At 48.1% G+C, this 54,486-nt stretch overlaps 2 protein-coding genes across 2 annotated transcripts; both read left to right on the top strand.

The window, feature by feature from the left end:
• Positions 1 to 14,059: 14,059 nt before the first annotated feature.
• ACTB (actin beta) lies at positions 14,060 to 19,583 on the top strand. Its single transcript, XM_063314952.1, has 6 exons — positions 14,060 to 14,212; positions 16,009 to 16,137; positions 16,800 to 17,039; positions 17,582 to 18,020; positions 18,143 to 18,324; positions 18,683 to 19,583. The coding sequence occupies exons 2-6, from the start codon at positions 16,015 to 16,017 to the stop codon at positions 18,824 to 18,826; spliced, it is 1,128 nt and encodes a 375-aa protein (XP_063171022.1). The 5' UTR covers positions 14,060 to 14,212; positions 16,009 to 16,014; the 3' UTR covers positions 18,827 to 19,583.
• Positions 19,584 to 21,423: 1,840 nt separating this feature from the next.
• FBXL18 (F-box and leucine rich repeat protein 18) lies at positions 21,424 to 40,122 on the top strand. The gene is made up of 5 exons (XM_063314835.1): positions 21,424 to 21,575; positions 23,298 to 23,498; positions 25,312 to 26,861; positions 27,854 to 28,072; positions 39,487 to 40,122. The coding sequence occupies exons 1-5, from the start codon at positions 21,558 to 21,560 to the stop codon at positions 39,641 to 39,643; spliced, it is 2,145 nt and encodes a 714-aa protein (XP_063170905.1). The 5' UTR covers positions 21,424 to 21,557; the 3' UTR covers positions 39,644 to 40,122.
• The last annotated feature ends 14,364 nt before the right edge of the window (positions 40,123 to 54,486 follow it).

The raw sequence follows: 54,486 nt of genomic DNA, 5'->3' as shown, positions 1-54,486 counted from the left end.
TGTGCATGCCTGCACGCCCATCTGTCCCAGGCTGCGGGGAGGCTCTGCAATGCCCATTTTACAGGAGTTGGGGTTGCCCATTCACAAAGATGCTTGCAGGAAAATGGGCACCACTCTCTTCTAACCAAACCAGGTGGTTCCTTAGCCACAGTTGGGGGCTTTCCTCTGGTCAGGGTTGGCCTCCAAGCCCAGAGGGCCTCACAGGGTTGGGGGGAAATGAGGGGAGGCCTTGTTGGGTGCTCTGCTTTGAGCTCCTGGAGGAAAGGGGATGGTGTAACAGCACACGGGAAAGACCTTGGGAGACAGGGTAAAGAGATGCTGCCTAGGGAATGGTCAGATAAGAGAGGGCAGAGCCCACAGCTGCATAATGGGTGGAGAAAGAGGCTCAGAAGGGACCTCCCTAACTTCTCAGACTGTAAAGGTGGCAGGGAGAATTGTACTTTCAGATTTGCAAGATTCTTGTAATGGTATGTGGGAAAGACCTTGGGAGATGGCGTAAAGAGATGCTGCCAAGGGAACGGTCAGATAAGAGAGGGCAGAGCCCGCAGCTGGATAGTGGGTGGGGCAAGAGGCTCAGAAGGGACCCTCCCTAGTTTCTCAGGCTGTAAAGGAGACCGGGTGGTGGTGGTGGAAATTGTACTTTCAGACTTGCAAGATTCTGTTAATGTAGCTTTACAATAAGGTGGAATTAGTTCATCTGGTCGTGTTTCCTGTCTGGTCCACCTGGTAAGGCTGACAGATAGAAAGCTAACCAGTGCTTAAATAAATATATCCAGGGCAGCTGCCTTTCCTTGCATTAGTCCAGGGTGCCTGTGTCTATGCATGTTTAATTGTGTTATTGTTTCTGAATCTCATAAGCCACCCAGAGTCTAAGAGACTGGGTGGCTATAACAAATATAATAAATTAAATAAACATGGACTGGAAAAGTTAACCACAGTTTCAAATATGGGTAGTCCTCACTTAATGACCATTTGTTTAGTGATGGTTCAGACTTACAATGGTGTTGAAAAAAACTGACTTACAACCAGTGCTCACACTTACGACCATTGTTGTGTCCCCATGGTCATGTGATCACAATTTGGGGGCTTGGCAACTGGTTCGCATTTATGACCGTTAGTTCTATATATTTGAGATGGGGGAACACCCTATATTAGAGCATATCCGACAAGGAGAATCCAACTTGCTTGTGCAGACACACTTCTTTTTCCTGGTACTACTGAGTTGTTTTTCCTTCTTTCTCTTTTTCCACCCTTCCTTCTTTCCTTGTGTATTTTGTCTTTGCAATTTGGGAGACAGTATTTATCTGAAAAGAAGGTAGAAAGATGATAAAACAAGAGAACAGGTGCTTGGTTGTTGGCAAGTGGGGGGCGTGGCATCTCATGCTTCGTGACATCACCATGCAAATGATGGGAACGATGTAATGACATTATTTGCATCATGACATCATAACACAACTCACACAAATTGCATCATTTGCCTCATGACACACGTCATTTTAGCTTCTTCTGGATGCTTGTGAAGATGTGCATAAATGCTAAAAAATTCCATTGTCTGCAATGTTCCTAGATAGTATACCAGTATAAGTATTTTCCAAGTTACAGTTGCACATGTCTAAAACATTAACATTATGCTACAGTGCAAAACACAGTGTTTGCGGCATCTCAGCTTTCCTTCCTTTTGACTTTTTAAAAAGTTTCTAGCCATCAGGGCGGCAGGCTGCAGAAAGAACTGCAGTTCAGCCACCACCAGCGAAATGTGTCGACGGCAGGAAAGGTGCAGTTTGATGTGTCAAATCATATTTATATTTCATTATGTATTATATTTATTCTATAGTTTTATATTGCATTGTTTTAACTGTGTCTTATTGTAAACCGCCCAGAGGCCCTCCTTGGGGGGAGATGGGCAGTGATAAATTTGATTAATAAATAAATAAATAAATAAAATGATCAATATTATTGCTGGCTTGCAGAAATCAGAAGCAACATCTGGGTGTTGGCAGCTCATCTCTAATTGCTTTATCTTGCATGTACACGTGCCAGTTCTCCATAGACTGCGTTACTCGTGAGATTGTTAATCTGGCTTTCTGCAATCCTAGGTCAGAAATGTAAGACGTCTCTTACCGAGTGAGGGTCAAACAAACGGCATCTGCCGGCATCCACCTGGGGAACCCACCCCATCAAGCGAAGGCAGTCCTTATTGCTGATCTTCAGCAGAATTTTAGGAAAGTCCTGGATTTTTTTTGTATTTCCACAAATTATCGGGGTGGGGGGGACAAGCTCTATATTATCTGTCTGAATGGATGGCGCTAGATATACCCCATCCAAATGCATCCTTCGAGTTTGTGGATCCTTTTATGAGTGCAAGGCTTGACCAAATAAGGAATTGAGAGTGATGTCTCCTTGTTCCCTCAAAGTTTGGGCTAGCCCATTGTCTCCTTTTATCAGCCTGGCATAAAACAATGGGGAGTGATATAATCTGATGCATTTAGTCACCGAGTATTTGTGGAGATTGATAAGAGATTATTAACCATCCTGTTTGTGCTTTTTTTTCTTCTCCTCCAAAGTAATTCTTGAACTGCAGTCAAAGGGAGGACAAGAGTTTGGTTTCAAGAGCTGCCAAAATAGAGAGGTTCTGCCATTGGTCCTGCGCAAAATCCTGCTCTTCCTGGCTCCAGCTGGGGAGATGGGAAGGCCCTGTCGACATACTCAGAGGATATTCAGAATCTTTGCTGCCCCTGCTAGAGAAAGGTCACCAATCCCTGGTGTAACCCGCCAGGTCCAAAGGCCAAGGAAAGACAAGGAAGAAGAACCTATTTCTTCTTCTTCTTCTTCTTCTTCTTCTTCTTCTTCTTCTTCTTCTTCCTCTTCCTCTTCCTCTTCCTCTTCCTCTTCCTCTTCCTCTTCTTCTTCCTCTTCTTCCTCTTCTTCCTCTTCTTCCTCTTCTTCCTCTTCTTCCTCTTCTTCTTCTTCTTCTTCAGCAGAGCTTAATAATATCATACCTGACAAGCGTGGGAACCACGCCATTGGACATAAAAGGAAGTTCTTAGATTTGTTGTGCTGATCGAGCACCACAGCTGAGGACAAGATACTTGCTCTAGAGTAAAGCAGCTCAACCCACTACGACTCGTCTCCTTTCCATAAAAGGGTGCAGTCCTGGACACTTTCTTGGCGCTGGAGGGGCCAGGAAGAAAGAAATATAAACGATGCTGGGAATCGGAGCAGGTGTTCTATCCAATCTGCCCTAGGTGTCCTCCAGGTGGAGAATTCCTGATACCTGGATGAGCCTCACCTCTTCCTTATCTCAGACCCCCCCCCCGGGTGTGGGGAAGAAAACCCCACCCTGAACTTTAAACTATTCAACCCAAAAAGAAGACAAGGACATCCCTCACTGCTTGACGCTGACCGGGCTGAAGCTTCAGAGGACGTGGGAGAGAAGTAAAATGTGCCAGAGATAGGAAGGGCAGAGAAGGAACCAACGGGGGAGTCGAGAAAGAAAGAGAGTTAATGTATCCAACTGGAGAGAGGTGGCCACAGGGAGGGATGAAATAGAAGGAACGGCCAAACTCAGATGGAAAGTCCCAAAGAAATCAGGAAGCGGGGTGGGGGGGGGGAGAAGACCAAGGAACAATATTTTGGCACGGCCTAGTTCCCTTTGGCTGACTTTACCATAGATTTCTTTGGGCCTCTTGAAGGTTTTGAGGGGGGGAGAAAGAGCCTGCTCCCCATCCCACCCCCAGCAGACTAGCTGGAAATGCATTGCACATGTTGTATTGGACATTCCTAAGATTCCCAGCAACTTCCCACTTGCTTTCAACAGGGAGGGAGGGGGGGGAGTTCCAAATTGCAACCATTTATGGAGAGAAGAGAATGTCAGATGGGCCGGGTGACCAGGAGGAGGCCAGATAGTCGGGGAGCTAAATCAATCAGAGTCTGTTGGGGTGATGAGGGGTGCCACCCAAAATGAGTGTTGTCCTTGGAAACGAGGGGTTTGGTGTCTGGAACAAGCCCACCGGGATGGGCCTGGTGGAAAAGCTGGACAGAATTGCTCCAGTTTCAAGGAACACATTTTTCTCATGTGCGGGAGCAGGGAGAGAAAATTATTTGTGGCAGTGGCCTTGGTTACGATGCAGATTTTCATTCAAAGTAATGCTTAGTTGCAAGGAGGGGGGAAGAATGAGAATGAACAAGAATGGGAAGAAGTAGCAGATAGAACTTCTCAAGTGATGCAGCAGGCCAGGGGGAAAAGAAGCAACTTGGCAGCCCAGAGCAGCTGTGGAAGGGAGAGGTCAGGAGACCATCAGAGAGTTGGCAGGATGGACCTTCCTGTAGCATAGAGTTCCAAAGACGAAGCCCAACCATGGAAAAGGGCCTCCACCACATCCCGACCCAACGCATTCATCTATTGATGGGGTGCGGAAGAGTACATCCAGAGAAGATCCCAAAGGACCCATCCATGTTTGATCCTATCTTAGACTGGAAACATCACCAGGATGATCTAAGGGGGCAGCCGATTTTTCCCCTCTCTTCTAGTTTGGGTTCCCCAAACACATCTTCTGCCAGGGGCCACATTCCCCAGAAATGTGGTGGAGGCTTGGGTGGAGCAGACTTCCCTGTCCACTCCTGAAGCAGGACTTCCCTTTCAGCTGGGTGAAATTTCCTTTTCAGGAGACATGTACAAAATTGCACAGTTCAGCAGATGGGGAAATGTGGGTTTCTTTGACTCAAGAAGTCCGATTCAGCTCCACCCTTCTGGCATCCCATATACCCTGCTGTAACCCTTCCATCCAGCATCCAGGGACAGCTGGGGGCCTTTACTAAAGCTCGTTCTCCCCCCACCCTGCCCGCCCGCCCATTGCAGAGGGAAGATGCTGATATGATGACTCTTCAAGTGCCTTCAGATGATGAAATATTATGACTCATAGGCATGAAAAACAAGAGTGAGATTCCACCAGGAAACAGGCATGCGCTGGGCCAGTTTTGTAGCTGTTCAGGAGACAGGATGGGACCCTGCCTTATTGTGCCCTGGAGGTTGCTGAGGACAGCCAACTGCCAATTTGGCAAAGCACCGTATCGTTAAGAGAGCAAAGAAAGAACTTCCTTTCTCCTGGATGTTCAGCTCTTAACTGCTTTCTGCATTGTGTTCAGCGTATTGTTGGCTTACCTGCAGGGCTCAGGTGAGAAGAGGAGATGGGGAAAAAACTACCTGGTGCCTTGTGGGGAGGGCTTATGTGCAACCTCCTCCATGCAGCGCATGAGCATTCCATGGGAAGTCTTCAGATCTTGCCATAACCAGCTTCCTTTTCTCATTTTCTCTGGGTAGATGTGCACCCTTAAGCCACAGTTTAACCTGGCTTCAGTTTGACCTCCAAATAGAAATGACTCCTATTAAGTAATTAAGTACCAAGAGCCTTCTCTTTTGACACTATTTCCAAACATGTCCCTCCAGTGCAATACCTGCTCAGAAATGGCCAACTCCTTGTTCTTAGCACAGACCACTTCCTGTTTCATCTGAGAAATGATGTGGCAGGACGGCTGTCACTGAGATTGGCCAATAGGCCAATAGGCCAATAGAGAATCAGATGAGCTGATTCTCATCTTCAGAGCCCAGCAGATAGAGGTGAAATCATTGAGCAGCTGTAATTAAGGGAATCTCTTCGGGGTTTGTTGGCAATGTGCATTCGGAGTCTTTTCGATCCCCTTTCCGCGTTGGCTGGTGGGTTCCCCTTTGCTGCAGCAGCTGCACAGAATGACAATCTAAGAGGGAGCTGCAATAATATCTAGGTTGTTGAGTAGCATTAAAGGACAATGGATGAGTGAATGAATGGGTGCCAGGTGCTCCTGAGCGGGATGTCAAGCAGCCATTCCTCCCCTGTTTAGATACTCCATACCTGCTTTTTCCACCCCAGAAACATGCAATCATCAATTCCTTCCCTTCTCCAATAGTCTAAAAGCAAGTTTTCAGAAAGCTCCTCCACTCTTCCTGTGCTAATGGGATTTGAGGATTGTCTTCTTTCCACCATCAACCCGGGGGCACCAGCTTCCTTCCCTGGTTGCTGACATCGGCCATCTGCCCTGGAAAAGAGCTTGCAAGGCTGTTTTGCAAGACAGTGGGGTCATGTGAGGAAGTGAGGAGAAAGGAAGTATGATCAGGAAGCTGAAACATTATCGCAGCCTTTGTACGTGCAAGATAAGTGGACAGGGCCGATCTCCAAGAGAAAGGGTTGTGCTGCCTCTGGTTCCTACGCTGAGGCTTTTGGCTGACAATTGGGGGCTCTATTTTACAGAAGGCTGTTGGATGGGCTCTGGTAGGATGGTCTTCAAAAAGTCCTCAGCTGGAAGGTGGACCTGGTTGAAGCCATGTTGAACAATGGAGAACTGTAAGAAGGGAGCGTGTGCCTGAAGTGGTGCAAGACCAGCTAGAGTTGACCAGCTAGAGCATGCCCAAGACTTCTCTTTGAATTAGTTACAACATTTGCAACCTCCTTTTGTCAATGAATAAGTAATCCAGCAGAGTTGTATCTTGGCCGTGACTTTCTTTAATGGGGACTTTTGCATTAGCTGTCCTTCATCTAGTGTCTTCCAGATGATGATTCCTGGTTATTTAGCAGAAGTTCAAAAGGGCATGACTTTTCCAGGACATTTTGGCCTTCTGATGGCATTGTAGGAGTTGTCCTCCAGAAGGAAGATGAAGCTATCAGCCACAGCAACAAAACTGAGGATGCACTTCAGGGTCATTTAAATAAATTCAGTGAAGTTAATAGGATACATGGGAACTATTGAATGTCCCTATTTTACATTCTTAAACTCCTAGGCTCTCAAAAGGATAAAAGGGGGGTAAGGTTGTCCTTCTCTCCATGATACTAGATGTTTCCCGTGTAGCTCAAGTTGGCTGAATTTCTCCTTCTCTTCCAGAAAAAGGTTGTTCACTTCTGACCTAGCTGATGGCTTTTGGCTTGCCACTTTCAATCTATCTTTAGGACAAAATGGAGGGATATGAAAAGCCACCACAAAAGCAAAATATCCATAGTTAGTGCCAGAAAGAAAAGGAAGGGAAGATTTGAGCTGCAGAAGGCAGAAACAGGATGCTGAGCCAAGGAGGGAGAAAGAATAGGTGGAGTTGGGCATAAATGCACTCTGAGTTCATGAAATGTTACATCTGTGCCTTCACACTTCTTAGAAACATGCAGCGTAGATTTAGAAATAAAGCAAAATCTTTGAATGCTTTCTTTTCCAGGAAAGCTTTGCCTTAAGACGACAAAATGGGACACAGAGAGAGGAAATATAATTGGACTGTAAATACATGTCTTGGCCTGGTCTTAAGATTCCCATGCTTTCAGCCTTTCAGAGGTCTACAGTCCCCATCTTTTAGAATGAGTCAAAATCTATAGCCATAATATCTGACCTATTGTTTGGGTTCTTTTAAACGCCCTCTTCTTCCACTTACTGCTTTTTTGCACCGCTTTGCCTCATGAAAAGTTGAAGGCTCCAAGAATGGTCTTTAGAATCCCAGAAAATGTTGTTGAACAATTGAGTGTGGATTTTCTTGCTTAAAAAAAAAGCAGCTGCTGTTTCATCTTTGACCAGTTCTGAATGGACCATGAGGACTACAAACTTAAGGGGTTGCAGTTGTTTTTAAAGGCAGATGGGGATGTTCAGCATTTTGTCAAGAACTTGTGTTCCAAAGCACCTTAGGCCCACATAGTGTGGATGTATCAGCAGACCTTTTGAAATTCTGACATTCATGGCATCAGATCTAGGAGACAGTCCAAACTTTCTTCACTGTTGTTAAGCTAAGACAGGTGCTTAGTTACTAGTCCTCTTCATTCAAACAGGAAGGGTTGCTTGCTAATTTTATAGAGGGCAAACTCGTAATGGGTGAACCGTAGGATGCTATAAATCGAGTCAAGAGGTTGCCAGTTAATACCTGGTAGGTTTAATTTTTCTTCTGAGATCATATGAACTATGATGGGGCATAAAATAAGCATTCATAATGCAGCCAGAGGTCAAGGGAGCTGAAATTATTTAATTTGAATCATTACAGGATCTTATAAAGTGTTCCAGATACAACCCAAACAATTTATTTTTCTTTCTAGCTATTATTATTATTATTATTATTTATTAAATTTATATCACCCGATGGGAGACTCTGGGCGGTTTACAATAAACTAACACTAAAAACAGTTCTGAATGGACCATGAGGACTACAAACTTAAGGGGTTGCAATTTCTAGCTATATTAGATCAAATTCCTTAAATGGGTATCAAAGTTTTGCCTTAGATGACAAAATGGACAGAGAGGAAATATAATTGGACTGTAAATACATGTCTTAAGATTCCCATGATTTTCAGCCTTGGACCCCATGCTTCATTGGGGAGATATCCTCAGCGTTGGATTTCTGAGTTCAGGAAAAAATGGGGGCGGGGGGGAAGGTGCGGGATCTTGGAGCCCCAGGATTGCACCCTTAGAACTCTGGAGACAGCAAGGGCGTCTCCAGATGGACAGCTCCCAACGCTATCCATCAAAAGGCATTAATTAATCTCTTCCTTCATGTGCTTTGAGAAGAAAAGAAAGATGCAAAAAGTGGGGAAAAATGAACGGGACTTTGGCTGTAACCCTTGTGAAATGCTATCAGTGGAGCCGGACAGTTGTGCAATCAGAACGGACCAAGTCGAATTTTTTTTAAAAAAATTTTATTTATTGAACTTCTTGACTGCCCAACTTGTACACAATGACTCTGGGGTGGCTTACAACAATAAAAATAACATTCCACTAAAAATACAATTTTATTTTATTATTTTGGGGTTTTTTGTCCCTTTGAGTCAGCCTTCATTGCTGGTGACTACCTGAACTAGTCCCTGCAGTTTTCCTGGCAATGTTTTTGGAAGGGGTTGGCCGTAGCCTTCTTCCCTGGGTTGGGAGAGAGGGACTGGCCCAAAAGTCCTTCAGTTGGCTTCAGGCTTAAGCTGGGACTCGAACTCACGGCCTCCCGCTTTCCAGCCTGGTGCCGTAACCGCTACACCAAACTGGCTCTCAACCCGGTTGAACGCCCAAGCCTGAACTGGCTCTCTCTCTCATAGGAATCCTCTTCTGTTTGGACCGTTCTTCCTTGGGTATTGTCCACCGCAAGCAACATCTTGGCTTTTTGGGAACACCGAGGTCTAGCTCTTCCTTGCAAGTGAGAATTGTAGCCCAGCCTGCAAAATTTCCACTGAGTATTTGGGGAAAGCTATTCGCTGGTCCGGTCTCTTTCAGGGAAGCAAAAGGAGGTGAAGCTGGCCCTATCTTGATGGCAGCCGTGCTCAGACAACCCATGAGCATTCTGTATTGTGACTTTCAAACAGTGACATCTGCAGAGCGATGATAAGGCTTGCACCTCCTTTAGGCAAGCAACAGATGAGGCCTGGCCTACAAGGAGCTCTGGTTCAGTTTTGTGAGCTGGAGAGGCTGCCCAGCCTTTGAGACACTGTGTGGAGCAAGTCCTGAAAGCTGAAATAGAAGGCTTAGTTGCTGCTTCTCTATAGCTGGCTCAGCATTTGCTTGAAGCATGTGGAGTGTGAAGCAATGTGTTCTGTTGATGAGGCCATTCTATACACAGTTCACATGTTCTTATGCTGGGCATACAACAATGGGGCAACTTGACCAACACAGGGTGAGGCGGCTCTTAATTTGCTCCCCATAATAATGATTTGTGGCCCAGCCTGATGGGCTACCTGCTGGCATGACATCATGGCGTTCACTCTAGGATTCCTGATTGGTTGGAACCACTTCGTGAAGAGAGAAGGCCTACCCCAATTAGAACAGCCTGGGAAAAGGTTGGGAAATCAGAACAGAACTCTTGATCCTCACAAATGCAGGCCTTTCATCCAAAAATATCCATAGCTGAGGAGACATTTTCCTGAAAAGAGAAGGTGCCAAATGGAGCAGAAGACGCTGAACAAAATGGATAGATAAACCTGGCTTAAGAAAGTCGGCAGAAGACTTGTTGTTGATGTGCCAGGACACGACTGATTGATTGAAGTTGACGATGACGTTGGTAGCAGCAACAATCCCCTGGAGATGAAATCTTTAAACCATTGGTGCTTTTTTTTTTTTTTTTGGAAGTCTGGATAGTCCTGGATGATCTTTGCCTTTTGTGGAAAGAGAGAGAGGAGGACAGTGATAAAGTTGAGGTTGTGGAACTTCACGCCTACATGGGTGAGCTCAGCCGTATCAGCCTCAGCAGGGCACAGCCTCTCCTCTTACGATGATTTAGCCCTGAGCAAGACAGGGTGGAGAACAGATAGCTACCTGGGGGATGCAATTCTCACTTCCTTGCATACCAAGATGTCCTAAAAACGCTGTCTGGGAACAAAATACCTCGATTCACCCAAAGATCCAGGTGGGACAGTTTAATGGGAATGACAAAAATGGGAGGTTTCCAAACAATCACACTGTCTTATGGACTCCTGTCATTGGATTATATTGTGTTTGGATTGCCTCACTCATGGCTACACAACGTAGCATCTTCAATTTGTTGCCTAGCTGGACAGATGGAGAATCCTTTTTGCCTTCCTCTGGCTGGACTGGAAGAGACAGTGCAAGGGCACAGTAGTATTTATAGGGTGGGGCCCCTCTCTTGGTCTTGGGGCCGTGCTAAGGGACCGAGCTAGTGGCCCTCTGGCAACAGCAGAGTCTGCAATTTTCGCAAAGTGGGTCTGATGCCTGCTGTGTGCATTGTGTGCTCAGAAGGACCCCTCCTTTCCCCCCAGTGCTTTGACATGCATGCTCCTCTAATGACTTGGACTTCTGATTTCACTTTTGAACTGCTTAGAGTTCCTCCATGCCCATGCTTTCACTTTCCATCTGTCTCTCTGGGCCTGTTTGGCCCAGGCAGCCTACACCAGCCTGGCATAGCCAATGCCCAGGATTACATCCCTTGGCATCATCAACCAATGGGTCAATCTGCTTTAAGAAGACTAGAGTTGCAATCAAAATATGACCAGGTGGGGGGAGACTAGTCTAACGCCCCCTAATGGCAGGAGTGCAAAAAGAATGGCCAGATAGAGCCTCTGTTGCCTGTCCCCCTCAAAGGCTGCCTGCAGTGTGGGTGGGGCCAAAAATAGTCCATCCCAGGGTGGTGTCTCTGCCTGCACTCTGAAATTAAACTGCTGTATTTAGTTGACATGGATTGGACTTGGCAAAGCTAAGCAGGGTTGGGACTAGTTAGTCCTTGGATGAGCTGTAGGTTAAATTGGGAACTAAAAAAGGAAAAGAAAAATTCTCAGAAAAGGACATTGGCAAACCCTTCCCATATGGTTTTCAAGAAAACTCCATGGAAGTGTTCCATGGGGTTATGCATTGAGTTTGATTTAAAGGGACTTCACCTTGCAACTGGTGGAGATCTACGGTTCCCCTAAAGTCCCTGGGAAGGCCAAAAATGAATGGCCTGTGGCTTCTCCCTTTTATTATAAAGTACACGGTGGAGGAGGAATGCTGAAGCTGGTGAAGAACCCCCTAGTGACCTGGTGGTGATATCTGAATACCTGGGGAGATGTCCTGTTTCATGACTTGATGTTATTGACACCGGCTTGAAGCTCCAGCTCGCCTTCCCACAGGTGAGCTGAGAAATGGCACAGCGGTCCCAACTCTGCCCACTTGTACCTGTGTCGGTTCTGTTACCATGAGGGTCAAGCAAAGGAGAACTTTCTCAGGAGTCCTTTGAGAAGAAAGAAGGTGGAATGACGTGGATCTGCACTGGTCATCCCACGGGTCTGGTTGTGAAGCCAAGTCTTTCCGGTTCCTCCCCACTGGTCAGGTGGGACTTGGGGAACTCAGCTGAATTTTCCCCAAGTCCACCCCTCTACAGAAGCAGGTCTTGCTTCACTTAGGAAAGGCAGAGCACCGTTGAAACTCCTTTCAGTTGTGAGGGGGTGGCTGGGAATTTCCTAAACATATTTAGGTGATCTTAAACGTAGTTTCAGATCTCATAATACAGCATTGCAGTGAGCAAGAACACAGAACCCTGACAGGGTTCTAGTAAGGGGACTGAAGTCCTGGGTGGAATAAACGTGGTATTGTATATCAGCTTTCCCAACCTGCTGCTTTCAGAGGAACTATGCCAGCTCCCATCATCGCTGCAATGGTGGCTGGAACCAATTCCCAACTATGGGACTTTGCAGACTAATAATATATCTGGAAGTCACTGCTGCCCTAAGGGAAGATGCTACTAGGAAGTAAGGCCTATTGAACACAGCAGAGTGTATTTCAGTATTTTACGCATGTATTAACTCTGCACCATTTGTAGGCAACAGCTGATATAACGGATTGTTTTTGTGGCAATGCACCGAAAACGATTTTGAGAATTAGTGCCTTTTAAGGGTTGCATGGGTTTGGTAAGGCATCCTTGTTGCAGAACAGAGGAACATCTTGAGAACGTCAGAAGATCCCTGCTTGGGTCAGATATGAAGGTCCACTGGCATCCCTGTTTCCTCTGTGATCAGCCAGACTTCCAGAGAGATGTATCCGGGGCCACAGATTTGTGGAATCTTCATTGGGCTCCATTTGACATCCTTAGACGTGTCCTATCATAATTTGGCTTTTTTCAGGAGAGGTTATTTCAATGGGATAGAACTTCTGGGACTTCTAATTCTGCACAAATTGTCTCCCAAGCACTTAATTTCAGAGCTTTGTCTCTTCAGTGACCAACTCACAATATAACTAGAGGTCAAATTCCCCTGTATTCCTAGCACTTTGCTCCTTTCCATCTGAGCAGATTAAGCCAAAAATTATTTGGCCTTGTAGACCAGTTCTCCTGGGCATACATGGACTCGCTTTTATTGCACAATCCCCTCACCAGGCTCTGGAGGTGGGAACCCTCCCGAGAACTTTTCCAGATGGGGAAGTGTGAACAGGGAGGAAGGCTTCAGATGAGGAACAGAAAACAAAGCCAGCAACAGCCTCCTTTCCCTCACTTCCAGTGAAGAAGTCAGCTAAAAATGGCTACCTAGAGAAATTAGAAAGGAATTCTCAAGCACCCTGAACATAAGATAGAAAACCAGAAGCTTCTTTTGCAGGGGAGAAAACTTCCAAGACACTGAGTGCTGAAGTTCAGCCCAACATGAGTCACATCAGTACCTTAATCAGGAAGGAACCTTGTCTTCATCAAGACAACTGTCCTCAGCGCCTCCCCTAGAAAACAGCTGCTGGTGGCATGGCAGCCCATCACATCTAGAGGGCACCGAGTTGGGGAAGGCTGCTAGGGCTTGGCTGGGTCGGGGTTCTACCTTCCAGCTTTTCTGGAAGAGGGCATGGCCATCCCATTGATTAAAGGGGGCCTGCCCAAGTGCCCTCACCCTCCAAAGATGACAACTTCACATTTGGCAAAGATGAGCAAGGCCATTCTTCTTCTCCTGGTTGTGCACCAAAGTTTCGCAGCCCCACTTTGAGATGCTTCCTCGGAAGTAAATCTCTGTAACTCAGCCAGCACCACAGCTGCATTCCCCTTCCTCTTTTTTTTTTTTCTCCAAGAAAACCCACCATTCTGCCGCTCGGGAACTGAGGGTGCGGAGGAGGGAAACTGGGCTTCCTTCTTTAGCCGTCGCAAACCGCTCTGCGCTGTTCCCAGGTGAAACCAAAAAAAAATATTTTTTTCTCCTGGGCGGGAGAAATCCTTAAAAGAAAAAAACCCGAAGGACATCGGAATAGGTTTTTTCCACCATCCTTCTCTGGTCCCAAAAGAGAGAGAGAGAAAAAAGAGAGAGAGAGAGAGAGAGAGAGACTCGCCAAGGCAACTCGCTGCTCTGAAGTTGGGCCGCGTTCTCGCCAAGCGGGAGCAAAATAAGGGAAGCCGCAGCCCCCAGGAGCAACAGCAGCCCCTCTGCAAAATGGGTCCTTCCCCCCTCCAGCTCGGGTATGCTTTTTTTTTTTCCAAAGGCGAGAAGGAGGAAGGAACCAGGGGAAAAAAGAACCGCATCGAGACGGTGGCGAGTGAGTGAGCGGGAGGCGCAGCCAATCCGGACGGGCCATTCCGAAACTTGCCTTTTATGGCGAGAGCCTCGGCGCCCAGCCCGTATAAAACCCAGCGCGCGGCGGCAAAGCGCGCAGTCGTTAAGCGTCGTTCGGTCTTCTTCGTCCGCCGGTGGATCGCTCAGCTGCCTCGCTTGCTCCCTCCCCCCCGCCCGAAGGGTTTCCAAAAGGCACCTCCGAGCGCTTCTAAGCCGCCACCTCCCGAAAGGTAAGCGATGGCGGCGGCGGCGGCGGCCGTGGGAACAGGAGCCGCCAAGCTGGGCGAGGGTGCGGAAGGAGGCGGCGGCCGATGCATGTTATCCTGGGGGGGGGGATTGGGGGGTGCGCCGTCTGTTTGGGGCTTCGCGGCGCCTTTGCAAGGGGGGGCTCAGCCGTGTTTGGAGATGCTCAGCGGCCCGGGGCTGCCTGTAGGCAGCCCCGGGATTTGGCCGGGCGCCTGCGATGGCCAGCGCGGATGGGGCTTAGGGCGCGCCCCTGCCCGGGTGGGTGGGGGCGCCTGCAAGGCATGCATATTGGGGGTCCCGGCTGGTATTGGGCAGGGGGGCTGCCGGGCCGGGCGTTGCAGGGACCCCCCCCAAAGCCGGGGCGCCGCTCGCCCGCTTGGCTGGTTCGGGGCGCGCTGGCCTTGAGCGGGACCCCTCCCCCGGGTCTCTGAAGCGCCACGCAATCGGGGGCCTCGGGGAAGGGCCGCGTGCTCCGGAGGGAGGGGGTCCGGCCGGGCCGTGGCCATGCCCCGAATCCGAATTAAAAGGCGCGGGGCGAGGCGACGGTCTCCCTCCCGGCTTGGCGCCGGCTGGCGCGGGGGCCCGGCCGCTCTCCTGCTGGGGGAGGGGGAATGGGAGGCTCTTTCCTCGAAAGGGGGGTGCATTGGGGGGCCGCAGCCCACTTGAGTCGCGGGCGGGGGGAGCACCCCAGCCCTGCCGGGGCGGGGGGTTTCCGGGGCCAGAGCCGATTTTTCTATTGTAAGGAAGAGCACGTGGGTGGGGAGGGGGGAGTCGATCAATCACGACCGAGTCCCGAGGAGGGTCTTTGTTCCGTGGGTCTGGGGGGTGGGGGCGGAAACGAGCGTTCTTGAGCCCCCTGAAGGGGATTTCCCGCAGGAAACGCTGCAGAATTTCCCTTCGGAGCGCCCCTCTTCTCTTGAACTAGCCCTCCCTGGAACGCGGGTTGCAAGCTGGGAGGTGTCAAAGCAGCGAGCGGCTAGTCCTCATTAAGGGACCAGGGCCCTCGTGTTAGAGGGGTATTTCCATTAAAAAAAAATTAAAAAGGCCTTCGGGTGCTTTAGGCCATTCAAGCAGATGGGGCATGCTCTAGCCTGGTAAGCCTGCATGGGCTGCTCTTGTCCCGTCCCCCCCCACTTTGCCTGGAATTATTTCCTCTTGGGGTTCCTCCCAGCTTGCAAACTGAATACCCAGCATGTTGATCCTGAGCCCCCAGCCAATCCAGATTGTCCCCCCACCTCCTTGGGTGGGGAGAAGAACAGGTATTTCGAGAGGCAAGCAGCCTCGTGGTGCCCGTGGGCGTGCCTCGCCAGGCTACCCTGCTGAGCAGCCCAGCCGGGGTGGAGACATCTTAGGGAGCCCCAGCGGTGTGGCTGGCTGGCATTGAGCTTTCTCTCTGGGGCAGGCTGGCCAGTGGTGGCAGGTCGTGGTCTTGTCTGGGTGGAGGGTTTGGGATGAGCCTTGCTGGGGGGTGAGGAGCTGGCCTTTGGGCATGCCCATGGCCCTCCCTTGCCAGGGAGGAGGCGGTGGCGGTGGACAGGCAGGGCGTGGCCAAGCTTTCCAAAGAAAGCTGGCTGCCGGGCCGCATCTTGCTCGCTCTTCGCTATTGCCTTATATGGCAATAACGTGGGAGCCGAGCGCCACTTCCGAGGGGTGCCCGAGAGCGCCAGGCGCGCCACCTAGTGGCCACCGGAGGCACTGAGGGAGTGGGTGGGGCCGTGCCAGCCAGCCAGGCTGCTTCTGCCCGGCTGGTCCTTCAGTGGTCTTTCCCCCCAATTCTCAGATCGCCATGGATGACGATATTGCTGCGCTCGTCGTTGACAACGGGTCTGGCATGTGCAAAGCCGGCTTTGCTGGAGATGATGCCCCCAGAGCCGTTTTCCCCTCGATCGTTGGTCGCCCCAGACATCAGGTACGCACCTTTATCCTCCCTCAGTTTACAGCTCCCTCGAAGCCAGGGGGCATGGAATCAGACGGACAAGCTGCTAGACCTCAAGGTCTCCTTGCTGGCCTCTGTCTGGCGCAGCTTGGGCACCAGGTTCCCCCAAGGAATAGCAGCTTCGCAGCCTTGCAGGGGGAGCCTGGGTCTATCATATTTTGCCTCCCCCATCCCCACCCTTTCACTGTATCTCCTCTTGATCTTTTCTTGACCAGCTTGGAATAAATGAGCCAAATGTAAGGAGTTAACCCAAGCAGGTTCGCCCGTCAAGGGCTGTTTTTGGCATGGTTCACTGAATCAGCTGCAGTTGGCGTGGGTGGTCGCCTTGCTACCCTGTAAACCACGGTTTGCAAGTAGGCAGCCTTTGCAGCCTAAACAAACTACTATATGGGGCAATGGGACAACATGAGCACTTTGCAAAGAGACCAGCTCTTCTGTGCCAAGCCTCTAAGCCTTCATGGGCACAAGGTGCCTTATGCTTTCAATCCAGGTGTTAGGTTTTTCACCCAGGTGGTTCAAGGGCCAGCTTTGAAAGCTGGGCTCCATCCAGCAAGCTGGGCTTGTTTGCAGGGACCCTTCTACCAGGGGCTTTAGTAAATGGCTGTGTGGTTGGACATCTTTTTCTCTTTCCCCAGGGTGTGATGGTAGGAATGGGCCAGAAGGACAGCTACGTTGGGGATGAGGCGCAGAGCAAGAGGGGTATCCTGACCCTGAAGTACCCCATTGAACATGGCATTGTCACCAACTGGGACGACATGGAGAAGATTTGGCACCACACCTTCTACAATGAGCTTAGAGTTGCCCCTGAAGAACACCCTGTGTTGTTGACAGAAGCGCCCCTGAATCCCAAGGCCAACAGGGAGAAGATGACCCAGGTGTGTACTGTGCTGTGCTGTGTGGCCCCGTGCAAACCGGCCCGTGATCTGCCCTCTGATTTGTTCTCCTGTCTACATGAAGGATACTTGCCATCATTTCATTCTCCTTGTTCATCTTTTCTTTCCTCTTTTTTTTTATCCCCCATCTCTGCAGGATTTTCCTTTCTGATCTGAATCTCTCTTGCTGGATCTGGAAAGGTTTTTATCTGCTCTTTCCAAAAAAAAAAAAAAAAAGGCTTTATCTCTTGTTGGTCTTCTCAGCTTTTGGGTATCACTGCTGCCTCTCTGTCTGTCTCTTTCTGTCCCCCCCCCCAAAAAAAACCTAACTTTTGGCTTGTTCTGAGTGGTTTCTGTAATGTTTTCTCACCTGGTGGGATTGCCGAATTGAACGTGCAAATGGGGGTGGTCTGCCTTAACACCTGGGATGAAGGTTTGTATCTGTCTAGCATGTGTTGACTTCTCCAGGGGTGCCCTCTGCGCATGGGGTGGACCGTAGCTCTGTTGGCCGAGATCTTAACTCTTGTCTCTTGCCTCCCGCCTAGATCATGTTTGAGACCTTCAACACCCCAGCCATGTACGTCGCCATCCAGGCTGTGCTCTCCCTGTACGCCTCTGGCCGTACCACCGGCATTGTGATGGACTCTGGTGATGGTGTCACCCACACTGTGCCCATCTACGAAGGTTACGCCCTGCCCCATGCCATCCTCCGTCTGGACCTGGCTGGCCGCGACTTGACCGACTACCTCATGAAGATCTTGACAGAGAGAGGCTACAGTTTCACCACCACGGCCGAGAGAGAAATTGTGCGTGACATCAAGGAGAAGCTGTGCTACGTTGCCCTGGACTTTGAGCAGGAGATGGCCACAGCTGCTTCCAGTTCCTCCCTGGAGAAGAGCTACGAGCTGCCTGATGGGCAGGTGATCACCATCGGCAACGAGCGGTTTAGGTGCCCAGAAGCTCTCTTCCAGCCATCTTTCTTGGGTAAGTCAGGAAGGACCGCCTTCTTCTCCCAGCAGAATCTGAGCCTTTGTTGAATGGCTCCTTGGAGGAACGGGGGTCTCTGGTGCATGGGGGTCTCACGGTGGGATCTTCTTTTGGGGCAGGCATGGAATCCTGTGGCATCCATGAAACCACCTTCAACTCCATCATGAAGTGCGATGTCGACATTCGCAAAGACCTGTATGCCAACACCGTCCTCTCTGGTGGCACCACCATGTACCCTGGCATTGCGGACAGGATGCAGAAGGAAATCACAGCGCTGGCACCCAGCACAATGAAAATCAAGGTGAGGCTGTCGTTTTCGCCCACACAACATCACGACGAGTGGTGATGCGGTCTGGCTGAGTGTGGTTCTGCCGCTGACGATCTCGATGCCCCAAGAAGCAAGCCGGGTTGGCAACCGCTATTTTGCTATGCCTGGTCTTATTGTGGGAACCTTGCAGTGTCCCCTCTGGACGGCCAATGGGCTTGATAGACTGTGAAGATTGGGTGCAAGAGTTGGGGAGCTTGTCTGGCCCCACGCGTTCTTTCAATACGAGCAGGTGACCCTTGGTCTGAGCAGATTCGCCCCTGATTGATCTTGAGGACCAGTAGCTTGATTTTACTTTAATTCTAATGGCTTTCCCTTTCTTCCCCCCCTGCAGATCATTGCCCCACCTGAGCGTAAATACTCTGTCTGGATTGGGGGCTCCATTCTGGCCTCTCTGTCCACCTTCCAGCAGATGTGGATCAGCAAGCAGGAATATGATGAATCTGGACCTTCCATCGTCCACCGCAAATGCTTCTAAAGCAGGACTTAGTTACCACGATAGCATTTTTTTCCTCTTTTTTTTGACAAAAATAATCCCCATAACTGCGCATAAGCGAAAGTTGAGATTGGCATGGCTTTCTTTGTTTATTTGGCGCTTGACTCAGGATATAAAAACTGGAACGGTGAAAAAGTTTTGACGGCAGCAGCCTTTATTAAAAAAAAAAAGCAAAAAAAAAGTTTTGGAGCGAACACCCCCCCCTCCAAGCCCCCCAGTTCTGCAGTGCATCTGAGGACTTCGATTGTGCGTGTGTTGTTGTTTCTTTTTCGAAAACAATAGTCATTCCAAATACCGTATAACGCATTGGGAGGAAGTTAAACCAGCCTCTATGAAAACAGCAGCCCGGCTCTTCCAGAAGAGCAGAAACAGATTTCTGGTTTTCTATAACATGTTGCTTGTGCGTGAATCATGAAGTGATTCAAGTGTCTTTTTTCTGTATCTTGCGCCTTAAAACAAAACTTTTTTAAAAAGCCACACTTGATCTTCATCTGAATTTTTTTTTTTTAGACATTTTGGGTCAGGTCAAGAAAAAAAATGGGCTGTGTGTGTTTCTCTTCTTCCCAATCTACATGTGAAGGCTCTTCTCCCTTCCGTGTCCCCCACCAAGGGACGTGCCCTTCCACACTTTTGATGCCAGTATGTATAAGGGGTACCAGGGCAGAGGGAGGGGCAGGCAAAACTGTACACTGACTCAAAAAAACAAAACCCAGTTTCAAATAAAGATGCACAACCATAACTGTGGACTGCTTGGTTTCTAACAATGCAACAGGGTATCATTCAACACTTGGGTAGGAGGTGAAAGTGGGAAGAACTGGAATGAAGAAAGCTGGCACGGAGTGGGTCTCCCCGGTTCTTTTGATAATTTGCTTCCTTGGACAAAGTTCTCCCAACTTCCCTTCGTACCAGGGTTTCTCAACCAGGGTTCCATGAGAGGACACGGGGGGGGGGGGGGTTCCCTGGGAGACCACAATTTTATTTAAAAAAAAAAAAATTCAAATTCAGGCAACTTCACATCAAAAAAGTTAAGTTTCATCATTTTTAGTTGGAGGACACCGAATGCATCTATACAGGCCTACCCATGAAAGGACTATATTAATTTTGTGACTGGCCTATCTTTGAGCCTGGATGTGCAGAGGTTCCCTGAGGCCTGAAAAATATTTCAAGGGTTCCTCCAGGGTCAAAAGGTTGAGAAAGGCTGTTTTATAGGGTGTATTTCTGCTCCCAAATAGATCCATGTTTTCCCTAGATAGGGTCCTGGATAGGTTCTATGCACCTGGAATGGAGCCAAGGTTTCTAGTACCAGCAGCAAACTGCCTAACCAGCCATGCTGGGTATTGCTTTCTTTTTAACTTGAGTGGGGAATTGAATACGGTTCAAGGTTTGGTCTAGGAAATGGAAAATATTTCCCTTCTGGGTTTGTTCTCTGGGCTGTGGACTCTGATCCACATAGCCAGGTGCAGGTGAAACAATCCTTTATCAGAATTGGGGCAATTTGGAGCAAAAGACACATTTGGGACGGGGGAAAAAAGTAAGTTTCAGTATTTGGAGGGGGGAGAGAGAACAGATGCCACTGAAGCTGGGAATGATCAGAAACTCCACTGATCAAAGTAGATCTTCGAATGTAATCAGGCTTAGCACATGCATCAATTCAAAGCGTTCTGCTCCCTACTGGGCAGCTCAGCTTATGGGATGCCCAACATCCTGTGTGTGTTTCAGTGACTTGAAAGGGATGTCACCTGGAGATAGTTGGAAATGACCTGCTAATCCATGTCTCCATGGATTTGGCACAGAATCTGATGGCCATTATTAAAGAGCAAAGCAGGTTTTGTTACAGTTAGGTTAAAGTAAGGGAGATTGGGAATTTCAACAACAATCCCTTTGTCAGCAGAGCTATTTCCTAAGCTGTTTTCATTAGAAGCTGAGTATCCATCACTGGAAGAGGTTTCAGCTCTTTCTGCATTGGACAAGGTGATTTGGGAATAATGGCAGTTGCACCCTAAGAGAGGTGGGCATTGGGTTCGAGAAGGCAGGATGGGAAAGCTAAACAAGGGCTCCCTTCTCCGTTCCAGTCAGAAGAGCATCTGGCTCCTTCTCGTAGCCGAGATGACTTGTCTGTCCCTCTTTTTCAACTCCGGCAACTTGAAGATGGGTGGACTTCAACTCCCAGAATTCCTCTGCCAGAATTCTGGGAGTTGAAGTCCATGCATGCTGGCGGGGGAATTCTGGGAGTCGAAGAAAACACATCTTAAAGTTGCTAAGGCTGAGAAACCCTGATATGGAGGGAACCAGGATTTTGGAATGGCCATTTGATAGGTTTTAAAACTCCAGCTGAGACCAGGGTTTGCAGATTGCCTTCGGACACAGGCATGCCGCTGCAGGGAAGGTCCAAAATCCAAATAGACGGATCGGGTGCCCTCCCCAGTGGGCAAAGCCCGGGCAGTCTCCTCCACGCGCTGCCCGCCCGCTTGGCCCACGCGATTGGAATCCTTTGGCTCTCAGAGGCCACGCCCAAGATGGCGCTGCGGCGCGGCGCCTCACACAAGATGGCGGCGTCGCGGCGACCAGGAAGTGGGCGGAATCAAGGTCACGAGCGCGCCGGAAGTGCTGCGTCGCTTCGGTGCCGGCTGAGAGGAAGCCGTATGAGACGAGCGTCGGAGGGAGAGCATCTCCGGCTGCCGGGGCGGGGGTCTTTTCCGGCGGCCTGCGCACCATGGCCTCATCCGGAGAGGTAAGCCTCGCTCGCTGAGGCGACCGCGGCCTCCACCTCCTCCCTCCTGGCTCGCCTCTGCGTCTCCATGGCAACCTCTGGCTCCCGGGGCACGTCTGAACCGGGGAGGTCGCGTGTCAGGGCAGGACCTGCGCGCGTGGCTTTGCTTGGCAGCTGCAGTCGCAACTTGGCGGGACCTCCGTCCGGGGGAGCGTGTCCCATTTCTGGCAATGGACCCTCTCGCGTTGGAGGGCCGGGGGCGGTCTCGGGGGGCTGGTTTCTGCAGGTCCACCAGGCGCTGTCTGTCTTGCCACCTTCCAGATGTGCTGGACCCACTTCCTGGAATCTCCCGCCAGCTGTTGGAATCTTCCTTCCCGCATTTTAAGGGCAGGGCTTTCCGGACGGCCTTCGTGGGACCCCCCCTCCCATCGTCCACCGCCCGCGTCGTCCATAGATCTTGCCTTCCCCTCCTCTTCTTAAGAGCTCTTAAGCTGGGGAAATGAAAGAGGGGAAACGCCAGGGAGGAAGAACCGGGGAGTTGGGCAGTATACAAGTTTAATAGATGACGACGACGATGATGATAGAAAGAGAGAAGGGTGTTCATTTGGAGAGCCAGTTTGGTGTCCTGGTTAAGGCAGTGGACTAGAAGCCAGGAGACTGTGAGCTCTGTCCTGCCTTAGCCACGAAAGCCAGGTGGGTGACTTTGGGCCAGTCAGGCTACGATCCTCGGTTGCAAGGAAGAGCTAGACCTCGGTGTTCCCAAAAAGCCAAGATGTTGCTTGCGGTGGACAATACCCAAGAAAGAACAGTCCAGACAGAAGAGGATTCCTATGAGAGAGAGAGCCAGTTCAGGCTTGGGCGTTCAACCGGGTTGAGAGCCCGTTTGGTGTAGCGGTTACGGCACCAGGCTGGAAAGCGGGAGGCCGTGAGTTCGAGTCCCAGCTTAAGCCTGAAGCCAACTGAAGGACTTTTGGGCCAGTCCCTCTCTCCCACCCAGGGAAGAAGGCTACGGCCAACCCCTTCCAAAAACATTGCCAGGAAAACTGCAGGGACTTGTCCAGACAGTCAGCAGTCTTCAAGTCAACGCTTCAACACTGACTTGAAGAAACCAAAAAAAAAAAATAATCTTGGGGATCCCTTTGCACTGAAAGCACCTGGGGGATACAAGGAGTAGCAGACAGTGCTCAGAAACAGAAAGGAGGGGAGTGTTGCTGTTCCAAAATAAGGAGATTCCTTGAGAGGGAGACCCTTCTCTTCATCGTCCTTGCAATCTTTTATCTTTAACTGATTGTATTGTAATTTCTTTGTTTGATCGTTTAGTCATTGAGAGTTGGCTGGCATACAAGTTTAATAAATTATTACTATTATTATTATTATTATTATTATTATTATTATTATTATTATTATGGAAGCCCTTAGCAGAGGTATGACTCAGGCAGAATACTGGTGTGCCTATACTTCTATTATGCCATGGACAGCCTTCAGCCTTACGGTGCCTAATGGTTCCTGTGCTGTTTCAGTTGCCCCAAAAAGATAGTTCCTTCTCCTCCTTGAGCAGTTGTGTGATTAAACCATCCATCAAGCTGTCCTTTTAGGGCTGAGTTCAGAAGCTAGATAACCGTGTAAAAATGATTTCACAACAGTTCTCAGTTGATCAACTCCTTTGAGGAATCAGACCGATTCCTTTCCCACCTTTTCAGTTCTGGTGTCTTCCCTGAGTCCCTGTCTGTCTTTCTCTTGCAGGATGTCACAAGTGAGGAGAACCAGGAGGAGAATATCGGCATGAACCTAATGGAGTTTTCAGATGAGATCCTCTTACACATCTTGCGATACACTCCTGTGTCAGATCTTGTCTTGAATGTCCGGCGTGTCTGTCGGAAACTTTCCGTCCTCAGTCTTGACAAAAGCCTCACTCACACTGTGATCCTGCATAAAGATTATCAGGTGAGCAAAAGCCGGTGAAGAAGTTCCTGAAGCAGGAGGGAGCTGGAAGATCTGGGTGTTCAGAAATCTTGGGCTGTGCTTAGTGGATCTCTCTGGGCTACGCCAGGGCTGTGTGGCAAGAGGAGACTGAAGATGTCACCCCCAAAAGCTCTTACTTTGGATGCAAGATAGAAAATTCTGTGGTTTGATTTTCTCTGGAGTTGCCCTCACCTCATAACTGCGCATTAATGCAACCCTTTTGTCTGTTTATCCTGTCACCTAGTGTGAGGATGTTGATCTTAAGACCTAAACCTAGAAACTCACAGCACACACCACAATGGCTATGTGAAGTTCTTTATTAGGTCTGTATCTCACTCCTTCAAACCCATGACTGGATTTGACTTCCTCCCACCTCCCTCTTTAAGCCTCCCGCCTTTCCTTTGTCCCACCCCTTCCTCTCATTGCTCTTGATGACTTTCTCCTGTGTCGACAGTTTGTGTGATGGTAGCTTCTTGTGCCCTCTGTTGTGAGTGGGATCGTTGTTAGCAGCAATCTTCTCGTCCCTTGCCCCTCCTCTGTTTCTCTTCTGTTCTTACTACTGATGTGTAAGGGTGGAGCACCCGGTTGCAATTAATTATTGCTTCTGGGTTGTCCATCCTTACACCTAGGCCTGATCAGTTTGGTGGTCAGGCTACCCTTTGATCCACTTACTTGGAGACCACCATCCCGTGCAGGGCCGCAACTGGGAGGGGGGGCAAGTGTGCATGTGCCCCAGGAGCCGCGCTGGGGGGGCGCCAAAATGAGCGTGGAATCCATGTTTGTCCCGGGTGACACAGACCCTAGTTGCAGGCCTGATCCCATGTCAAAACGCACCCATTGACATCATCCTGTCCTTTTCAGGATGACACGGCCTCCCAGTCTAAAACCATTTTTCCTTGCTTGAAAAAAGAGTGTTCAGAGCAGTCTTTTGCCAACCTGTTGCTCCTCCAGATACGCTGGAGCTACCCGGGATCTTTAAAAGTTGTAATCCCAACACATCCAGAGAACATTTGTTGAACAAAGCTGGTTCTGAGGAACTTGGTCTCTGCGTTGTTTTTCCTTTCAGGCTAAAAGGAAACAGCTGTGTCTGCTATTGGCTTGTAATGCAACTAGCAGGCCTACAGCCCTTCTGGCTTGCATTGGAGAGATTTCCAGAGGCCTCTAACATCAGAGATGGCCTTTGGGTAGGGAAGATTACAGGTAGTCCTCGACTTACGACTGTTCATTTAATGATGGTCCAAAGTTATGTCGGCCTGTTTTACGGCCTGTAAAGCACTTCCAAGTGTCGCAAAATGTAGCACCCCCCCCACGGTCACATGATCGCATTTCGGGCTCTTGGCAACCAGCTCACATTTACAATTGGTTGCAGCATCCCGCGGTCAGATGATCACGTTTTGCAACATTTTTTGCCGTGTTCTGGCAAAAGAAAAGCCCATTGGGGCAGCTGGATTTGCTTAATGACTGCCATAGAAATGGTTGTAAAATTAGGCCTGGTCAGGTGATGACTGAGCTTACGACCACAATGACTTACGATGGAAATTCCAGTCCCAGTTATGGTTGTAAGTCGAGGACTACCTGTAAGGTGTTTCCCCCAGTGTCAGTGGTGGTTACTTTCGCATGCCCTTCCGTATAATTTCCGTAGGACTTGCCAGCGATCGTAAAGCTCGGTGTTACAGTCTTCAGGCCCTGGGTAGGCCAGTGTGACTTGTCCCAAGCTTCATAGTTAAAACTAGGCCTGGCCTAACTGGGATCCTTTGAGCTCCTAAAGGTCGTCTTGTTGGTTGTTTCCACGCAGGTGGACAGAGACAAGGTGAAGCAGCTGATGAAGGAGATTGGGAAGGAGATCCATGAGCTGGACATGACTGGCTGTTACTGGTTGCCTGGCTCGACCGTTGATCAAGTGACCCGCTGCAAGAACCTGGTGAAGCTAAGCTTGTCCGGCTGCCACCTCACCTCCCTTCGCCTCTCAAAGATGCTCTCCACCTTGCAGCACCTTCGCTCGCTGGCCATCGACGTGAATCCGGGGTTCGACGCCTCCCACCTGAGCAGCGAGTGTAAAGCCACCCTGAGCCGCGTGCTGGAGCTCAAGCAGACCCTCTACACGCCGTCCTACGGGGTGGTTCCCTGCTGCACCAGCCTGGAGAAGCTGCTGCTGTACTTTGAGATCCTCGACCGGTCGCGGGAGGGTTTAATAATCTCCGGACAGCTAATGGTGGGCGAGAGCAACGTACCCCATTACCAGAACCTCCGGGTCTTTTATGCTCGGCTGGCTCCCGGCCCGGTCAACCAGGAGGTGGTGAGGCTGTACTTGGCGGTGCTGAGCGATCGGACACCAGAGAAGCTTCACGCCTTCCTCATCTCCGCCCCTGGGGGCTTTGCCCAGAGCTGTGCCGTTAAAAACCTCTTGGATTCCATGGCCAGGAACGTGACTTTGGACGCCCTGCAGCTCCCTCGATCCTGGATGAACGGCTCCAGCCTCTTGCAGCACTTAAGGTTCAGCAACCCTTTTTATTTCAGCTTCAGCCGCTGCAGTTTGTCCGGCGGGCAGCTCGTCCAGAGGGTCCTGAACAGCGGCAAAGACCTCCGCACTTTGGTCAGCCTGAACCTGAGCGGCTGCGTCCACTGCCTGTCCCCCGATTCCTTACTGCGGAAGGCGGAAGACGACATTGACAGCGGCATTGTGGAGGCCCTTGTCACCACCTGCTGCAACCTGAAGCATTTGAACCTCTCTGCCGCCCACCACCACAGTGCCGAAGGCCTGGGGAAACATTTGTGCCAGGTCCTGGCTCGCCTGAAAGGCCTCCTCTCTCTGGCTTTGCCCGTTTGTGCCATCGCTGAAGTTGCCGCAGCGACTGTCGACAAGCCTTCGGTTCAGCCGGTGGCTCACACGGTCACTCAAGGTTTTGGGAAGAAGGTCCGGATTGGGGTGCAGACCCATCCCAGGAACTGCTTAGAACAGAGCGATTCCAGACCGCAGTCCTCCGTCTTTCGGACTCTCCTCGAAAACCTCCCGTTTCTGGAAAGGTTGGAGCTGATCGGCTCCAGTTTTTCCTCGGCCATGCCGCGGAACGAGCCGGCCATTCGGAACTCGCTGCCCCCCTGCAGCCGGGCCCAACACGTGGGAGATGCCGAAGTGGCTGCCATTGGCCAGCTAGCATTCCTGCAGAGCCTCACGTTGGCTCAGTTGCCCAATATCCTCACGGGGTCTGGGCTAATTAACATTGGGGTGCAGTGCCAGCGCCTGCGGGCTCTCTCGTTGGCCAACCTGGGCCTGATGGGGAAAGTGATGTATGTGTCGGCTCTCATGGACATGCTGAAGCATTGCAGATGTTTGCAAGATCTCAGGTGAGGGCGCCCAGCAGCTTTTGCCTTTGCTGTTCCTGTTTCGGGGAATAGTGGGCAGCAGCCAGAAACCCGAGGAAGAGGAGTCTGGGATCCTTCTGTGTCAATCCATGATACCTTGAGAGAGGAGAAGGGTTTGTCTTGCTCCACAGCCCCTGATGTCTTCCACCCATCCCGTCCCAGCCTACCCCTTGAGGTTAAAAAGCTGTAGGCCAGGATACGCAGAAAGCCCTTGAGAGCTTGTTACTGTTCATGGTATTTCAGAAGACTCTGATCCTTACTGAGGAATGGGGCAATGAGCTTGTTGTAACCATCGCTGATTCTTTCTCTGCCTGGTTCACGGGTTTAATGTTTTTTCTTGCTGCTAAAGGAGGCAGGAATCTCCAGAAGAAGATAAAGCAACAGCGTCATCTGGTGGTTGGTGTGGCAAATTGCAGGCTGTAATTTTTCAGCCCTGTTCTGCTGTTGAAGATAGGTGGCTGCAAAGTTCCCCTAAATTGATGGCCCCCCAGCCAGATGGGTTGGACAACAGCTCTCCAAATTCCCAGTTGCTTCATGCTGTTTGTAACACTGCTCCCTCTTTTTTACTGTATGTGTTTTGCTCTTCTACCCCTAAGGTTTAGTAAGGTCTGTTTGATTCTACTTAATTGAACATTGCCCTAGGGCAGTGTTTCTCAACCATGGCAACTTGAAGATGGGTGGACTTCAACTCCCAGAATTCCCCAGTCAGCCATCTTCAAGCTGCCACGGTTGAGAAACACCACCCTGGAGAATGGTAGGTGGAAGGTCCAATCCATGCATTTAATAAACTCTTTTTGGGTTACAACCAGAAAGGATTGTCTTACAGATTTGATGCCACCTTTCTCTCTGGTGAAAGCCAGATCTCTTCTCCTGGTCCAGCCTGTCCATCTTTCCTCCCCTTCAGCTTCCCACTTCTCAGGTTCCTTAAAGAACTGGGCAAGCTCTGTCCAACTGACCCTTCTTTTTCCTTGCAGGCTGGAGCAGCCATACTTCCATGCCAATGCTCAGTTCTTCCATGCCCTGAGCTGCTGTTCCTCCCTGCAGCGTTTTTGCATCATCTCCCGGAGTGGGACGCTGCAGTCCGATGCTGTGATGTCGTTCATGACTGCATGCCGCGAGGTGATCATGTGCCACATGTTCATGGGGGAATCGCTCACAGTTTGCAAAAGCCTGCAGCAGTCCCTGATACGGAGGTGAGTGCAGGAGGGGGAAATCACATCAGATTCTCCCTTCGCTTCTTCCAATTGTGTTAATCTGGGCAGTGTTTTTTGAAGGACAAAGATCACGATTAGCATGTTTTTCCCTCCTTGGTTTTAATGGTAGGATTGGAGTACAGGTAGTTCTCACTTAATGACGCTAATTGGAACTGGAAACTCCATTGTTAAGCGACGCTGTCGTAAGTTGAAAAACCACGTGACCATGCTGCTTAGTGATGGCAGTTCCAGCAGTCCTGGTTTCTGTCATTAAGCGAGGACCTCACCTGACCGCAGCTTCCAACTTCTTGCCAGCATCCTCATTGACTTTGCCTGTCAGAAGCTGGCAGGGACGGTTGCAAAAGACGACCACGCGACAGCCGGAACTTTGAAGACCAGTCGTAAGTCTGACTTGTTCAGCGCCATTGTAACTGCAAATGGTCACAGAACACGTGGTTGTTAAGCGAGGACTACCTGTACAGGAAAAACAGTTGTCAGCACCAACATGGTGTGACTTCACTAGACTGAGAATTAATTGTTTCTCCATTCTTGTTTCTACCACACTAAGCCTCTCTCGGTGGGTGAGCAGGAAGGAGATCTGGATCTCGGATGGTTCTCCGGGGATTTACAGTTGGTCAGAATGGCTCTCTACTCCTAGCAGCTTTGAGACTAACTCAGACCAGCATTAGCTCAGATGCAGATTGGTTTGACAAAATGCAGAGCATCTCGATGCCTGTGTAGCTCACAAGACGGAGTAAATAACTCTCTCTCTCTCCCCGTGCTGCCATTTTTACATGGGGTTCCAGATGTGTATGTGCATGAGCAGTACAGAGTCGTGGGGCTTGGTCTGTCTTGGCCAGCAGTCGCACCGGCCCAACTCGCAGGGTTGTTGTTGGGGCTCTTTCGGTAGCGTTTCCACAGTGCTGTGGTCGTTCAGGAAAATGCGGCATCGATGTGGAACGTGTTGATAGCGTCCGATGATGAACTTCAGGATGTTTCCTTGAGCTTTAGGGGAAATATTCCATCTCTCTTCCTTCTGAGCTGAGTCTCCCCACACGGTTGTTGCTCTTGGCACTGCGACAGCTGGGCAGCCTGCCAAGATGACGAGGGCCATAAAAAACTCCCATGGTGTCAGTGGCTTCTTTCTCAACAGACTTTTCTTCTGTGCCTTAACTGAATTCATCCACAGGGATCTTTTTTCCCCCTCCGAGGAGCCAGAAATTGTGTGTCTATTATTCATTCTTCACCTGCCCAGGCTCTCATAACAGCACCGATCTAAACTTTAGTATCCTTCCTGTGTTGGGTTACGCTCCCTGCAGCCACCAGTTTTGCAGCTGTTCTCTTCCGTGTTACTTAGGCTGGCCTTTGTGCTCGGTTCCCATCCCTTAAAAAATAATAGCATCAGTGCAAACTGTGAACGATATAATACACCCTTGTTTGCTTTTGACTCTTCTCTGTTTCCCCTTGCTTTGTCCTATTATGGTAATTTTAATAATTAATAAGATCTCGGTTAGATCAGACTCATCAATTAATCTGGAGTTGGATGTCTCCTTTCTCACTCGTAGAACATAAGGGCATTTGCCTCCCACAGCTGAGCAAAGACCGCCGTCATTGATAAAGGCTTATACTTAGAGCTGCTTGTCCTTCAGGATGATGTCTGTTTTAGCCTTACAATAACCCTTTGAGGTGGGCTAAGCTAATTGTGACGGCTCAAATCACCCATCCAGCCTCCATAGGAGAGAGAATTCAGTGGACTAGGCTTGTACTTAAGTATTTTTTCCTGGTAGCTCTTTGGAACAAAACATTGCATGTGGCTAAGTACTTAAATGGGGTGACAGATGACAGCTGGAACAATATGGTATGTATATGTATGCAGCAATTTCTGCCAGAAATAACACTGACGGTGGCTTATCCTCTGTTGCTGAAACAGCCCTCTGAACCATCTTCTGTTTCACAGTTTAAAAGCACGGGGTAGAATGTGGTTTTTCCGCTTTCTCTGCAAGGAGGGTGGGGGGCTTGAGTCTTCTGTTAATGAAAACCTCTACAGGAGGTGAGCCTTCCTGTGTGTCTTTTGTGTGGCTGTTAATTTAGGTTGTGTAAAAAGGGAGATTAGGAAGGACTGCTAGTCACGATGGCTGCATTCAATAGCCAGGCACATGAGAATCTGTCTTTCACAATTCAGGCTCTTTGATTGATTGTTTGTTTGGTTTATATCAGTGTTTCTCAACCTCAGCCACCGGGAGAATTCTGGGAGTTGAAGTCCATGCATCTTAAAGTGGCTGAGGTTGAGAAACACTGATTTATATGCCACCTTTCACTCAAGGCAGCGTGCATAGTGCCCCTTCCTCCCATTTCTTCCCACAATAACAACCCTGCAAGGTTGGTTGGGCTGAGAGACAGTGATTGGCTCAGAGCTACCCAACGAGCTTCCATTTAGAGAGGAGATTTGAACCTGGGTCTCCCTGATGCCATCTGAACCATTACACCATACTGGTTCTTTTCTGGGAAAACAGGGTTTCATCAGGGTGATCTGTCAGACCATCTAACCCGGAATTTTGTCTGGCATCAGCTAAACAGAAGTTCATGACAGCGATAAGGTTGGGTTGACCATGCTAAGCCAAGGTCAACCCAGCCACATTATGGCCTAGTGCAATGTGTGAACCAGCCTGAGAAGAGTCTCTCTATCTGCTGCGTGTTCTTTGGATTGAACCTGGGATATTTTTTTGCATGCTATGCTGTAGACTTTGTCATTGTACTTTTGATGGGGTCCCCCCAAGGGGCTGAGCTGGAATGCGCTTTGTTTGATTGCAGCATTGTGCAAAGCACTGGTCACTGTGCTTTGCAAATCTTGGTTTATGGTGAGCCTTTATGCAGATGATTGCACAGCTACATTACTGTCAAAAGCTTTTGCAGTCACCCACACAGTTAAGGTGTTCTCAACGTATTTAATTCGTCCACAGCTGGTATTCTAATGACTAAAAGTTCCCTTGCATTTGGCACTGTGTCATTTCAATTCACCAAAAGTTTATTGCCACCAAGATGTTTGCGAAGCAGATTTCATTATGAGTAGTAATGGAATATGATGCATAAGAGGCGCACTGGGTAATACGTTATTACATTGCTGCTTCTTTAAAAGGGCTCTCGTGTTTTTCTTGAATGAATGAATCCCTACCTGTTGCATCTCCATGCAGGTGACGTCTTGTCCCACCCTTCTTTTCCGTGCCATACCTGTAGCTTCATCCTGAATCTTCTCCCTCAGAGAAACCAGGCTGTCTTTAGCCTCCCCTAGGTGGAGCTGTGGTTTCTCATTAAAACGTCCCCATAATGTAGAAATCCTGCCCCCTCCCATTCTGCAGGAAAAGTTGTTATCACCTTGGGTCCTTTCCCCCATCTCTCCCCCCCTCACTGCAGAAGCAACACCAAGCAAAGAATCCCAATGACTGATCTATCGCTAGGTGCAAACAGAAAAAGCAGCCTTCTGCTCATTACAGAGGGAGCTGGGGAAAAGAGGGCAACATTAAAAGAAATGTTTACGTTGCCAAGACTCTTTTTGGGCCCTTATGATGCATCTCTCTTTCTCCCCCACCATCCCTTGTTATCAATTGGCAGCATTTGTATTGCTCCTGAGATGCTAGTCTTTTCAAGGACGGCGAATGCGGGGGCTTTGAAGAGCGAAGCCAGTTTTGCATAAAGAAATCAGCTCTGGGTGGGTGGGCGGGTGGTGTGGGTGTAAAGGCAGGTGATTCCATGGTAATCAGGTAGGGGGTGACTGCCAAATGATGTTTGAAAACGTTAACTTCTAAGGTATCGGATGCTGACCTTCTGCAGAAGAAGGCAGAAGCTGAATCAACTGTGCTGATGGCTTGATTTCACAATCTTACCTTTCTTGTTTAGGCTCAGTAAAAAGCGAGAGCCGGGTCTAAAGAGATCTTAAAGAAGCAGATGCAGTTTTTCTTTTTCTTTTTTTTTCAAATACGTCCTTAGAACTGTGACAAATGTGCTTTTTCTCCATAATAAAATCTCAGGAATCAGTATGTGTGCAATCACACAGGGAAGCAGATTCCAGAGTTTGCACTGGGATTTCAACCAAGCATTTAAAAAGCTTCTTGGGCAGGAAAGAAGCCAGAACATTCAGTCTAAGGATGATTGCAGGCGGGTCCATGATTCAAATGAACAGCATTTGTGTCTGGCTAACTCAGACCCTTTGTAACACAGAAAACGTATATGGTGTGAAGTAGTGGCTCATGTTTCCTATCTGAGGCATAAATTTAGCTGTGTAGTCACTGCTTACTCTCTTCACTGCCATCTTCACAGAATGTCTGCATGAACTGGGAGTCTCAACCAGAGAGAAACCTTTTCCAGAGTGCTTTTTCTCCATAATAAAATGGAGTACCTTGACTTATGCCCCCTTTCCCGAGTCTCCCCCACTGCCCAGGAGTTCAGGTGCTTGTTCTCTCACCCATCTAGTCTCTGTTCTGGGAATGGACCTCAGCCTCCTGCCCTTTGCTTTTTTGCCTTAGGCAAGGCACAGAGCCTTCCTGGCAGGCAATGTTCAAGGAAGCCCAAAGGGAGGTTGCTGGGTCAGCTTGCCTTCAGCTCTCCTTTTGGCACAGCCTTCCTGCATTAATGGAGACACCTCTGTGGCTCTCCTGACCTGAGTTTTAGCACATCTCATCCACTCACATATCTTTTGAGTAGAGCTTAGAGTATTAAAGAATATTTATGGTGTCAAGGATGAGTTTGGGTGTTTCTTCCTTAGGTTTAAGGCCTACATGTCCTGCTTTCCAGACCCTTCTCTGTGACTGTCTCACAATTAAACTCCTGCCTTGGCTCCTCCGGGGCCAAAGACTGGAGAATCAATCCATTAAGTTAAGAAAGTGCCTCTAATTCCACAGGTGAATTCCTCAGCTGACCATAGGAAGCTTTGGTATATGATGGTGACTCTCCCAACTTTACTTGGAGATGCTGGGGATTGAACCCAAAATCTTTTGCATACAGTGCATAAAATTCATATGCTTTGGCTAAAGGAGGGAATCTTCAGAGCCATTCTTGTTGGAGAGAGAGACATCAGCTGGTCTGGAGACTAGAGCGAGTTCAATTCCTGGAAATGGTCCTACCAATGGAGGGGTCTTGCTCTGTAGTCTTAGAGGCATGGCACATAGAGAAGATGTCTTGATGGCCTTTGACAGCAAGATTTGCATTTTGTGCCTGGCCTTGATTCCCAAACAGTATGAATCCAGGGTAGGTGAAAAAGCCTCTCTGGTGACGTATTTCCTCCATCACTCAGCCAAGAAAACCTTGAGATGCAAGATATTTCCAGATCCACAAAGGAGCACTTTTGACCACATCTTTGAGAAGAGCAGCTATGAAGGCCTTGGAAAAGATACTCAAATGTTGTGATGTGTCTATATTTACAAAGATCAGAATCTCGTAAGCCATGGTATTTCCTGTGCTATTCTCTGTCAGCAAAAGTTGGACTTTGAAGATGCAAGATAGAGTATTGATGCTTTTGAATTTTGGTGTTGGAGAAGACTCTTGAAAATACCACGGACAGCCAAGAAAAGAAACCAGTGGATCTTTGAACAAATCAACCCAGAGTTCTCACTCAATGCACAAATGGCCAGGCTCAAATTATCCTACTTTGGACACATGATGCCAAGACCCAGCTCTCTGGAGAAGGCTCTGATGATGGGAAAGGTGGAAGGAAAGAGAAGAAAAAGATGACCAGCGAGGTGGAAGTATTCAGTTACAGTGGTGATGAGTGCACTGTTGGAAGTGCTGAAGGATCAGGTTGGGGACAGATCGTCATGGAGAAAATCTATGTGGTTGCTAAGACTTGATGCTGACCTGATGGCACATAATCAATCAATTGATATGTACCGGAGAAACTTTTCCTTATCCCTTCTCAGAGTTCCTCCATTCCCACTCCTTCATTTGTCCTACACGATTCCTCCAGTTGTCTCCCCCTCCACACAGATATAGATGCACACGGCAGTGATCACACCCTTGAAATATTTATCTTCCTTCTTCCCCTCCCCTCCCCCATCCACTCCCTTTAATTGTCGTTTAGTCAAGCTTAAATATTTAATTTGGCTCTTTCCCCCCCCTTCTTCTACTCAGAGCGCATCCCTGCAGCTCATTAATCATCATCAACTCTTCTTCTCTGAAATGGCCTCTCTCTTGTTTGACAACCTCTTTCTAGCGAGACGCTCATAACCTCATGTTTTTAATCCTTGGGGTTCAGCCTCAAATTCTGGGTCACCGGTATGATTCATGTCCCTGTGGTGTCCAGATATTAATGGCTGAATTTTGCTGCCTGCAGAATCTAAGGGAGATTGGGAATCATAGGACCAGTTTTAGACTCGCCCATTTTTTTCCTGCTAGTTCCTGAGCAGGTGCGTGTGAGATGTGCATCTTTCTTACTAATTCTTGCTGGAAAAGGAAGCACATTGGTATCTGTGCTTATTTTCTTGGTATCTGTGTCTTTCTTTTTTGGCTGCCGTGCTCTGGCAGGTGTAGGACTTTAGGAAGATGCCTTCCTTTGTCACAATATTGCCTCAGATTATCCTTCCTGATGGTTATTTATTATTTTATTTATTACAATTATGTGCAACCACCCTGGGGAGACTTGCAGTTCACAATCAGTATAACCAATTGCGAGTAAAAAATACAATTCAGCTATTTAAAGACCACGCAGCTTCTAGGATCCTTTCCTCATGGCAGTTGGTGGTCCTGGGGCGGGTGGTGGGAGCAGGTTTTTTTAGTGGTAACTGCCTGCCTTCCTTTCTCTTCCATAACAATCCAGCCAAAGCTGTCTATTAACAGCGAAATCAAATCAAATTGCTACTGCTCAAAAACGGATAAATGGAAAACAATTTTACGTTTTAGAAGAGAGGGGGTGTGTATGTTTAATGGGTGTGGGGGAGACTGGGAACCAGTTTCTTTAGCAGCCTTTGCAATCAGTTGCCCTGATTCTTTTTGGAGGGGGGAGGATTATAACATCCAGGAGCCTTAGCATTCTAGAATGAATGGCTTCCAAGCCCAAAGAGGCGGTTAGAGTATCTTCTGCCATTGGCCATGGTTAGAGATGGTTTTTTTAAAAAAAAAATATGTTCAAACATGTCCGATTCTTGGAGACTTCCTGGACAAGTCCCAGCAGTTTTCTTGGCCAGGTTTTTCAGAAATGGTTGGCCATTGCCTCCTTCCTAGGGCTGAGAGGGAGGGACTGGCCCAAGGTCACCCAGCTGGCTTCGTGCCTAAGGCGGGACTAGAACTCGCCAATCTCCTGTTTTCTAGCCTGATGCCTTAACCACAACACCGAACTGGCTCTTTGGTTAGAGCTGTACAGAGTTCTAATCTTGCAGAAGTCCGGCAGGTCCACCGGTTCTGCATACCTGAAGTAAGAATTTTTACTCAGAGCCGCAGGTTAGAGTTGCGTGGCTCCAGATAGCCGCCGGTGCATCATGTGAGGAAACGTACTGGGCCTTGGGGTGGTATTTGCCTTGAAAGCAGTGAACCTTTTTGTTCCCGGAGCACGTCCCATCTTCCCCAGCCGCCCCCCCCCCCAACCTTGAAAGAGCTCTGCCATCCTCGGTTATGGCTTGAGCTGAGCCTGTTGTTGGCACTTGAGCTGCCAAGCCCACTTTGCTAGCCTAAGCATGTCTGCTGGCTTGGCTCCCCACCTCCGATTGTGGAGGGCTTAATGTAGTGAATCATTTAAGATCTCATTCCAGTGTTCATTGTCTGTTTGGCTTCCTGCTCTTTTGGAACCCTTGAATCAGCCTGTCAGTTTGAATTAAGAATAAACGCTGGGGCTGCCTTCTTGGCGTGTGTTACTTGAGGGCTGAAGCACTTGTTGAAATTGGATTCTGCTCTGTGTGGGCAGGCCCTGCCTACTCTCCTACCCTCCCCTTTGGTGCCGGTTTCATCAAACCCGGGATGATAAAAATGAGGAGCCGAGCCCTGTAGCGTGTTTAGAAGATGCATTTAATATGGTTTCCTTGTGTGTTTTGATTGAGAGGAAGGTGGAGCCTGTGCAAAAATAACATCTTTACCTACAGATGATTTTTAAAGTGTATGACTCCACTTCTTTCTCCTTCCAAGAGACTCTTGGTTTGCAATCTGGAAATCAAAGCTCTTGCAGGAAGTGGTGTGGGTTTTTCAAAGCCTCTCCCTCCTCCCAGGATTCTGCAACTGAAAAGAGTCTCCAAACCATTCTCCAGTGCTGTGTGTGTGTTTTAATCCGTCCAGTCGTGCCCCATTCTTGGAGACTGCCTGGACAAGTCCCTGCGGTTTTTTTGGCAAGATTTTCGGAAGTGGTTTGCCATTGCCTCCTTCCCAGGGCTGAGGGAAAGCGACTGGCCCAAGGTCACCAGGCTGGCTTCGGGCCTCAGGCGGGACTAGAACTCCCAGTCTCCCAGTTTCTACCCTGGTGCCTTAACCACGACACCAAATTGGCTCTGCTCAGTATATAGCTGGAAGAATAAGGATTATGGAAATAAACATGGGCTGCAGTCATGCTGAGGCACATGTCTGCAGCACCCTCAGCTCTGCAAAGAACCCAGTGTGGTGTTACAGCTCTTAGAGTGCTGGGTTGTGACATGCTTAGCTGTGAACCTGTGTGTGTGTGTGTGAGAGAGAGAGAGAGAGAGAGACTTTGAGCCATACAGAATCTCAGCCTGGCTACTTTTCCAAGCCGTTGTGAAGATGACATGCAAAGTGGGAGAAGAAAAGATCTTTTCTCCTTTAACCTTGGAGAAAGGAGAGGCAGGCAGAACCCCTTCCAAATTCGTAGGCAGAAAAAAAAACCCTCAGCCACGGGAAGAAAATATTGTATTCCTGTGGAAGGAAGGAAGTCTAGGGAGGTATTTTGGATGGCAGGGGAAGGAGACCCCGGGCATGCACTGGTCCCTCTTTCTTTCCTCGTCCTCTGCAGCCCCAGCTCTTGGCTCCCTATCGAAAGCCTGGTTGTCATGGCTCGTTTTCATCAACACGCACCATTCAGTGCAGGAGGGGAGGGCCAAGCAAGAGGCTTGAACCATTAATGTGTTTCCTACGTATAAATTAGGCTTAATTGGCCAATTATTGAAATAACTTCTTAATTTGCAGAAGATGTTGAGAAACAGCTTCCCGGGGTGTTTTTTCTGCTTGCTCTAACAAAACCCAGCCTTGAGGCTTCACGGGACTGTTCTGGCTCCATTTCTTTGATCCTTGCCCTCTCCTGCCCACTGCCCCCCTTTGGCTCTGCGTGATGTTTCTGGCTGGCACTTATCCAGCGCCCTATATTCTGGTACTTCAAAGCACCTGCTCGGTATGAATTTACTGCAGGGCATGGCAGGGTAGCCAAGCCAACAGAAAGAGAAACGGCCACTTCTGCGTCCACAGAGGGCCTTCTCTTATTCCAGGGGGCACCTTCCTGGGCTTGAGCCTTGGCAGCTGTGCCCCAGAGCCTGGCCAACTTGAATTTCCCCGCCTTCTTCCTTGGAAAGTTCTGCTGCTGAAACAGCAACTTGGCAACGTGCAGGGAGTCAGGTGTGGGCCGTAAGCGTGTGGACACTTATCCCTCCACCCGGGCAGTGATGCACTTTTCGATTTCATTGATGAAGCTGTTGGAAGAAGACACGGTTGGAAAGACCTCGCCTCGGCACTGTTACCCGATTAAATAAACCCACCAATTAATCTGTGAACTTTTTGCTGATTTATGAACATATTTTCAAACAGCTACCTTTAATTCCAATTAATATGGAGCTGGGATTCAGTGTCTGGCCACGATTTTTGTGTGGAAGGCAGTCTCCAGCTTCTCTGAAAAGCTGCTGCTGGTCGGTATGGGACAGTACAGACCTGCATTTCCCAGCTGTGGCAGCTTCCACATGGGTGGACTGCAATTCCCAGAATTCCTGAGCCTTCATGGCTGTTGCTGGGAATTGTGGGAGTCGGTCCACCCAACTGGGAGTTTCCAACATTAGGAAACCCTGTTACAGATGATAGGCTACAAAGTCCTGGGTGACTTTTGGACAGGCCCTCTCTCTGTCATGCCAGCCTACCCTGCAGGATTGTTTTTGTGGAGAATAATTGGATGAGGGCACACTATGCATGTTGCCTTGAGCTCTTAGAGGAAAAGTGAAATATACATCAAATAAACGAACTTTAGAGGAGGTTCCTACCGCTTCTCTGCAGTCAGATCATTTTTCACAATTTCCTGACGTCTCGTCCGGCTGGATCGTTCAGCCCTTGCCGGTAGGACAGGACTGCCTGTTGTCTTCCATGTGCAGCCTCCAAGAGGGCTAGAAACTCAGCACTGATTTTTAAATGGCGAGCAGATCTTCCATCCTCCTGCTCTCTGGCACTTTCAGAGGCCAGCCCTTCACACAGTGTGGCTGCGCACACTTTAGCGTTCATTTCATGGGGAAGAAGAGGGTGTCCTGCTCTCCGCGGCTTGGGAGGAGTAACCTTTGAGTGAGAGGCGCACAGAGAGAAAGTGAGCTCACTGGAGCCCAGTGTGTGACACACGTCCTGTTCCTTAAAGCTCCCTCCTCACGCCGAGAGAGAAGTGACCCACATTTGCTCCCTTGGCATCCAGGACCAAATATTTTGATTTACTCTGCGTGCATGCGTGCGTATATCCACATTGCTTCTTTCTTGGCGTACCTTGCTTTCACCTTCCTCCCATGTCCTATTGCGTCCCTCCTCAGTTATCCTGAGATTGCTGCCTATGCCAGCTTCGGAATATATAAATGTGCACCCACACCTGCACGGACGTTTCCTCGAGATCAATGTTGTGGGTGGATTTAACTGCTGCGGCCTCTCTCTCGCTTCTGTACGCACAGCTACGCTTTGGTGCAGTGCCTTCTCTTCTCGCATTAATTATGCATCCTTCGTAGGCTGGAGCTGCGTGTATGTGTGCGTGAGGGAGGGAGAAATTTATGGCGGTCCCTTTCTATTTTTTTAATAAGGGAAAATTAACTGCACGACAGAAGATTTAGGGCAATAGATTCTGGAGTTACGGAAGGAAGCCAGACTTGAGAGAGCAGTGCATAAAATAGCAAGACAAGGGACCAGGAAGTATCTGAGGGTATGGGGTCAGAAGGGGAACAAACTTAAGCCAGGATGCATGGAAGAGACCATAACTGAGATCCAGGACAGCTATTTTGCATGCAGGGTGGCCAAGATTTACTGTCTGTTTTGAGCAGACTCATTCTCAGAGGATGGATCCTGCGTTATGTAGCCAGAAAATCCATCTGTATGTAAAAGAAGGAGGATTTGCAGGTTCAGGAACATCTCTTCCTTGCAAATACATGGATTGGAGCTGTCTGGGTTTGCAGACTGGCTCAGCACCTCAGCTTGCAGCTTGCACGCTTACAGCAGCCCCATTATGGCTTCCTCTCTGATCGTAATACCTCTTGTCTCTGGGTTAGTTTTCAGGCTGACCGACCTGCGCTGAACGTGGTTGTGTTCCCTCTCCTGCATGAAGATCTCACCGAGGTCATACGAGATGTCCCCATGATGCACCTGGATGAGATCACCTTGTTCAAAAGCCGAGTGGCTGAGGAGCCGCCCAACTTGTGGTGGTGATGGGCAGAGCAGCCAGATTAGGACCCCGCGGTGGGCCAGCTTTCTTCTCCTTGGCTGAGAGTCGCCGCTTTTGAGTCTCGTGGCTGTTGTTGGAATGCCGTTCAATTTGGGTGCTGCTCCGAGGATCCCATTTGGGCAAAATTTGCCCTTGAAAAAAATGTATGTTTATCAACACCACCACCACCACCACCACTTTTTTAAAAAAAAATTCTAGCCCATCCTTGTCCCTGCAGAACATGGAAATGGGTGGCAACTAGAAACCGGAACTTCTGGTTCATTGTTACTTCCTTGCTATTTAATGTTTGAATTCTTGTTTAACTTGAAGTGTGTTTAAAGGTAAGAGGGATTTCATTTGAAAGAATGTACCCTTTCCTTCCTGTTCCGAGCCGCATCAGTCCCTTGTTTGTGGAAGCAGCCGGCTTTTTCTTTTCCACTTTCTTGTGCTTCAGGGTTATCCTTTGCTTCACTCCAGAAATGACTGCAAAGGCAACAATGAGTCTAAGCCTTCTTGAAGTCTGAGGATCCGAGTGATTTTGGAATTCTGTAGCAATCCCTTATCTCCAGTTGCATAGCTGAGGCATGCTGATGTGCCACGTGCATCCATTCTTCAGCTTTCTTGGATGTCCAGAGCCATTTCCTCTTTCCTGAAAACCCCTTGAATGTCAGAAAGACGTTTAGGAGCAGCCAGCAGAGTTCTGATGTGGTTGTAATGTTCTCTCGGTTAGAATGCGTGGAAGGAAGCCTTCCTGTAGACATTAAATGCACAGAAGGGATGGTATAGATTTCTCTTACTGTTCTGAACGTTGCCTGTTTGTCCCAGACTAGATATTTTTTTTTATTATTTTAGCTGGGGTACACTGCTTACGGATTCCTTTTGCTTGACTCCCACTTGGCATGAGCAGTTGACAAAGCAGCACCCATCCATCTCCAAGGGGTTCGGCGTAGAGTTAGGCTGCACGAGAAGATTGCGGAACCCGCCCAGCACGTCTCACATAGTCCTCCTCCAGATGCCATTCAGGTCCCTAAAACACAAGTGCACCTTGTCAAGAGTGAACATCCATCCCCTCTCCTTTTTATCCCTGAAACCAGCCGTCCTTTTGAAGGGAGCTTTCTCAAAGCAGGCTGTCTCTGTGGTGTTAGAGATACCGTCTTGGACCGACCCTTTCATTTCTAGTACTTGTCCAAATGCCAGCGTTGCCCAGCGTATCTTAAAGGGATGGGTACGGTTCAGTGGTGGCCATGGGGCTAAATTGGAGCCGGCTGCTTCCCTCCAAGGATTCCCTTTTGCCCGTTGGCACTCGCACTTTTGCTAGGTTTTAGAGGATCCTTTGTTCGAGGATCCAGCCTGCAGAAAGACAGCGGCAACCTTTCTGGGCAGGTGTCCTGGGTGTCACATACACATCCAAGAAACACGGTGGCTTTTCCAAAGAATGGCGTGATGTCGAGGCCGGGAGAGCCCTCGCACCCCTCTCCCTTGCTTGTTTTTTCAGCCCCTCATGACTTGCTTCGGCTGCTCTGTGCTCAGCATCACCAGCCAGCTTGGGTCCCTCTAACTGTGTGTGTGTATGTGAGTGCGCGTGCGTGCGTGCGTGTGCGGGCATTCAATTGTGACGCCGATCTCAGTGTTAAGTGGATTAACAGTGGATTTCACTATCAAGATGGTATATAAACACTTCTGTGCACATTTTTGCTATCCTGCGCTTTTTTAAAAACAACTGTGCGCGTGGGTGTGTTTTCACGGGCAATGTGTGTAACAGGAATCTGCCTTCTATTGAATGAAGCCAGGGGTCCAGTTAGCTTGCTGTAGGCTGCTGTCCCGAATGATTCTTTGGCAAGACTGTTTTCCATCGACCCAATGCTTTACACCTTTCCTTTTGGGACATGCAAGGTAAGAACTCCCCATCTTCTGCGCTCCAAACGCCCTCCGCTTGTGGACGCCGTGAGAGCTGGCAGTTAACTTTCTACCACCTGTACCACCTGCCTCCCAACCTAGGTCCCCCTAGATATTTTGGCCTACAACTTCCACTCTCCCGTAGTGTGCACACAGTGGGGAAGACACAGTCCTAAGCAAGGTGCGCAGAGACATCACCTCTCTCCACCCCCGCCCCAGCCTTGCTTGTGAGCCCCTCTGTCCCAAGTCATCTGAATGCAAGAGAGCGTTTGGGCGACCGATGCTCTCGAGGCAGGATTCAGCAGATGTTAATAATGTGCTTATTTTCTCTAAGTGCCGTTTTGGCATCGGTGTTAATTACAATTTATATTCGGCAACACTTACTCTGGGAAAAGAACCCACCCTAATGGTCCCCAATTGATGGGGTGAGAGTTGTTAAGCACGATGCCATATGTTCGGAGGGCTGGGAAGGGAATGGGATGCCAGGCACAGTTAGAAACAAGATGCCGGTGTTCTCTTGCTCTTTTTGGGGGGAGGCAAGAGGCGTTCCGAGGCGGCCTGCACGTCCCTTCTCTCTTTCGTTCCCGGCCGTAGTTTGGTTCTGAAGCCACCTTTCCTCACTGTCTTCATAGCCCTGGGTCGCTAGCTTCAGGGGAGTGGAGGAATGGCTTTTGCGCCCCACTAAGCCTGCCGAAGGATTGGAAGACCCTCAGTCTGTCTGAGCCTGTGGATTTTCCCCAGGGCGCCGAGGGAAATGGTGGGCTTTGCTGCCAGTAGTTGTGGGCGATTTGGATGGTTGTAAAAGGTAACTGCTCCGGTTCATGAAGGGGGAGGAAGCTACTCATACGGATGGCTGTTTATGACCTCCTGAATCATAGGCAGCAGGCTTTCCACGGGGGAGGATGGGAGGTGATAGAGGGGGTCTTTTGGCCCCAGTCTCGGGTTGGGAGCTTAACAGATGCATCCATTTGACCGCTGTGTACTACAGAATGTGGACTGACCTCAGGGTTCTTAGGACCATCAGTCCCAACTCAACTCGTCTGAAGCTGGAATAGAATGCCTCCTGTATTCCAGGGTGTCAGGGTGGCCAGATCTGAAGTTCAGATCTGGAACAGTTGAGCATTCTGGTCCAAGGTCCCTGCTAGTGTTTGGTGGAACAAGGAAAAGCCTCCCATGTGGCAAGCAGCAGATGCCACCCTGCTGAATCATGTAAGGGCTGCGGCATTGATGCCCCAGCTGTTGAACCTTCAGGGGTCCAGTCCACCCACCCATCCAGCACAGCATGAGCAACTTCTGCCCTCAGTTGCATTCTCCAAGCTCCAGAAACCAAGATGCCTGGAAGCTGAGATGGGGTTTCCCATCCTGACTTTACCTATTTAATGCTGATGCCTCTTCTTGAGTAGAGGTGAGCCAAGCCACTCTGAAGGTTTTCTACAACCTAGTACCTTCCTCGTGTATTTGGGGCTTCTGAAGAATGTCCGAATGGGAAGGCGTCATCAGGCTAGTGGGAAGATGCTTAAACCAGGCCTGCCTCTGCTCCTCTGCTCCTCTGTGGTGTTCAGTAAAGCCAGGGCTGATCGTGTAGTTTAGCATGATCTGATTATATATTCTGTAGATTTTGATTTGCATTTCAATTGCAAAAATTAATATACACCGTCTCAGTTGGTTCTCCCATCCCACATCCCTGTGTATTGATACGACATATTTTGCAACCAGTTTGAGCACTGCTGATTGTGGGAAAGGAATATACAGGACTCAGGTCAGATGTCCAAACTCCTATGATCATTTCTGAGCATTTCGAGTTGAAATAAGTCTGGTCACCCGTGCTGCACCTGGCTTCTGCTTAAGCAGAATTGCGATGGCCACAGGTAAGTGGCCCAAACCAATTTAAAGCACTTTCTTACATTTGGCCTGGCCTCTGTCCCCTGGCCAGATCACCACATACAAATCACTTGGCCCCAGGTTTCCCCCCAAAAGAGGTATTTTACAATGGTGAGTGGACCGCTGGAGGACTGTGCTGCCTGCCCAAAGGGACCAATTCAGCCACCTTCTTTGAGGCATCCTCTTCTCTCACAGCAGGTTGTTAGGAAAGTCAGATTCTGTGCAAAGAGCTTTTGAAATCTGAAGAGTTTCATATTCCTGAATTTCCAGGGAGCCTATCCCTGAATAAATGCAACCAAATAAGTTTAAATGCACAGATCTAAGTATTCAGCAAAGCCACATCCCCTTTGGCCAGTGGTGCAAAGTGGCCAAGGAACATGAGCAGGTCTGCTGTAGAAATGGTGCCTCGCTTGGGACCAGGCTGTGGGGACTCACAGAGGTCTCCTGACTGATTCATTGAGCAACATTAACAGCCAGGGCGACATGGGTCTCCATCTTTTCACCCCTCCTGGAAGACTCAAAGGATCAATCTGCCATACATCTCTCAGAAACGCCATTGGCAGAAGAAAACGGTCATGGTTGAAGGTGGAAGTCACACATGCTGTTCTCAAGACTTAATTTGCTGTAGAGCGACCCCGTTACCCCTTCCTGTATTTGCTTATCCAGCAGTCCTGTCTCCTGTGCTGCAGACGTGGTGGGAGGAAAATGGCAACCATTTATTAACAGCTGAACACTGAGTTGTACCTCTTCCAGAACATCAAATGGCACCTGTTAGATGAGTTGAATGGTTTACAAACCACAAGAGCTAATGAACCCGTCTGTTGACTAGTCTCCAGGGCTTCAGCTGGTTTTCCAGCCCTGCCTGGAGATGTCAAGGACTCAACTTGAGGCCATCTGCATATAAAGCAGCTTCTAGGGTATTTTGGAATTCCAATAAGAACTCCCTTAGATGATTGGAATCTGCATCCACCATGCCTTTTTCTCAGTTGGATTATTACTTTTTGTAAAAAAAAAAAAAAAGTTTTTTTAAAATAATAAAAAAAAATAGAAGAACAGAAATTAAAAACCCTAAGATCTACCTCTTCAATAAAAGATCTTAAACCAGTAACAGAAATTTAAAAAAACAAACCCAAACAAAACCAAGATTGCATTTAAGATTTCCATCATCTCTCTTCACCTTCCCACCCATCCAATTTTCCATCCCATTTTCTCCTCATTTTCAAGAGAGAAAATTACAGGAAAAATGAAACGGTTGAGAATATTTGCAGCCCTGCTTCCTGGCCAAAAAAGCCCACAGCGGGCTGACAGCTTTTTTCCAAAGTCACATTAAATGCCATGGAAATTCTAAGACAATTAGATCTGAAAGTAGACAAACGAATTTCATTTTAAATGTATGGGTTTTTTAAAGAAATCTTTTTATCTTTGAAAGATTCAAGTGTGGCTTTTCTATGTTAATATTGTGGCGGCCTGCTCAGCTGCCATGCACCTTTAAGTTATTTATTTAAGCTAATCTTTGCCTTAAAATAGCTACCCTCCATAAGGATATTTTCTTCCTGAACATCCATCTCTACACACTGAGAATGTTAAGCATTGCTAATTAGCTGTTTGATAATTAAATAATACGGCATGAAACTATTGGGGCATAGAATTTGAGCTTTCTGTGTGTGTTGGTGAATTTTCCTCCTCCTCATAATGCTTTGAAGTCAACTCTGTACTTAGTCCTGCCTTCCAGAGCTGCAAGATAAAGGTTTTCTTCTCTCTCGTGAAAACTTCGAAAATTGCTGTCTGAAAACACTGGGGGGAAAAAAAAGAAAAAGGAATGCTTCTCTATTCACAGCGTAGAATGTTCAAAAATGTGGTATTTGATGGATGGAGAATTCTTATTACAAGCATTAAAGCGGTCGGATATGGCTTTATCTCTTCTCTTTTTTTTTCCTTAATCAAATGCTTATTGCAGAGAGCGTGATTAGTCTGTACATGCTGTAGAATTAAGTGGCGTAGCTTTTCCTAAGTTGTACCATTTTACATGGGGTTGAAAACCAGGGCCAGGTACATCAACCAGGAAGATGAAACCTACTTCAGAGAATTATTTGGGGGCGGTGAGTCAACGAAGGAGCAACAGACGAACTAAAACTGGCAGTAAAAGAGTTAAGACTCAGATCCCAGCGTAGTAAGTGGAATTAATGGAGTGCCTGGAGTCTTTGAGCCTAGCAGTTTGGGGAATGTTTTTCTGAAGAGAGGAAGTCTCTGAGTTGGGTTCAGTTTGTAGCTGACTTCATAGATTTACTCATGGAGGTTTATCAGCAGCAGTATGGAAGTGGTTCCACAGCGCCCCTTCTAAGACCATTTTTTGACTCCCTGTCCTAGCCTATAGTCCTGGGGTTTTTCACCCAAGTATTAACCAGATCCAACCCTTTGTAGCTTTTCAAGATCAACCGAGGTGAAATTAAAGCAATGACCCAGAGCAAAATAAAATGGGGAAACATGCTTCCCCCCCCCAATTAATTAACATTTACAGCTGGATTTGCAGAGCATGCCAAGCTTTGGTTGGTTTATTCATTGTAGGCTTATTCAATAAACAATGACTAAACCAACCATGGCTTGGCATGCTCCAATTGGCTAGGCTGACATAACATTATTAGGCAATAATTGTGAGACTTCCTTCTAAAGAGACACGTATGGGGTTATACGGTAAAAGTCTGAATATTATACTTTTCTTTCAGGGAGAGGAAAAAACTATCTTGGAGGCAGATGTATTTGTCCCTAAACATCTCTGCTATTCCCCACACAATACTCTGAACAATATAAAGAAAAAAAAATCATGGTGATTTAAAAAGTTCCTTTTTTACCATCTGCAGAACAAATGTTTTGGGGGGGGAAATGAAAAGACATGCAGGGCTTTCATTAAAAAGGCTATGTGTTTGTTATTGCTACAAGGGGAAAAATAACTGTAATTTTCACAGCACAGATAAAAGGAAGTGGGGAAAAGCAGAGACATATCTAGGAAGAGCAGATTTCTTGTTAAGCTACTGTTATCAGATTAACATCAAACAGCAGCAAACACAGCCAAGTATTTATGGGCCTCTTGTAGGAGTGCTTGGCACATTGGTTCACAAATACATTTTGTTTTATGGGGGAACCATGCAGGAAACTGGCTAATTAACCCTTTTCAGAGTGGGGAGGAGAATTAGCAACTCAAAACAGTAGCAGCACCTTGCTGATCTTGGCTGATTTCAAAAAATGTCAAGGAGATGCACTGGGTGGGAGATGCATCTGGAAATTTTGGGAGGTAGCTAGACTGGGCAAGTTTTAGTTTACCAGAAGTCAGACTCAAGTGGATGGGTTTTTCCGGAAGGAGGGAGGGAGGGAGGGAGGGAGGGAGGGAGGGAGGAAGGAAGGAAGGAAGGAAGGAAGGAAGGAAGGAAGGAAGGAAGGAAGGAAATTCCGTCACAACTTATTTTTGGATACCAGCATCCCAAGAAATGTCAAATTACCCAGAAGAGGGAACCTATTCAATCTGAAAAGCAGAGATTTCTTCTGAAAAGTTGTAAAAGTTAGACAACCGAGAATCTGAAGGTGAAGTTTTTTTTTTTTTAAATGAGGAATGATGACTTGTTTTAGTGAGCCTGCAGGCTGTTACACTTGAGAGGATGGTGGCATCCTGTTTTACGTGATTGCAATAAAGATGCACGAGGTCACCCTTTCCCCCATATCCTGACCAGTTCTAGTCTTAAAGACACGCGAATGCAGGTGGCCTTCTGCTTTGGCTCTCATTCTACCCTGTGGTTACACAGAGTACAGATAGGTTCCGGCCATATTGGCTCTTGAAAGACAGGCTGGACAGTAGAGGTGGCCAACGTGTGGTCCTGAACCCCTTCCATCTGTGATGGTTGAACATCCTCATGGGTTTCCATCCTGGTGACACAAGGAATGCATTAAAGCCATAAGGTAAGCCCTAAAAGGGGCTTAACCTACCTTCCAAACCGAACCAATTCAAAGTCTTTCTCTGAAATCCCAGCCCTGCTCTTGTGAGTGATGTGTGTTCCCCTCCTCGTTCTGCTTATGTTGTCTTTTGGGTTTCAAGGACCTTCCTGATGCTACAAATGCTGATTGACTTTGCAAGTGGTGGTGGTGAGAGTCTTCATTGCTTTCACAAGCAGAGACTACTTAAGTTTAGGGTTCTGAATAAGCAAATTTACCCATCTGTAATTTCTGTTGCCTAGCGCTGGGCAGGAGAGAAGCCATTCTCTTGCACTCATTTCTCCTTATGTGGGGAAGGGGGAGGGATCTGTTTCCAAAACAGCATGAGTTAAATATGCACGGACATAGGATGGAGTTCTTTTTAGCACAGCTTCCTGTGAGGCAAGGAGCCCATAGAGCAAATAAGCAGACATTTCCATTCAGTGCAAGTCCATGAATAGTACAAATCCTTACGGCGCTCAGGAAGGACAAGCAGAAGGGAGTGTGTCCAAACCGAAAGTGGAGTTGCCCAGAGTAAAACCTACTTGTCATCCACTTTTCCCCCCATTTATGGATCTCCTCATCCAATCTTAAAACCATTAAGTTTATTTTAACTTAGGTACTAAAAATGGAAAGCAGCTGTGACTGCATAGAAGTGCAGATGCAGAGCTCCTGAGGTGGTGGTGGGGGGAGGCATAAGAAGTTTAATCTCCTTTTGTTGTAAAAGCAGAGAAGAACGTGCTGCTTCCCTAAGCACATTTTGGTGCACCCTCTGCCTTGACCCTCTCTGAAAGATGCACCTTCAGCACAGTGGTGTCCTGCTGGGCCAGCCCAGCGTGGTTGCTTCACGTCCAGCCGCAGAACTGTGCTGCTTTAGATCTACCTGATTTAATGGTGGTAAACCGGGTGCAAATTCTGTAATTGTTGCTTGTATTGCTGAGGTGTGTAGAGAAAGCAGATATCTGGGTGTTCAACTGCTTGCTTGTCATTTCCCTCCCTGCGTATAGGGGAAAATGTGGTGGAGTGCTACGGCTTAATTAGCCAAGAGCGTATGCGATGGTTTGACCCTAGCTAGTTTCAGTGCGCCCTGACCCTAAGTACCATGCCATCCATTTCATGACTGATAGACGCTGTCTGTCCCTCTGTCTATCAGCTTATATGGATTGTGAACTCCTTTGAGATAGAAAGTACAAGTGTCAACATTTTAATAGGTAGAGAAATAAAACCCGAGCAACTGTTATTTGAAAGGAGAACGATGGAAGAAGTCACACTTGGCTTTCTTCATCAGGATGTTCCTAACACCCTTCAGGGTCAAGATTCCATAAAGTTGTAAGGATTATTTTTCAACCAGAAATGTTTTAAATTAGATTTGGCCAGGAGCAAATACCCAGGGTGTGTTTTCTGTTGCTAATGCAATCGAGCTGTAGGTGTGTGACCAAATGTATCAGCTGGAGCTCCTGGCCTTTAGATGGTGGAAGATAGTGACTGCAGTATTTTCCTTACAGAAACCCTGAATGAAATTGCTTGTTGAGTGTGGGGTCCTTGGGATAGGAATGCAGGGCTCTTGATGCCTTTGATGTGCAGCTACAAAGCAGTTGCTGTCAGCACAAACTCTCATGCGTTGAGAGGCTGCAGCTTACAGCCATCAAATAATTTATTTAGTGGAGGGGATTGTAAGATCCTGCTGGGTAGATGCTCCTTGCCAGTGATTGCTCTGGAGACCTGGAGAGAGGTGCCTTAGTTTTCCTTCCTGAGACATTTGGTTGGGCAGTATAATCCGTTTTCTTCATTTCTAAAGGCTTTCCCCCCCCTCCTTTTTATAAGCGACTTTCCAACTCAAGGACAAGGGAGCATGTGGCAAAAAGGCAAATTTCCTTGGAACTTGCAGGAGGGGGGCAAAATCTACTTTCCAGAGCTAGTCAGGAGATCTTATAACCTGAGTGTCTGTTTTTTTAAATCTAAGACTGACTTGGGCCCCCAATGAGTGGGGCCAAATCTCAAATGGAGTCATTACATCATTTTTTTCCTCAATTTTGCTGGCTTGGCCTGCTGCCCAACTCTTTCTCTTCTTCCCTATGCAGAAAGCTGTGGAGGAAGTGATGGATCATTTTCGCCTGAGATATAACTCAGATCCTTGCAAAAGGCTTTTGAAATTGGTCTGAGGTTCTGTTTAAAATCAGCTGGAGAGTTCTGTGTTCCCAAGGCTGGTGCCTGCCTGGGCTTCCTTAAGACAGGTCTTTCTTCCATAAAAGAGGACACACAGACGTCTGAGTTCCAGAGAAAAATGATGCCTTGCTCAGGAGTTATTTTTGTTTTTAAAGCCACTTGCTAACCAATTTTTTTTGTTTTCTTTTGCAAAGCTCATAAAGCTGAAGAACCTTCAATCCTCAGGAAAAATAAAGGATTTGGAGGCATGGATTTCTCTGGAGCAAAGCCCTTTCTATGGCTCCTTTCTCTCACTCTGTTACTCTTACAGCATTTAGCAAGGTTGACTTGCTTTCCAGCCCAAATGCTCTCAGACTTTGTGTCCAATGTAGTTGGGTCAAAAGGGAGGAGGAACAAAGTGATGCATTTCCCTCCAACTCTGAACAACCAACCCTTTCGAAGATAGGCCTTAGATTCATGGTTTGGAGAACCAGTTTAAGGCTGAAGGTGCATCTGCTCATCTCTCTGAAATGGACAGATCCAGGGCTGTCTGCAAGGTATGGTCCACAACGGATGTTTTCACCATACCCTCTAGACACCCTTGGACAGATCCATGGGAAACCAAGCAACAGCTGAAAAGTTGACACTCTGTCTGTCCCGTTTGGGTGGAGTTTTCCATCCATCCTTTCAGCTGCTTGCGTGCTTCAAATTCAAAAGTGTTTCCAGAAAGCATTATGGGCGTGAAGTTGTTTGCCTATGTGTTCTGTTTTTCTGGCATATGGAAATTGTTCTTGTCTGGCTTGAACCTAGCGGTTTGTTGACCTCCTTTGACTCCTGTGGTGGCTTGGGAACAATAAATGATAACCGTTAACAGACATGCGAGGCTAAACACAAACTGTGTTTGTCTTTTTGGTTATTTTCCTTGTTTGGAGAAGTTCTAGCTGTTTGTTGTAATTCTTTCTTTCTTTCTTGATTTGGCACTACAACACGATTGTTATGTTTACACATTCTTTCCAAATGCTTTTCTTTAACTGGCTGGTGCGATCTCAGTCTTCTTTAAAGTTGTTTCTTTCCAGTTTGCTGGATACGATTTTCATCATCTCTGCCAAGCATGGCCAAGGCTCAGCTTTGGTTGAATGGCCAAGTCCTACCAATGTTCTGAAAACATTCCTGGCTTTAACTGTTCTTAATGTATTGCATCAAGACCATTGGTTTCTGCCTTTTTGGTGCAGAGAAGGACCAGCCCAAGTGACTTGTACTGGTTTAATATTTTGTAAAAACAACAGTAGCCTTCTGTACCTGGTGTGCTCGGGGTTATAACTCCAGGCTGGACTACAGTTCCCATCATTCTCACCCAGATAGGCCATTGGTAGTGGCAATCCCCACCGTTTCAGAAAGCTCTAGGTACCACTCATCTAGCACTCCATGGGCACCAATTTCTCAATCCAGCAAATGCTGATATCTTTTTAAGTGTTTTCCCTAAGGACTGAAGTTTCCCTGGGCTGTGCATCTTCAGTATTTGAATAAGGCACATGTGTGTTTACTGCAACACAGAAACCCCAGCAGGCTGCCGTATGGGGAGAGGTACCCCTCTTTTTTGCCTCAAGAGCTGCTTGTGGGTCTTGTGAATTTATTGGGGGCTGTGGGTAGGAAGGCAAAGGGAAAATATGTATGGCATATACCAGTGTTTCCCGACCTTGGCAACTTTAAGGTGTGTGGGCTTCTACTCCCAGAATTCCCCAGCCAGCTGGGAAATGAAGTCCACAGATCTTGAAGTTGCCAAGGTTGAGGAACACCGAACAAATGTGGGCAAGTCCAAGGTAGGGTTCATAATTTTTTATTAATCTCATATATGTTTTTCAATAGAGCTCTGCCACCTTCTCTATTCTTAACATTTTAAATTTTGATTTATTTACTACAGGCGATCTTTGGGGAGGCCATCTAAAACTCCCAGATGGAGGTTTTGCTCACTTGCTTTTTTGTAGAACCTTGATATCATGCCCCACGTAGCTAGGCACCACCAAGGAAGCAAAAGTTGCAAGCTTCGGGGAGCTCTTTAATGTTGGAAGTCAGGGTCAACACGGAATCTTGGAAACAGCAAGAATTTCCCCTTCCCCTCGTTTATTAATAAAAGAGCTTATTAAGGGGGGGGTCTCTCTTCCAATGCTTCAAAACCTGGGCTCAAAAGCCGTCTGTGAGATGCGCTCTTCTTCTCCCTTGCTTGCTTCTGTCTAACCCTCCTCCCATCCTATCTTAACCCCTCCACAATTTCTCACCCTTGTTCTGAGCTGTGCTGGATGGCACTCATCAGTGGTTTTTTTAAAAAGAGAGATTCTCGGTCCTAGAAGCGGGGGTTTTTTTGGTGGTGGTGGGGAATCTCCAGGGCTTGGATCTTTGTGCAGCCCTGGGGACTCCCCTCTCCAGTCATCTCTGTGTGGGATTTCCAGAGTTGGATTGGTAGGTGATGGCAACGAATGCTTGCTTGCTTGCTTATTTATTTACTTATTGCACATCAACCCCACCCCCTTTCCTTGCGGAATGCAAATGCCCGGAGTGAAATGACTCTCAGAGGCAAAGTAAAGACCTCTCCTCGCCTGCTTACAACCAGTGAAGTTTGCTTGGCCTGGCAGATCTCGATTTGACTCACCGATCCATCGTTGTGTTAAAAGGGGACTCTGGAGAGAGATCGTAAATGCATGGGTTGGGGGGGACCGGCAGCTGAAAGCTTCATTTGCATTGCGTGGTGTGCTTTCTGCAGGCGGATGGTTTGGTTTGGTTCCCCCCCACCCCGCCTTGGAATGTGCCAAGGAGAAGAGCCAAGATAGAAGGATGATCATCAGCTGCCTGCTGCAGTAATGGGGTTGATGAATATGGATGCCAGCATCACGAGAAGAGCAGTCAGACGGCAGAATTAAGATTCTCCACTGCGTGCAGGCTCGCTCAACTGTCACACTTTAGGGTGTCGTGTGCCCCATCCTGAAAGAGCTGCTAGCGTCTGAGCCTGATTTATTTACTCAAAACAACTGCCATATTTGCAAAAAGCCATTCTTGAGCTGATCCCACTTGCAAACCTCAAATGAGACAAGACAGCATTTATGCCAAGCAAGGAGATGGCATTTTTCAGGACTGCTGTCTAGCTTCTTTGAAAGGGCAGGGGGATGGCTGAGGGATGCTTACAGTTAGTCCTCGCTTAATGACCACAATTGAGCCTGGAATTTCAGTTGCTAAGTGAAATGGTCATTAAGTGAACCTGACCCTGATTTTATGACCTTTTTTGCAGTGGTCGTTAAGCAAATCACCACAGGTGTTAAGCGAACCTTGTGGTTGTTAAGTGAATCACGTGGCTCCCCACTGATTTTGCTTGCCAGAAGCCAGCCAGGAAGGTAGAAAATGGTGATCTCATGACCATGGGATGCTGTGATGGTCATAAATGCGAATTGATTGCCAGGTGCCCAAACTGCGATCATGTGACCATGGGGACGCTGTGATGTTCATAAGTGTGAGGACTGGTCGTTAAGTATTTTTTCCAGCACTGTCGTAAGTCCGAATCATCACTAAACAAATGGTTGTTAAGTGAGGACTACCTGTACCTTTGTAGTGCTACTGATAGCACTTGATGGCTGGTGGTTACTAGCGGTTAAGCCCCTTGTATTCTCAGCAAAAGGGCTAAGCAGGACAGCCGTGAAGGTGCTTGCCAAAAGGAAGGCTGAGTTTTGCCGTGGAGCTTCAAAGAGAAGCACTGACTTTTCCATGGGGGTGGAATAGCAAAGGAGTTGAGTACGTGGGAAACCCAGTGTAGGGGCTGGTCTGCAAATCTCTGAACCTTTGAAATGTCTTAGATCTAAGAACATGACAGAAACCAGTAAGTCTGAATTCATTCCTCTGCAAATTCCATTTCTTTTATAACAGCCTTTTGATGAGTTGGGACTCTCTCTCTCCAGAATACCTAGACAGCGGGCCAGCAAATGTGGAGCGTGGGAGTCCCCACACATCCAGGGGGGGACTTGGTCAGATCTGTTTGTTTTTCAAAAGACTGGCTTATTTTCCTCCATTGGTGTTGGCACAGTGCTGCGCGAGTCATGGGTAGAGAGGGCCAGCCAGCCAAGCATCCGTGTAAATAATTTTCCTATTGTTCTCCCGCAGGAGAAGAAAAGCATGGGGGGGACCCCCCCACAAACCCCACGGTGGGATGAAGCTGGGGGAAAGGAAAGGCCTTTCCAAGCTGGCCTTTATATAATAAAACCGGGTAGAGCAACCTGCTGATTCTGTAAACAAGGGCATCAAGCTTGGCTCTGATTCAGAAGGGGCAACTGAATTCCTCCCTTGGCAATTGAAATGGGACCTCAGTGGCTGGATTAGGAGCACTGGTGGCTTCCCGTGGCTTTAGTTATGGGACACAAACCATCTGCTCAGCTGGTTTCTGCCGCTCAATATGTTGGCCTTCTTGAGAGCGGCTGGGAATGGGGGCCCTCTGTTTCTGTGTATCCCTGCTATGGATCTTAAACAGCATGTCCTGGGAATCGGTATTTAAATCTATATGTTCATTCATGCACAGAGGTGGACGGTCTTCACCCTTCCACTCCATTCCATTCTATTGCACTCCACTCACTTATTTTATTTTATTTTATTTGCTTTTTTCATCTCACATGATTTTAATGATTTTTAGTGCCCCGTCTTGGGTTTGTGCCACGACCACAGATGTATCAGAGTATATCCGTTGTTGAGGGGGCCATATTTATCCTCCCTTTGCCTATGGTTTGCATCTTTGGTTTTTATGATATTTATTAATATGGTCTTTATATTTCTATCTGCTGTTTTTATGTTGGCCGTTTTATCTGATTGTTGTACGCTGCCCAGAGTCGCTTTTGGTGAGATGGGCAGCTATATAAATTTGCTCAATCAATCAATCAATCAATCAATCCTTCATCTTTGTCCTTACTACAGCAGGGTTGAGCTTCCTTTTTTA

The sequence above is a fragment of the Candoia aspera genome, chromosome 14, assembly GCF_035149785.1.
Source record: "Candoia aspera isolate rCanAsp1 chromosome 14, rCanAsp1.hap2, whole genome shotgun sequence".
NCBI lineage: Eukaryota > Metazoa > Chordata > Lepidosauria > Squamata > Boidae > Candoia > Candoia aspera.
Note: the sequence above shows the minus strand (reverse complement) of the source record. Positions and strands in the feature narration are given on the sequence as shown.

What these genes read in the sequence shown, in the direction of transcription:
- FBXL18 (XM_063314835.1), top strand. An exon ending in TCCTGCATAAAGATTATCAG is followed by an intron (nt 23,499 to 25,311) that starts GTGAGCAAAAGC and finishes GTTTCCACGCAG; the next exon opens with GTGGACAGAGACAAGGTGAA. An exon ending in AGATGTTTGCAAGATCTCAG is followed by an intron (nt 26,862 to 27,853) that starts GTGAGGGCGCCC and finishes TTTTCCTTGCAG; the next exon opens with GCTGGAGCAGCCATACTTCC.
- ACTB (XM_063314952.1), top strand. Translation starts at nt 16,015, where the DNA reads ATGGATGACGATATTGCTGCGCTCGTCGTTGACAACGGGTCTGGCATG. An exon ending in ACAGGGAGAAGATGACCCAG is followed by an intron (nt 17,040 to 17,581) that starts GTGTGTACTGTG and finishes CCTCCCGCCTAG; the next exon opens with ATCATGTTTGAGACCTTCAA. An exon ending in CCAGCACAATGAAAATCAAG is followed by an intron (nt 18,325 to 18,682) that starts GTGAGGCTGTCG and finishes CCCCCCCTGCAG; the next exon opens with ATCATTGCCCCACCTGAGCG.